The 72,089-nt window shown below is 33.5% G+C and overlaps 3 protein-coding genes and 1 long non-coding RNA gene across 7 annotated transcripts; 1 reads left to right on the top strand and 3 right to left on the bottom strand.

Annotated features, from left to right (window-relative positions):
- Positions 1-15,142: 15,142 nt before the first annotated feature.
- LOC137835000 (ruBisCO large subunit-binding protein subunit beta, chloroplastic) lies at positions 15,143-19,573 on the bottom strand. Its single transcript, XM_068643291.1, has 14 exons — positions 19,062-19,573; positions 18,860-18,985; positions 18,564-18,701; positions 18,363-18,458; positions 17,960-18,202; positions 17,641-17,875; positions 17,359-17,528; positions 16,983-17,060; positions 16,825-16,896; positions 16,642-16,746; positions 16,453-16,545; positions 16,215-16,307; positions 15,519-15,642; positions 15,143-15,359 (listed from the first exon to the last, which is right to left on the bottom strand). The coding sequence occupies exons 1-14, from the start codon at positions 19,254-19,256 to the stop codon at positions 15,346-15,348; spliced, it is 1,782 nt and encodes a 593-aa protein (XP_068499392.1). The 5' UTR covers positions 19,257-19,573; the 3' UTR covers positions 15,143-15,345.
- A 10,706-nt stretch (positions 19,574-30,279) lies between these two features.
- Positions 30,280-35,045, bottom strand: LOC137835001 (glycolate oxidase 1). The gene is made up of 12 exons (XM_068643292.1): positions 34,707-35,045; positions 33,827-34,000; positions 33,578-33,702; positions 32,852-32,898; positions 32,441-32,518; positions 32,238-32,362; positions 32,049-32,115; positions 31,901-31,963; positions 31,360-31,429; positions 31,182-31,282; positions 30,986-31,090; positions 30,280-30,677 (listed from the first exon to the last, which is right to left on the bottom strand). Exons 2-12 carry the CDS (start codon positions 33,961-33,963, stop codon positions 30,480-30,482), a joined length of 1,116 nt encoding a protein of 371 aa, XP_068499393.1. The 5' UTR covers positions 33,964-34,000; positions 34,707-35,045; the 3' UTR covers positions 30,280-30,479.
- A 4,240-nt stretch (positions 35,046-39,285) lies between these two features.
- On the top strand, positions 39,286-42,647 carry LOC137835002 (uncharacterized). 4 transcript variants are annotated; one of them, XM_068643294.1, is made up of 10 exons: positions 39,286-39,384; positions 39,745-40,205; positions 40,363-40,416; positions 41,132-41,215; positions 41,329-41,454; positions 41,592-41,659; positions 41,864-41,933; positions 42,070-42,135; positions 42,205-42,282; positions 42,380-42,647. In XM_068643294.1, exons 2-10 carry the CDS (start codon positions 39,855-39,857, stop codon positions 42,419-42,421), a joined length of 939 nt encoding a protein of 312 aa, XP_068499395.1. In that variant the 5' UTR covers positions 39,286-39,384; positions 39,745-39,854; the 3' UTR covers positions 42,422-42,647. The 4 variants fall into 4 exon arrangements, with proteins under 4 accessions (XP_068499395.1, XP_068499396.1, XP_068499398.1 ...); XM_068643295.1 differs by lacking the exon at positions 39,286-39,384 and adding an exon at positions 39,438-39,635; XM_068643297.1 differs by lacking the exon at positions 39,286-39,384 and having other exon boundaries at positions 39,438-40,205; positions 42,228-42,282.
- Positions 42,648-58,430: 15,783 nt separating this feature from the next.
- Positions 58,431-65,788, bottom strand: LOC137835003 (uncharacterized). The gene is made up of 4 exons (XR_011084993.1): positions 65,540-65,788; positions 65,072-65,170; positions 58,752-58,977; positions 58,431-58,671 (listed from the first exon to the last, which is right to left on the bottom strand). It is a non-coding gene; the product is annotated as an uncharacterized lncRNA (long non-coding RNA).
- Positions 65,789-72,089: the final 6,301 nt, after the last annotated feature.

Genomic DNA, 72,089 nt, shown 5'->3' on the forward strand with positions numbered 1-72,089 from the left:
CTTAAATGTCTTGGTTCTTATCTTGAGTGTGTGAGCATTTCAAGTGGCGTCTCTTCCTTCACTTATCTTGGATTTTCCCACCCTCCAAGTGGCGTGATCATCTGCACCTTTCTTAACCATAAGTTTCCTTCATCTCATCTCTTTTTCCATCCTTCCTTGTGCCATTTATGTTACTTGTTTATGTTTTTGTTTGTGTTATTTTCTTTTGGTTATCTTCATTCATCATTTACTTCAATTTTTCTTAATTTTCGCCCCTTGCATCATAGTCACCTTCTTCTTGTGTTTTTCTCTTTGCCCTTCTGAAGTGAACCTTCACACTTACTTAACCACTTGGTTAAGTTTGTGTCCAGTGAGAATCTTCTTAGGGTTCTCACCTTAAATTGATAATCTCAAAATCATAAACAAGAGCAACCAATTAAAATGTGCAATCCTAAAATCAACTAACATCACTTATCAACAGTCTAGAATTGCATTGAACCCAAGGAGGCCCAATTTTAACCGTAACTAGACTATCTTTTTTTATTTATACCCTACCCTATTAGGCCCAATACATGGCCCATGAAAATTGGCCCAAAATAAAAACCTATACAACTATTTTTCAAGGCTAAGAAGATAAAAAATACTCTTAAAATTGGATGCTCCAATCATAACTCTATCTTCTTCAAACTTCTCAGCCCAAAATTATGGTGGTTTGATGGTCCTCCATTATACCCTCCCTCTTGAGAAGGATCTGCCATCAGATCTGAATGATGCTCAGGGGATGCCACCTTTATTATTGTTTATTTTGATTTTTCCTCTATGATCATGGATCCATATGTAAAACACACCAAACATTATCAAAATGCAAATTTCTAAATAAAATATCAAAAGATGGCCCTTTATTTTTGCAATAATTTTTATGTGAAAATCTTGGGTCTTATTTGAAAATATTTTTGTTCACTTTGTAATGTTCATTGCGTAAAGGCAACTTCTTTACATAGTGTTGATTTTGAAATTTTTATATAGTTAATTTATTACCTTTCTCAAAAGAAGAGTGCAATAGCATGCATATTTTCCTACAAGTTTCAAATCTAGACTCATCTTCTTTATTTCTTTTCTTTTCATTTTTCTCTTTTACTATTTTTAATTTTAATTTTATTTCATCATTTCTCACTTGTTGAGGTGTGAGAGGAAACAAAAATCATTTTGCTTGGTGAGTGAAAGTTATTTTATTGGTGTGACCATCATATTTCCATAGCAATAACATCACATAAAACATTTTCCTCATAACTTCCTATAGAAATGGGTATGCTTATTTGTTCTTTGACTATTATACCACCACCATCATTTATCCATTCAAGTTTATACGTTTCGAATGGGGTTTAGTAGTATAAAGCTAACTTTTCCACCAACCTTGAACTACAACAATTACAACTATAGTTGTTATCCACAATAACATAACAAGTGTTTATAAAAAAATTCCATTGAGTGTGGAAGAGGTTCTCTCATTGTGACTGTAGTAATGCAATGGGTTGGCTTCTAAAAATCCTTTTCGCCAATAATAACTCTCCTTCAAAGGAAGGACTTCTTCTTCCTCTGAGTCTAAAACATCCTCTTCACTAGCTAAAGAATTAGAATTTTGCTTACTTCCAATGTTTTGATCATCTAAAACAATTCTTTGAAGATAACATTTAGAATAATAGTGCCCTTTTCAATACATTTGAAACATTTAAAATCTCATGTTTTATCCTCTTTAGAAGAAAACTCTCTATAATTATATTTTCCTTTTCCTTTTCCTTTTTCCGTCTCCATCTTCCTATTTTCTTCCTGTGGCTCATCACTTTTAAATTTGAAGGAATAACCCTCTCTATTTGGCTCTCTCCTAGAATAGAACGTGTTAGGATAGTATTTCCTAGAGCTAAACCTTCTTTTAATTTTTTGATCTATCCTAACACAGAGTTGAACTAGTTCAGTTAGATCAATAAAAGGCAAAAAATTTATCCTTGATATCAAGGTTTAGGTCACTCTGGAATCGAGCAATGGTAATCCTAGGATCTTCCCTTATTCCTGCCTTCAACATTAGTAACTTCATTTTTTGTTCGTATTCCTCTACATTCATATCCTTTTGTTGGAGTCTTTGGAGTTGACACATCAACTCTCTATCATAATAAGAGTGTTAGAAATGTAGGCCTAAAACAAGAGGGGTGGTGAATTGTTTTTAAACGTTTTTCATAAACTTTGAAGGTATGGAGAAAGCCAATGAAGAATCAAAGTCAAAGGAATGAAAATGCACAAGCCACAAAACTGTTTTAGTTTATTTCCATAAAATCAACCCGTTATTTTAATGATTCAACCGGTTGTTTTTATTAGCAGTTTATAAAAACAACTCAAAACAAATATAATTGAGATTAGGGAAAGAGAGAATCCCACATATAGATTTATGTTGGTTCACTCTTACACCAAGAGCTACATCCAGTCCCCAGAAACCACTGGTATCCCACTATGCAATCAACCACAGGTTACAATCACACACACACCAAAGAAGTAATCTTGAACCCCTAAAGAACACACACTTCCTTTGGCACTACAACACACCACAAATCATAACACCCTCTAACTCTGTAAAACACAATTCTTTACAGAAAAACAGATCAAGAGAGAATAAGGAAAGATCACATCTGATATAGATTGAATCACAAAAGATTATACAGCAGTCATATTCCACTTTAAGCAATTTCAAACCAAGCTTGATGTAAATCTTGGAGAAAAATTGTTTTTAAAATATTAATCTCATATCCTTATAGCCAGGAGCGTTAAACCACTATATTTAAACTCCAAAAGGAAGTTAAAAGCATTTAAGGAAGAAGCCAAAACAGTTTTGAATCAACTAAAACAGATTTACCAAACTTAACAGATTCTATTAAGAGTTTTCAAAAAAACAATCGGTTGAATTGTCGAAACAACTGATTGAATTGGCTTGACAACAAAGTCAACCAATTTGAGATTTGTCAAACCTGTTTCAAAAACACTAAGTGTCAAACGATAAACCAACTGGTTGTTTTTCCACTTCTTTGTAAAATACTCTTTTTCTAAAGCATTTGATTTAAACCAACTTTGAATCCTAACTAAGAGTGGATTTACAATTCAAACTAATCAGAACACACACGCACAAGCTACATCCAGCCTTCAAGAAATCCATAGAGATTTGGAGACATCAAAGCCTTGTTCAAAAAATTCCCCTTATTTGATGAAGACAAATCATTGGTTTACTTGTGTTGTTCTGTTTGAATTTGTTAATACCTACAAAACAGCTAAAAACATGCAGTACCAGAGCAATCATTTACAGATTCCCTTGCACCACTAAACCAATTTTCACTATGTGATTTTCACAAAGAAAATCAACAAAATCAATGTGAAAACCCAGTATAAGTAAGATGCACAATCAGAGTTTCTACAGCAGCTTAAACCAGTAATTAAAATAGTTAAAAACCAACACACAAATAGCATACAAACTAAACCAAACCAGGATAATTCTACTCTTATTTGTCTTCACAAATAGAATAATAGGAGGAAAAAAAAAGCAATATTGTTCAGCAATTTTAACCATAAAATAGTATAGCAAATTGTTCAGCTTAAACATGGAAAATTAAAAGACTTCAACCATTAGAAGACTTCAATCATCCTTGCCATATTGTAGCTCAAAAATCTGATTTGGACAGCTTCAATCTGCTCATCAAGATTCTGAAATCTTGCATCCATAGTGTGGAACCATGTTGCACAGAGCTCATGAAGACTCCTTTGTTCATTAGCAAAGCTATCCATTCTACTCACCATCAACCTTTCAAAAGGTGACATTGATGTGATGCGTTCTCCCATGTTTCTTGCACTTGGTCTAGCATCAAAGGCACCAACAGTTTCATCATCATGAGCATCAACACCAGCATTTTCACCAGCAGCAACAGCTTTCTCTTCATCCTCACTTTCAACTTGAACACCACTTGAGGAGCCAACTTGATATCCATCCTTGCTTACCCATCTTCGACCAATTTTGGTGAAACCCATCTTGCTAAGTGAACCATTGTTCACCTCATGTGATGAATTCACCACTTCGGTTTTCTCTTCATCAAGATCCACTTAAAAATAATATGAAAACTTAGAGATCATAATACCATAGGGATAGTGATAATCACTTAACCTCATGGATTTTTGCATATGCTACTTGATGATGTGACTCCAATTGATTTTGATCATGTTCATGATGCAATAGATGAAGACAATATCCTCTTCGGTCAGAACAGAATGGTTACACCCCCTTAGTGTTAGCATCCAAGTCACTATGAAGGCAATGAGTCTTTCATTCAGCTTCAATCCTCCCATAGAAAAGTTTCTTACTTTTGATTGAGGATTCTTTAGGCAATTCCTATATAACTGAATTTTATTAAACTCTTCCACAACATCAATGTTGCCTTTGTTAATCCTTAACCTGCATACCTCAAGTCAGTAATCGCAGAACAAACCTCATGAGTAATCTCCATATCTACTCCTTTTACGTGTGAGAGAAGGTTGTTACTAACAAATTGGAGTTTGGTGTAGAAAACTCTCACAAGGTCAGGATAGATGTTTCCTGACATCTCCAAGAACCTTTTCGGCAGTTGTTCTTTGAGAAGAAACCTCACTTTAGTAAGCTTTTCTACTTGTCCAATGGAGATACTTCTCAATCTTCTCATCCTCTCCCGAGAACCATCCTTCTAAGCGCCCACCCCTCTTTATTCCATGGGTTTTCATCCTTTTAGAAGAAGGAGGTGTGGAATCCATGGAGGAAGAAAGAGATTTCTGAAACAAGAAGAAGAATGTAGCAGATTTGAGAAGAAACAAGAGATATGGGAAATGGGTTGATTTCGAGAAGAAAAGCAACTGCTTAAAGCATTGTTATATAGGCACCAAAAGCATATTCATATTTTGGCTTTTAGTGGATTCTTTTCCTCAAGAAAGATTCTGTTCAGAGGCACACAGTCCCACGTCAATCAACACCAAAAATCACATGGAAAGCACATGTAGACTTTGACTGGTCATAAAGGCTCCTGATTTTCCAAGAAGATATGGAATATATTCTCATTTATGACCAATGTAACTTCCATTCAAAGTGAAATCAGACCCATGATAAATGTAATTTGACTCGTAACAGCTTGGAGAAAGAATCTGCAACCAGAAGCAATGCATAGAGAAATGAATCTAATTTAATGCAATGTTGTCAAAGGGGAAACAATTGGTTGTTTCGTGAAAACAATCGGTTGTTTTTCTGTGACAACAATTAAGACATTTCACAAACCAAGGATTATTGACAAAGAAAAACCAGAATAGAAATACTTACCAACCCTTGCATAAATGACTGATTTCATATTTAGAGACATCAAATGAGATCATTCATTATTCAAAAAAAAAATAACATTTAACTCAAAGATAAAAGCTTTTATTCTTTAGGCAAAGTTTTACTGTCAAATAGCTATAATACATGATTAAAGAAATTCACTTGACTATCAAGTAGACAAAATACAATTAAGATCTGCAACAAGAAGTCCAGTTCAAATCTTCTCTTTCACACTTGATTCTCTAACTCAAAGATTCTGAATTCTTTAGATAACCTGCAAAAGAATAAGATCATGATACAATCCAAAGCAACCAACAGATGACTAAGGACACATCAAGCACTTCACAAAAAGGTCAGTCATCTCAGTATACAAAGTCGAGCCCACCAAACCTCGAGAAAGCATCAGCGGAAGAAGAAGTTATAAACCAGAATAGCAAAAGTTCTTCCTTCTGGTCTTTTCCACAAGAGAAAAGTTATGTAAATAAATTGGGCTCACTTTAGGGGTCCAAATAGAAAATATAGGCTAGAATAAGGTACCTTTAGCATAATAGGGGGTGTGGGTAGCATTTTAGCTTGTCCCTAGCCCATTTGAAGGCATTTTGACCTAGTTTCCAGAAGGACAAGCCTAATATGCGGGTTTGATTTAGTCAAACCCTAAGGCTGCCCATTTTTCCCTTTTCCCATCCTACCCCTTTAGCTTGTTCTCCAAGGCTCCTTCACCTATAAATAGGAGGCCTACCTAGTGTATTTTACAAGTTGAATGAAATAGAGAAAAGTTACTCTGCACATTTTGTGTGAGATGCTAGTGAGGCTTGTTCCTCTTAGTCATTAGTCTTATCTTGTGAGAATTTGAGAGGTCTCAAGTGGCGGCTTCCAACACTTATCTTGGAGTCATTTCATCATCCAAGTGGTGTGCTCATCATCTCAAACTCCATTTCTCATAAGCTTCCTTTTCCTTCATATTTTCCTTCCATTGTCATTCCATTCAGTTCATAAATATGTTCTTCTTTTGGTTCCCTTTTGTCTATTCGGTTCTTACATTTTGTTCTTGCTTTCCTTGTTAATTTTGCACCTATAATTGTCATTGTCTTCACATTATAATTGTCTTTTTTCCTTTTGCCTTTGTGAAATGAACCTTCACATTTACTTAACCACTTGGTTAAGTTAATGTCCAGTGGGGATTTTCCTAAGGTCTTCACTCTTAAATTCCTAAAATCTCAATCTAAGTAAAGTGTCACACCATAAAATGAACAATCCTAAAATCAACTCACATCAGATCAAGTACCAAGATTAAGTCCCCTTACAAATTTGGGTCCATGAGCATCAATTGGATCCTTTACACCCTTAGGATTCTTGGGAATCCACTTCATAACACCTTTAGGAACAGAAAACTTCCTAATATTATAGAACCTAACAGAATGTCCTTTTTTCATGTAGTAAAAACATGTAAAAACCGGTTGTTTTGATTTTTCAATCGGTTGTTTTTCTGTTACAATGGAGTAAGTCTTTGAAATTCCAATTTTCTTACACTGTGGATAGAAACCCAAACCATATTTTCCAAAAAAAATATTTTGAGATGCTAGAATAGTCTAAAAGTTTGATTTTCCTTTTGAAAGCTTATCCATAGTTTTTACAAGGTACCTTCTTTTCAAGAGATTCACAATTTTCACAAACACTATAGTTACACTGGCAAGAAGATTTTTATCAATCAATTCTAGATTTTCAAAATCATTTTTCGAATTTTCCAAATCTTCTTCCAGTGCTTTAACTCTGTTTTCCAACCAATTATTTAAACCTTTCAATTGGTTGTTCAAGAGAGTCAATCTATAAGCTTCCTCGTGTGTTTCTTTGAAAGCTTCAAGAAGTTGACTGTAATTTTCAATATTAACGAAGGAGCAGGAACTTACATTGCTTGTGTCATTTTCATCCTTGGTCGTTAGATACAAATTTGTTTCTTCTTCTTCACTTGAAGAGCCACATACATCATTGTCATCCCAAACAATGTAGACCTTTTTTGATTTGCCCCTCTTTTCAAACTTCTTGTTGGACTTTTTCTCTTTGCTCTCTTTACTAGGGCATTCAGCTTTTATGTTCCCCTGCTCACCACATCCAAAACATGTATATTTGTTTGTATTGAAAACAGTAGGTTTCTTGCCAACATACCTGACATTGGTGTGATTTTTGTTGTTCTTCTTCTTTAAGAACTTGCTGAATTTCTTTGACAACAAGCTAAGATTCTCTTCTTCACTATCATCACTTGAATGTTGACAGTTTTTGTTTCCAGCAGCCTTCAATGCAATTGTCCTCACATGCTTATCCTCATTCTCTTGAATACTTATCATGTTCATCTTTAACTCGTGCTCTCTCAACTCTCCAAACAATGAGGTAGTGGTCATGGAGGTGAGATCCTTTGATTCAGATATGGCAGTAACCTTGGGATGTTATGATCTATCAAGACCCTTGAGAATTTTGATATTTATCTCCTCTTTATCAAATGTTTTCCCAAGACTCATAAGATGATTTACAATGTGAGAAAACCGTTTTTGCACTTCTACAATTGTTTCTCCCTTCTGCATTCTGAACATCTCATACTCTTGAATGAGAGTGTGCTTCCTTGCTCTTTTCACATCATTGGTGCCTTCATAAGTCACTTCAAGAGTATCCCACATCTCCTTTATTGTTTAACGTTGAGATACCCTGAAGAACTCGTCAGAACTTAGTGCATATGTGATAATGTTCTTAGCAATACAATCATATTGTGCCTTTTTACTTTCTTGCTCAGTCCATTAGGACTAAGGTTTTTCATAAATTTCTCCTTCATTTTCAATCATAGGGATAAAAGGACCATTTTTAATTGCATCCCAAATACCTTTGTTAATTGATCCAACAAAGATTTTCATCCTTACCTTCCAGAATTGGTAATTTACACCACAAAACAGTGGTGATGGTTTATTTATAGAAGCATCTTCCCCAAAAGGTAGTTTATCAGCCATATAAACATATTTTGGATCAAAACTTGAGTAACTTTCAAGAACCTTACTCTTGATGCCAATTGTTAGAATTGTAGGCCAAAAACAGGGGGGGTGAATTGTTTTTAAATGTTTTTTGCAAACTTTGAAGGTATGGAGAAAGCCAATGAAAAATCAAATTCAAAGGAATGAAAATGCTCAAGTTACAAAACTGTTTTAGTTGATTTCTAGAAAATCAACCGGTTGTTTTTGCGATTCAATCAGTTGTTTTTATCAACAGTTTATGAAAACAACTCAAAACATATATAATTGAGATTAGGGAAAGAGAGAATCACACAAACAGATTTATATTGGTTCACTCTTACACCAAGAGCTACATCCAGTCTCCATAAACCATTGGGTATTCCACTATGCAATCAACCACAGATTACAATCACACACACATCAAATAAGTGATCTTGAACCCCTCAAGAACACACTTCCTTTGGCACTACAACACACCACAGATCAGAACACCCTCTGACTCTGTGAAACTCAATTCTTTACAGAAATATAGATCAAGAGAGAATAAGGAAATATTACACCTTATATAGATTGAATCACAAAAGATTACACAGCAGTCTTATTCCACTCTTAGCAAGTTCAAACAAAACTTGATATAAATCTTGGAGAAAACTGTTTTCAAAAGATTAATCTCTGATTCTTTTTTCCATGAGCGTTAAACAAATATATTTAAACTCCAAAAGGCAGTTAAAAGCATTTAATGAATGAGAGCCAAAACAGTTTTGAATCAATTAAAACATATTTACCCAACTTAACAGATTTTGTTAAGAGTTTTCGAAAACAATTGGTTGAAATGTCGAAACAATCGATTAAATTGGCTTGACAGCAAAGTCAACCAATTTAAGCTTTGTCAAACCTGTTTCAAAAACACTAAGTGTCAAACAAACGATTGAAACGATAAAACAACTGGTTGTTTTTCAACTTCTTTGTAAAAAACTCTTTTCCAAAAGGATTTGATTTAAACCAAATTTGAATCCTAACTAAGAATGGATCTACAATTCAAGCTAATCAAAACACACACACAAGCTACATTCAGCCTGAGATTTGGAGACATCAAAGCCTTGTTCAACACTTTCCATCTACAAGGGTATACTTCCCTGCATTCCTCTTAATCGCCTTTGCCTCTGTAGGTTCTGCAGGGAGCAAACCATCAGCTAGGTAGTGTTGGTACGAGTTATCCAGATCTCCACAGCGATGACCTGCAGAACCTTCAAAGACTCATCTTCCACCACATCATAGGTGGTTATCCCGGGCACCTTCATGGTCTCTTGTGTCAACGACCGGTGCCTCCTTTCTTACTCTGAGCTCACCCCTAAGACTTCCACGTGGTTGACCTCTGTTAACCCTTCTATAGTGATCCTAGGTGATTTCAAGGTCTCCTTAATGACTGACCTTTGTTGACCTCCCTTCCCCGAGCTTGCCAACTTGGACAATAAGTCTACTCGAGAGTTTTGTTCTCTTGGGACATACACCAGCTCGAACATGGAGAAAGCTACCTTCAGAAACAAAACATACCTGAGGTATGAGTAGATCCTTAGCCTGGTACTCCCCTGTGACCTGCCTAGTAACCAACAACGAGTCACTCTTTACCAAAAAGCTTCGAGCACCCAACTCCTTCGCCAACAACATCCTAGCTATCAAGGCTTCGTATTCATCTTGGTTGTTGTTGGCTTTGAAGGTGAATCTCAGGGCCTGCACGATTAACAATCCACTCGACCCTTCTAGAATGACCCCAGCATCATTCCCTTGTTGGCTAGAAGATCCGTCCACTGAAAGGACCCACTATAAGTCATTAGGATCAGGCTGGGGACCCTCAGATGACAGTTCTGCCATAAATCGACATACAACTGACTCTTGAAAGGCCCCCAGAGTTCATATTGCTCATGAAACTCGGACAACTCGACTGCTCAGCGAACCATCTGACCTGCTATGTCGAGCTTCTGAAGGACCTTGTGGATGTGTAGATCAATCATCACTATTGCTGTAAAACTCAAGAAGTAGTGGCGGAGCCGGTAAGTTGTGAACACCACTGCCAAAGCAGCCTTTTCAATAGCCTGATATCACGTTTCTGGTCCTTGCAACACCTTGCTCACACGGTGGGCGCCAAATGTTCTCACCGGTTGACTCTGGTGACAAGCTCTAGCTCTGTCTGTCTCCTCTGGAATTTGTTCTATGTCTTGTTTGTTAGAATTAATGGCCTAAACAACAGGGGGTGAATTGTTTGTAAAAAGATTTTTGCAAAGATTGGATAAAAATGAAGTTTTAACAACAATCACAAAAGAAGTAATCAAGGTAGACAATCAAACAAAGTAATTGAAATTGTTTGCAGAAATTCAATCGGTTGAAACTTCGTTTTAACCGGTTGTTTATGGAAGCAACAATAACAAAATTAAATCAAACAGTATATAAGGAGTGAGAGAAAGAGATTACACAGCCAATTTATACTGGTTCACTCAACCCTGAGCTACATTCATTCCCCAGAACAACCACTGGGTTTCCACTAGTAATCAATCATAGCTTACACACACACCAAGCTACAAAGAGGTGATCTTGAAAACCACAAGAGCACTCACCCTCTTTGCCTTCACACTGTTAGAATGTATGGCTTTAAACTAGAGGGGGGCTAAACACAACACTTTTTAGTCTAGAATGAAATTCCTTTGAGAAAACTTGATTCAGAATCCAGTTAGCCAAAAACACAAAGCAATTTAATATAGCACCAGAAAAACAATCGGTTGTTTCGCAGAAACAATCAGTTGTTTCGCACAAACAAACGGTTGTTTCGCACAAACAAACGGTTGTTTCGCACAAACAAACGGTTGTTTCGCACAAACAATCGGTTGTTTCACAAAAACAATCGGTTATTTATACCAGTTAAAAAAAATATACAAACTGAAATTCAAAATTTTAAGGGAGAGAGAGATTGCACACACAGTTTATACTGGTTCACTCTTAAACCAAGAGCTACATCCAGTTTTCTCAGAAACCACTGGGGAATCCACTAAGTAACCAAACCTAGATTACTTACACACACCACCAAAGAAGTGACCTTGATCCCCTCAAGAAACACACTTCCTTTGGCTCAGCACATACACCACCAAGAATGTTGATCTGGACAACCTCAAGAGCACACAACACTTCTTGGCCTACCACACTAGAGTTTACACAAAGTACAGAAGGATTACACTTGTTACATAATGAACTGAAATCAATACAAATGAAATCCTATTCCACTCTCTCTTGATCAAACCAAGCTTCAAAGCAATCTTTAACTCTTGAAAGCAAAATCAGTGAAAAACTCAAATCTGTTTTTCAATGATTAAATCTCAGTTCTTGTTTGTTACAAAAGATGAACAAACTCTTTATAGCTTTCAAAGAATGGGCAAAGCATTTAAAACAGGAGCGCATTCAGTTACAAAATCATTTAAAGCTCAGTCAACACACAAAACAGTTTTCTGTTATGATTTGAAAACAAACAACCAGTTGAATGTGTGAATCAATTGGTTGTTTTGGTTTGACAGCAAGTCAACCACCAAAAACAGTTTTCAACCTTTTTCAAAACACCTAAGAGTAAAACAATTGGTTGTTTCGACAAAACAACAGGTTGTTTTTCACTCAGTTTGAAAAACACTTTCAATTCAAAAGGTTTGAAAATACTTTAGCTTTGGATTCAATCAAGAGTGGATTTACAAATATAATCTACCCCAGATCCTATTCTAAATCACCTCAGCAACAGCAAGCACATCCAGCCTTCCATCAAACTCAAAGGATTTGGATTATTCAAAGCTTGAACACATTTGATTCAACACACACTACCTTAGTCAGAACACTCTCTGACCTTACAAGTTACACACCTTTTACAAGTTTAGAAAAGAACAATTACAAGAATTAGAAAGGAACAAATTACACCTGGTAATTCAGGAATCACAGAGCTCCTAAGATCAGATCTTGAATCAATGCATATCTACTTAGCAATTTTGCAAAACTTTGATTTGAATCTCTTCTCAAAAGCAGTTTCAATCTCACTTTCTTGTGTATACTTGTTGTTTTTTAAATGCAACATGAGCCAAAACAGTTTTAATCCAACTGAAAACTGATTTAACAGATTTTTGAAAGCTGTTATAATGACAATCAACTGGATGAAATGTCATTTTAACCGGTTGAATTGGTTATGTCAGTTAGTCAACCAAGTTAAAAACAGTTTTGAAAACCTTCAATCAAGCTAAGTGTAAAACAATCGATTATATCGTGATTTTAAACAATTGTTTTTCTCTTTGCTTAGAAAAACATTTTTCTCTTTTAACATAGATTGATTTAGCTTTGTGCATAGCACAAGAATGATCTGTACAAGAATTCTAAACACCCTAGAACTAAGCTCTAACCAAAATCAGCAAAGCATCAACCCTTCACTTCAGATTTGGATCATCAAAGCTTTCATGTTCTACATTGTTGCACTGGAACGTGGTTCCATTGAAACAGAGGGAGCCCTAGCTGTTGATCACACTCTGATGATCTAGTCAGTAAGAGCTTACTAAAATTTAAGAAGTATTTAGTTTCAGTCTCAGAAATAGCCTTTACCTGAGGTCTCAAGCCCCTTTTATAGCTTATCTCTTGTAACAGTTTTCTCTCATGAGAATTTAATCTCAACGAAAGCATACGTAACCATTTGGTTTATGGACGCCTTCTCTCGAAGTGCTACATTAGAAAAGAATCTTATCTCTAATGAGGGCATAAATATTAACAGAACAACCACCTACCAACAAGGCACTATCTTAGGCGTCAATAACAGAGAAATATTTTGCTTACGTGCGCACCATCTTAGGCGCCAACAACAGAGAAATATTTTGCTTACGTGGGCACCCTTACCTATGGTGCAACGTTATCTTTTACTATGCATTCCACTTAACCACCGTGTATCCCAACACCCACTTGGGTTAAAAAATATTTACATGATCTAATTACCACATATTCTATATGCACCCATAGGTTCGTAAATACCTTTTACCAACAACCTTACATCAGCATACAAGGAGATTGTTTTAATTACGTTCCAACGAACTTACAAATAACACATGATTTACTTTATAGTCTCAACAGCCGAGTTGGCCTGCCTATGCTATGCACCGAGCTTCGATCACTGAGCACTGAATCCAGAACGCTCTGTCCAGTACAGATATAGAAATAAATTTTCCCTAAAAAAAATCAACTAAAAAATCAACTAAAGATCTTATTGAAAAAAAAATAACAAAAAAGAATAATCTTTTATAATTTTATAACACCCGTACAAGCATAGTTAATAAATAATCTTTAAAGAAAAATGTTAATACTTTGAAATTATCAATTTTCAAATATTAATTCTTCTTCACTAAACATTCCAAAACAACACCTTTTAATATTGTTGCCTAGCTTTATATGAAAAAAGATATTTTTATCCAAAAGTTTTATAATAATAAAAGACTTTTCTTTCTTTTTCTTATTTTAAAAAGAAACTTATTTTATAAAAAAAAAAACTTATTTCATTTTATTATAGATTAACATTTGATTATTTGATTTTGTTTAATGTTTATTGTAGATTAAAATTTGATCTAAGAGAAAAATAATAAATAAGTAAAATTATTGTTATGAAAATTATTATAAAGACACATTTGAGAAGGAATGGAATGATTAAAAAATGATCTAACCTCCAAACTTTCAATTAGAAAGATAGACAAAAATTGAACTTTAGAAATTATAAAATCATTTTCTTCTTATTCTTATAAATTTAATCTTATAAAGATTGTACATAATACTATAGATTTTGTTTTGGACTTGATATATGCTTGTTAGCAATGTGTGCATTCCATTAATTCGTTCGAATTCATGCTAATATTCTCATTATACAACCAGCTTAGTATATATTCAAATCACCATTTGTCGGAGCATGTTTGCAGTAATTTTTTGAAGTATTATGACTATTAGAGATAAATATTACACTTTCTCGACCACATTTACATAATCCAGATAATGACGAGATATAACCTAAATTAAAGAGATATTGTACAAAAGATATTTATTAAATTATTTATTTTAATATATTAAATAATTAATATTATTTCAATAAATATAAAATATATTTAGAAGGATCGCCCTGCACGTGAATAACTTTTAACATACTTTTTAAAATACTACACGGTGACAAAGAATCCAGAGTACATTACAATTAATCTGTAGCATCATAATTTTACCATGTACTTAAATTTTATATTTTTAAGTTTAAAAATATATTGTATATTAATTTTAAATACTGATACTTTATATATTATAATTATTTATGACAACTATATTATGTACTACTCTATAAATTTTATTATTATGAAAAAATAAGTTGTATTCGAAAAGATAAACTTTTAATACATAATTTTAAAAAGATAAAAAAAAGTGTTAAAAATTAATAAATATATATACTAAAATATACAAGTTAAAAATTTAAAATATACAAGTTAAAAATTTAAAATATATAATTCAAAATACATTTTATCTTTATATCCCAGAATATATAATTTTAAAGTAACGGATGCAAATCGCCCAAAAAAATGTTGGCACTTTTGGCATTCTACGGGCTTAGTATATTCCATTTAAAAAGTTTAATATTACTAATAGACAATATTGCAACTGTTCCCTACTAGGCATTTGATTTATAAAAACTATTAACCAGTATATTTATTTCTCTGTCGTCTAGACTGGAGAAAGGGTGAAAAACAATAATAATATATAAAATAAAAACTGGGAAGAAAATAGCAAAAAAATTTATTAATAACTTAAAAAAAATTTGGGATGGGATGGGGGGTGCATCACTATCTGGTTCATCACACTACTACAGGTTTCCATCGTAAATTTGGACCTGTTGCTACATAAAATGCCTTCCAAATTCTGCATTTCTCTGAGAAAACAAAAAATTCTGTTCTCACTCAACTTCTCCGTTGCTCTCTACATACCATATCCTGGACAAAACAAAACCAAGGTCAGATGCCTGAAAACTAGACTCTAGTTACGAAAACACATCGGAATTTCAGATTCATCGTCATAGATAGGAGATACATGCTAGTACAAATGCACCATAGTATACAAAACATAGACATACTCCGTTTGAAACTACATACCTGAAGCGTCCATGGGGTTTCCAGCAGGTACGGCCTCAGGTTCCTTTATCTCAACAACCACGCAATCTGACATTAAGAAGGTCTTGGCAACTGAAGCTGCATGTTCCAAGCAACATCTGACCACCTGTAGAAGAGTAGAAGAATGCTTGAGAATTTAATTTTCAAATCATAAATATCACGACGATTACAGAAACATGTGGCATGGCCTTGTTCAGGTTCAGAAAGGATAGGATGCCCTGACGTAGGTCAATAGATACGAGAAAATATTAACACGTAGAGAGATCCAATTTTTAATTTATGATAAACAAATATAAACTTGACAGATATTTGGAAGTGGCTACGCTTCCTAGCAAAAAGAAGTCTTTCGGTCACTATATAGGAACTACGCAGCCATTTACCCAGACTCTTGAAAAGCGGCTAATGCTCTCCCCAAACCAAAAAAATTCAAACCTCCGGTTTTACTTTAAACTACAACTGGTATTTGGGAGGAGATACATTGGCATTCCAACAAGATAACACATGTATGAAACACTCGCGAACTATTTCAAAAGCTCAGGTTTAGCACGAACAAGAAAAATAGCATAGGTCCTTAAGACGGTTCATGTCAGACATTAGACATGTCAGTAATTTAGACCTGCAACTAATCTGTCACACGGAGGTAAATTTAAAACTAATGATACTCAAACACCAAATCACCTTTGTTGGGTCAATGATCCCGGCAGACATCAAATCTTCATAGTTCCCGGTGGCAGCATTATATCCATATCTTGCATTGTCGCTGGACAATACCTAAACCACAACACAAGTGACATCATTCAGTGAAAGAGAGAGAGAGAAAGAGAAAGAGAAATCATTCAGTGAAAGAGAAAGAGAGAGAGAGAGAGAAAGAGAAAGAGAAAGAAAGAGAAATTGTAAATGGAGCAAATATTAGTACCTTCTCACTGACAACACTACCATTGACACCAGCATTCTTGGCAATTAATTTCAGGGGGTAACTAAGAGCTCTTTTTACAATATCAGCTCCGACCTGCAAAAGTTGAACACAAATTTACAGCCTTATCAAACAAAAATATCACTACATACACGAAGCGAGTATTCTCCCCATATCAAGTAAAGGACTCACTTTTTCTTCATCATTATCAAGACTATCTCTGATGGCATCCACCTTTGATGCAAGTCTCAGCAGAGTGCAGCCACCTCCAACTACAATACCTTCCTCTACAGCTGCCTGAAAGTCAACAAAATATTTAGCTTACAGAAAAGGAATCCAAAAAAGATAGAACTATTTTGGGAAAGAAAAGCACACCTTTGTAGCATTAAGAGCATCTTCAACTCTCAATTTCTTTTCCTTGAGCTCTGTTTCAGTTTGTGCACCAACCTACACATGTACAAAAAATTCCCTAGTGGATATACCTTTCAGAGTACCAAACTAGAAATATCAACACATTTTAGTGAGTCCATTACCTGTATCACGGCCACACCACCAGACAATTTAGCAATTCTCTCATTCAGCTTCTCCCTCTCGTAATCTTGCTCTGCAGCCTGTAATGTAAATTATCGCATTGTTAGAACTTGAAGAATGAAGCTTTTGCATACTATCTCATCTGCGCAAAATTTCACGAGGTGCATGTTCGCATACACAAACGGGTAGACATAAATATAACTAGCTGTGTCTTTATATCAACCATTTTAAACAGTACAAAATATTTCTTTCATTTTAAAATGTATCGTTAGTCTTGTTTTCCGTGAAATATCTTCAGGAGACCCCTCACATGCCACGTTTGCATGTGCTAACATTTTAGTGGAGAGAGGAAGAGAATGAGAGGGAAGAAAGAAAGACCTCAATTTGGATCTTAATTTGTGCAACTCTCTTGTTCACTGCCTCCTGGGTACTTCCATCACCAACAATTGTTGTTGTATCCTTGGTGAGTACCACCTTGGACGCATATCCGAGAACCTCTTTCCCAGCTTTGTCCAAAGTAAGGCCAACCTCTTCTCTGATTACAGTACCTGTAAACCAATTTAGAAAATACACATTATTATCAACATCTGGAAGCAAAAAATGATGGAAAAAAGCAAATATACACTGCCAAAAAGACATGAAAATTCTAAATTTCAAGACCTCCAGTCAAAATTGCAATGTCATCAAGGTACTGGCTCTTGCGTTCACCAAACCCAGGGGCCTTAAGCGCTGCAATCTTCAGTGATCCTCTAAGTCTGTTCACCACAAGAGTTGCTAGAGCTTCCTGTTCAATATCCTCTGCAATAACCAATATAGGATATCCACTTCTAATAGCATCCTCCAGTATGTTGAAAAGATCCCTAGCATTGGTTATCTTTTTGTCAACCAACAGCAACTGCACAACATACATTACAAAATTATAACTAAACAGAATGTCAAAATAAAAATAAATTACAAGGAGCACAGACAAGTGTCACACCTTACAGTTCTCATACTCAACAGCCATTTTCTCACTGTCAGTCACGAAGTATGGAGAAATGTAGCCACGGTCAAACTGCATTCCCTCGACAACATATAAACTGTTGTCGGCACTCTTTCCCTCTTCAAGGGTCACAACACCCTTTCTACCAACTTTACTCAATGCTTCAGCAATCATATTTCCTACTTCATAATTGTTCCCAGCACTAACAGCTGCCACATCTGCCAACTCACTATCTTCAACCTGCAATCCACCCAACCACAACCTTAGATGAGCAAACACTAAATATATTAATAAATGGGAAATTTACACTAATCCAAGTGTCATGATGACAGAAAAACACACAACAATGTTTGGTATTTCAATGTTTGGTATTTCGATAATAAGTAGATAATCGTTTCACCTCTTTTGACATCTTTTTAAGTTCAGACACCAGAGCCTTGGCTGTCTTTTCAATGCCACGAGTGATGAGCACAGGGTTGGCACCGGCAGCAACAACCTGCGAAAATTGATATAAAATTACGCCTATTTACATGGTAACAACCAAAACAAAACCAAAGTAGCTATGACTCTATATTTTCAGTAAAACAACAAACTATCCTACCTTAACACCTTCCGCGATAAGGCCTTGAGCTAGAACAACAGATGTCGTGGTTCCATCACCAGCCAAGTCGTTGGTCTTGGCAGCAGCTTGTCTCACCAACTTAGCACCAATATTCTCAACGGGATCCTCCAACTCAACCTTCCCAAAACCAAATTCAGCAAAACATCAATGGAAACACAAACGACTAGCCACTTAAACACGAAATTCAAATGAAATTATATCCGCCTAAACAAATTAAACCATATTCGAAAAGAGAAATAATCATACATGATAAAAGAAATTCAAAAAAAACCCACCTCTTTGGCGACAGTGACACCGTCGTTAACGATTTTCGGCGAACCATACTTGCTCTCGAGAACAACATTCCTTCCCTTGGGACCAAGCGTGACCCCAACCAGATCCGCGAGCTTGTTAACACCGCTCTGCAAAACAAAACAAAACGTCAGTAACCGCAGAACCTGAAAACGCGAGTTTCAAAGAAGAGTACAGTCCATCCACCTGGAGCTTCTTGATTGCAGTACCGTCCTTGTTGAAGTGCAACTCCTTGGCCATGGCGGAGACCCTGGCGTTGCGGCTTCTTCTGGCGAGAACGACGCCATTGGATTGACGGCGGGAGCCGGAGAAGGGGAAGGAGGAGATGGCGGCGGAGGAGGAGAGCTTGTAGGAGGACATTGCGGAGAAGGTGGAAGCCATGGCTAGGGTTTAAGGAGGGTTTGTTGTGGATAACGTGAACGGCTTTGGAGTGTTGAGGGAATAGAAATGGGTAAGGGATTAGGTTTTTATTATTACAATCCAAGAAGGTGACGAGGGATTTAGTCTTGAAGGTTCTGTTTCATCTGGGCCGTTCGATTCTCAAGGGGACGTTGCTCTTGTCGTTCATTGGAATGCTCTAGAACTTTTTAGTTCTGTTAAGGTTGGGCATTGGTGGTTACAAAGAAAATGAATTGCCAATTGGGTTAGGTGAAGCCCCGAGAAATAGTAAGGTTTGAAATTTTCTTTTTTAAGAATGTAGAAGAAGTATACTCTCTTAACACTTTTTCTAAAAACATTACTTTATTGTTTAGAATTTCTTAAAATTATAAAATTATTACTGTGCCTGCTTTTCACTACATAAGAATAAAAATGTTTATTTAATGTGTTTAAAATGTAAGTTCTATAGAAACTATAGAAATTAACTTAGTTGATTTAAAACGTGAATGTGTCCGCTTATAGTGTTATGGAAGATTTCTGGTTTTCAAAATTTTAAAAAAACACTTATGTAATTGTTACAGCTATACTAGAATTGATTATTTTGTTTAAAAAAATGTTTAATTTTTTTTTAATGTGCCTACTTTATTTTGTACAAGCTAAATTAATTTTAACTTCATGAAATCAATTTTCCTTAAAAGTAAATGGATTTAGTTATTCGTGAAGATTTTGTTTATTTGACAACAAATAATTATGAAAAATAGGTTGGATACATAAGAAAAAGGTATAATTATCTTTTTTTAAAAAATCAATTTAGTCTTAAATTTTTTTAAAATGTATGTAAGTTGGTCTTTTTTGTCAAATTTTCATCAACGGCGTCGCTAAGTGTTAATGATGTGACTTACAAAAGTGCACATGTGGAATGTGAAATGGGATAAACTTATGATGACAAACTTATAATGAGGTTTTCTCACATGGCAATTTGAGGGTTTGAGAGATTGTTGAACATAACGAAATTGGAGAAAAGATATTAGGGTTTGTTTAATTGTAATTAGTGATTTGGGATATGGGCGATTTTGATTCTTGATTGTGGTGTAGTGTTGGCGATTTGGATTCTTAATTTCTAAGTTTAGGTATTCTTCATTTTTGTGATTGTGATACATTGTTGGTTATTCGAATTCTTGAATTCAAAAGGCAACTTGAAGGTCATCTTAGGGTTTATCTTAAATTCAAAAGCCTACTTGAAGGTCCAAAAGACAAAGATCATTATGCAACAAAACCAAAGGCAAAGATTGCAGCAAAATCAAAGACAAAGATTGCAACTTTCTCCCGTTTGGGTCTTTGTTGTTGATCTCACATTCACCGTCGTTCGCATCCAAATCTTCCTCGAAGGTGTCACACTCTTCGCAGATAAGCGCATCGAGGGTCGATGGAGAGTGGTGTTGTGCGTCATCGTCGATAGTAATTTTCATGTTTCCTTTCCCCCTTAATCTCCTTTCCCCAATTTCATTATGCCCAAAAGTTAAAATATAAAAAACAAAAATTGCATATCAAATAATGTCATAATACTAGGTGTTCAAACTGCACAGTCTACATGTGCAAACCAATGTCATTGTGTGCGTCACATCAACAGCACTTAACGTCATTGGTGGAAACTTGACAAAAGGGGACAAATTGAACTTTTTAAAAAATCTTGAGACCAATTTGATTTTTTAAAAACTACTGTAGTAAATTGAATATTGACAAAAAATGTAAGGACCAAAAAGGTAAATAAACCTAAGAAAAATATTGAATTATGTTTTAAAAAAAATTAAAATTTTCACAAAGTTGTGTTGTCAGATGGAGTGATGATAGATGTAAGTTTTTAATATGATAAATGATCCATCAAAAACATTTCTAAAAACTTACGTTGTGTTTGTATCCATATATTTACCGTGCTCGACAATGGAAATGCGGGATCATTTGAGTTTGGTTCCAACAATTTGCGGTGATTTGAAAGAGAGGAAAGGTGTGGATGGTGTGAGATATCTTCCTCATGTTGATGCACAAAAAGTAGAGGAAATACACGTAGGCATGTGTAAGTTTCCATTTTTGCCCTCAAATTCATATGTGCATGGTGGCGTGGTGTCACTGTTGTTGTTCAGAGATTCCATGCACAAAGAAAACCATATTTAGTGTGTTGTCTAGTTCGTTGAGGTAATGTTTAATAATGTTTGGTGCCCTCTGTTGTTGTCCATAATCGATTTTGTTTACCAATACAAAAGCATACCTAATCGATTTTACAATTAAAAGTATAGGATAATCGATTAGATTAACAACATAATCGATTATATGTGGTTTTTTTAGGATAATCAATTATCTCCTTATTATTTCATGTACCTTAATCGATTATGCTTATAAAAATGGTGGATAATCGATCCATTATTGATATAATCAATCATGTGTGTGGTTTGGATTGCTCAATGTTTGTTGTGTACCAGAATTATTTATGAATTTTATTTATTTCGAATTTTTATTCAATATTAAATATTTTAGAATTTGTATTTATTTCGAATTTTAAATATTTTAATAATTTTATATATTTTAGATTTTTATTTAAATAGGTCATTAGATAATTAAGATTTGTATTTATATAAAATTTAGAATATTTTAAGAATTTTATATATTTCATATTTTTATTTAAATAGGACATTAAATATTTAAGATTTGTATTTGTTTATAATTTTAAATATTTTAAGAATTTATATATTTAAATACGACACTAAATATTTAAAATTTAGAATATTTTAAAAATTTTATATATTTCATATTTTTATTTAAATAGGACATTAAATATTTAGTTTTGTATTTATTAGTATTTTGAATATTTTAATAATTTATATTTTTATTTAAATAGGACATTAAATATTTAGATTTGTATTTATTTAGGATTTTGAATATTTTAGAAATTTTATATATTTTAGATTTTAATTTAAATAAGATATTAAATCATTTAGAATGTCTATTTATTTTGAATTTTTGAATATTTTAAAAATTTTATATATTTCAGATTTTTTTTATATAGAAGATTAAATATTTAGGATTTTGAATATTCTAGAAATTTTATATATTACAAATTTTTATTTAGATAAGACTTTAAATAATTTTTACAATCATAAATATGTTTGGATAATTTCACATAATTCCTATTTTTTCTTAAATTAATTCTTACACAGTACCAAAAATAATACTTTAATTAAAAATAATTATAATTCACAAATAAATAAATCAATTTAATTTTTCAACAATTTTTTAAATAGAAGGGTAAATTTGTAATGTTATAAATAACTCCATATTTTTTAAAAATAATTATTCAATGTTACTGAAAATAATTTACAAAATTTTAATTAACTCAAATCTATACAAAAATACCTCTTATTTCATTATTTAAATATCTTTTAAGATAAGGGTAAATTTGTAAACTTATATTTTACAAATTTTAAAAATATTAAAAATTATCTCACATCACATCACTCACAAACTTCAATAAACTCTTCTCTCAAAATATACCTCTATCCAAAAAACTTCATTTTCTTCCTACTTTTCTTTCAAATCTTCATACATTCACTCTCTTAAATCCTCACACATCCTCTCCCCAATCCAAACACAGCCTTAGTGTTTGATAAAACTCTCATTCTTATGTTATAGCAGATTTAATAACATGCAATTCAAATGAGATTAAGGAGAATAAGGATTTTATATTATATATATTTTACATTGGTTCTTCTATAAACACAAACTACATAGAATTCTTGTTCAACTAATCAAATTTTACTAAGTAGACTAATGATATGAAGATAACAGAGAGTATTTGTAGAAAATGGGAAAAACCAATAGAACTTGAATCTTAAAGAAAACAATAATTCATAACTAACAATAACTCAAAAGATATTGCATTGCTTTCCAATCCTAACAAGATATATTTAACATCTCATGGTAAATCTTACAGTAAAGCTCACAAAGGAGTTGCTAAGCACAACAAACATCGATCTCTGTAAGTTATGTGCCAACTTAGGCTTTGGTCTTGTACCTTATTATTTGCCTTCGTTTCAACCTCTTTGTAAAGTACCAGGACCTCTCTATTTATAGAGTTTAGTGAGAAGCTCCATCATATTCAACATTCACTTAGCACAGAGCCAATCCTCTTAGCAGATTGACTTTCCTCATTCTGAAGGAACATTTTTATTTTTCATTGTTATTCGTTGGTGATACAATACTTTTTAGTTAACAAATAATGTGCGAGTGTTTTATTCGTCAAATGATACAACATTATGTTGTCTTTTTCTACATATAATAAAGCACGAATATGCTCAAACACTACACATGTATCTAAGTTAACCTCGTACTACATGAACAATTATATGTTTATTCTATGTTGTAGGGAATGTCAGTTGCTTTCGTTTGCTAAGAAGATTCGTTCAAACACAAGTCACATCACTGATCCCTTGAATGAAGAGGTAAAACTACATTCTTCAACAAATCCTCAATATTAAACATATGTCAACTTTGGTCCAACCATTTTCCTAGTTATGATGTGCATGTTTACCATGTTTTTATGTAAAAAGCTATACAACATGGGGATATAAGTGTTGTTAACTATCAAGGATGTTGTGTGAAGAAAAAAGATCAATTAATGTTGCATGAAGTGCATTTAATGCTATGTTGCATGAAGTGCATTTAATGCATTCTTCACAATTAAGTTCATTAGATACAACAACGACATTCAAGTGAATTGAAGTTACTTAATGACCTGAAACGGACTTGCAACAACTATATTCTTCAGCACTTATTTAAAGTCATTCATCAAGAAGAAGAACATAAAATACCACTTTTCATAGTGTTGAAACTTTGTGCAAATATTTTGTGCCCCAAAAGCTTCATAACAAACATTATTCGTGTTCAATTAGTAAACTATAAGAGAGTGCATAAACCTTGTATACTTTGAAAGACAATATCATTCTCTAGTGAACAACCCGTTGATTTATTGATCAATATTCAAATAAATTATTTATCTTTGTTAGGAGTGATTGTTCGACAAAGAATACTTATTTATTATACAGAAGTGGTTGTTGTCCAAGTAATACTTAGTTTTAGTCAGGAGTGGTTGTGTTCCAAATAACACTCATTTTAATCAAGAGTGGTTGCGTTCTAAAAAAAATACTCATTTTAGCTAGGTCTGGTTGGGTCCAAAGAATACTTGTTTTATCCAATAGTGGTTGCGTTCAAAATAATACTTCAGGGGTTAGTCGGGAGTAGCTACAAGCTTAAACAATACTCAAGCGGTTGAAGGTTCAATTGACTATAGAAAGGGAAGTTGAATGGAACCAAAATTCAATTCGTGGAGTATGACAAATTTAAAATAATGTATATTTAAAGGGTAAACATAAAGAATGAGACAAAGATCTATATTGGTTCACCATACAACAAGGGTTATGTTTAGTTCCCTCAAACAACTCGGTCAATAGCTACTAAGTATTCTCCACCTTTCCAAGTACACCAATACACCTCTTCAGGTCCACAAGAATTCTCAACCTCTTTAGGTTCATCTAATATTATAAACCTCTGCACGCTCTCCCAGTATTCTTACTCCTCTATAGGTTACTAAGTATTCTCTACCTCTTTAGGCAACCGGTCTTAATCTCCCATAAGATTAAGGACCTCTTAATACAATGAGAAAACTCTCATTTAGAGAGAACAATGAAGGCTCACATGGTATACTTCACAACAGTAAAGGATTACAATGGTTACGCTTAAAACCCAAATTCTCACAAGTTGCTTTCTTTTAGCAAATATGAAATTCTATGCTCAAATATAGACACAAATGAAAAATACTTTTTTGTACAAATGAATATTTTGTATATCGCTCATATGTATTTTGTTGTTGTGTTCTTTACCCTTGAGGTCTTTATATAGACTTCTGAAATGTGAACGTTGTAGCTTTAGGGTTTCTTCATTCTTCATGTAGTCGTTAGACGTTTGATATAGAAACTATTGCTCTAATTGATCTTCGCATGTAAGACTTTTCAAAAACTTTCTTTATCTTCCTCAATTATGAATGTTGGCACTTTAATCTTCATTACTTTGAGTATCAGCTCAATCTGCCACATTGTTTTTCTTCTTTAATGCGCTAGATGCTAGATATGAAAATTTTTATTCTTATGAAATATTTCAAAATGTTTTTTTAACAGTATTTGATGTGAACGTTGAGGCTTGAATCACTTATGCCCTTGGATATTCTCTTTCCAGTTTTGTTCATCATCTTTTATGTGCTAGACGCTCATTATGGAAATGTTAGCTTTGATGAGATCTTTACGTATTTGACATGCATTTGATTTTCAAATAGTTTCTCCATATATATGAACTTTGATCATCTCTATACTTGGATATTTCCATTTTGCACGATTCATATTCTCTTTCATATTAGACGTTGAAATAAGAAAGTTTATATGCATCTTTAATGTGATTTCTTCTCTTGGAGGATCTTTAGAGTATTTCGCTTGTTGAATTTGTTTGTTTGAATTATCATTATTTTTCTTGACTCTCGATTGGTGCAAATCTCGCTTTTCAGCTTCATCATTTTTCTATCAAACGCTGAGAATGGAAACTTGTCTTTAAGTCCCTTTGATAATTTATGGTTACAAAATAAATATCATTGAACATTATAATTTACAATTTAATTCATGGGTATCACTGAAACAATATCTTAGAATATCTTCAACTAATTAAGACTAATATTCTCAAATATTTCATATTTAAATGATTTTAAAAAGCTTTCAAAGTTAATATTGATTCATAATGTTGAAGAATAATTACTCTTAACTTGGATATTATTCTACTTAATCATATTTCGAAACACTCTTTGACATAGAAAATATTCATACTAAGCTTTTACAATGAAATACTATTTAGTCAAATTCTTTCCAAAATCATTTAATTCCAATAATCTTATTTGTAAAATATAATTTAGGTATAATTACCTTATTCGTCCCTATTTTCTGGGGAATAGTCAATTTAGTATAGTGGTTTTAAAAAAAATCAATTTCGTCCTTATGTTTGTTTAAATGTATGAAAAATGGTCTTTTCTGTTAAGTTGCACCAAACGACGTTAATGGGTGCTTATGTGACAGAGAGAATTGTGATTGAGTTTAGTGTGAGGTGTCAAGTGACGTGGATGGTTAGATTAGTTTAGTGAAAAATGAATTGGGGATTAGGGTTTTTGAAATTTGAATTGGGAGTTATGAATTTTTAATTGTAAATTATAAGCACGGTTGAGAGATTAAGGAAAAATCAATTGGAGATTTTGGGTTTTTTGACTTGCAATTGGGGGGGGGGGGGTGGCAGCAAGAAGACTCCTGGGTGTTCTTTAGGCCATCTAACCCTCGCCTAACGCCACAAAGTCTCATCTCACACCTTCAATTAATGAGATTCATTCACAAAACACAGATTCATTCACACTTCACCCTTGTAGGCAGTCAATTTCTTTTTCCCAGGCCTTAGGTCCATACCAGATCTAAGAACTTTCAAGATGTGAATCTGTGTGAGCGACACACGTGTGTCCGTGCGTGCAATGTACGTGAGTCTCGGTTGGAATCAAACGCGGAGTTAGTGCGTAGAAGGGGTTCGCACGTGTGTGGGCACCCGAGGGTGGTGGATAGTGTCTCGTGCCGAAGATGGTGCTAGAGAAGACCCAAAAATGTTTTGGAAAAATTATGGAGAGAGTGAAGGGTAATGGGTTTGTAAGGAGAAGGAAGTGTTTGGTTTGGAGAAAAAATTAGAGAAATCTCATCTGCAGTGGCAGTAAGGTGATATGGGGAAGATGATGACAAACAACGGCCTCTGCTCTCTTTTACACTTAAAAAACTATTATTACTCCTAAAATCACATAGCCCACCATCCAAAATCACAAGAAGAAACCCTAACCCAATTTCATGCCACCTCACACAAACCCAATCTGATGTGTCGTATGATCTGTGCAATCTCCAATGTGCATATATTGCTTGTAAGCATGTGCTTCTGCCTTGTGTTACCCAAGGGTTTGTCTAATATGATCTTCTAATGAGTTCATCAACACTTGGATCATCTGGTGTGATCCTTTACAAGCTTCGTTTGATACATCCTTTGTTTAACCAAAGTTTCGTCTGATACATTTTTTGTTTCGCTAAAGCTTCGTTTGATGTGTGTTTTTTCATATGATATTCTTATATGCCCAATTTTCTTTATTTTCAAATGAAGATAAGACAAATTTATGTCTAATAAATGACATATACGAAAAGGTAAATTATAAGTCTTTCTCTTATTTTATTCCAGCCTCTGATTTTTCATGCTCATTGTGTGATTATGAAAATGACGATGATCTCTCCTATGAGGATCTTTTTAAAAACTACAATTCTACATCTTACTAGTATTTAAAATCAAAGAAAAATTTAAAACCTTGCTTATTGAAAAATAAAGAACTTAAAGAGAGATAAAATTGTAGTTAACGGGAAAGTATTAGTCTTGGAGCATACTATAACACAAACATAGAGGAAATGAAAATATTTGAATAAAAAATTACATGTTATAAGCATGATTTTGAGAAGTTTTGACAGAGTTATAAAGCTCTAATCTTTTATTTTCAATTTTCACACATGAGTTAGGTAAGTTTGGTTTAGATTATGATATCCAAAATAGAAAAGGTCATTCATAATGTTTTTGAAAATATTAAGGAGCTCATTTTTCTCATTGTAGTAAACATAGACACTTTAGTTTCAAGTGTAGACACAAGGGAAAGTTTGCAAATGCTATAAGAAAGGACTCGGGAAAATCTAAGTACCAAAGAATTCATTATTTCTATTGCAGAAATGATGCACAAAAGGTGGCCACAAACAAATATTGACGATCATCGTTGGATGATAGGAATACACAAATGACACAAAGTGTATGTCCCCATATGTAATCAAATGCCCTTAGATGAAATCATAATCGCTTGAACTATTAGATCCTTTGTTTGTATTGATAATGCAAAAACTTATTTAAATGAGTTTGACCAGAAAATGAAATCATTTGTGTAGTACTAATGTGTTTGTTGAAGTTTGTCCAGAGAAATAATTCAATGAAGTAATCATTAGGAAATATCATATGCATTAAAGGGCATTTATGGTGAAATGACAAAACATTAATAAACAATAATGAAAACATATCAACACAGAAAAACGGTCAATTGCAATTAAGGATGCACAATCCCATGTTTACGTCCAATTCGATTTGCTAAAGGAAACATAATCGTTGTCTTAATTTCTAATTTTATCTTTCAAAGAAAAACCATCTCATATCATATAAGCATTCCTTAGTGGTTCAAAATTCTAGAGCGTGTTGGGTACATTTTGGGCAAAGTGTTTGGTTTAGTGGGATAGGTAAAGTTTCTTGCCCTAAGTAACTTCTAGAACCATGAAGCTTGCAACTAATTTTACCCTAAAGTCTGAGTGTTTTACCAAAATTAAGAACTTAAGGAAGACCAACATGAACTTCACCCTTTCTAGTTTTGTTTGATAAATCTAATCCTTAATTCTTAAAGTTGAACCTCATCATAACCCAAGGTTTGGACATCTTACAAAGAAGCATAAAATGAATCAACATGAAATAACAAGAGTATGAAGTGTTAAATGATCAAGATCTCAACAAATGACTTATTATTTTGGATGCACAGGAAAATTGTCTACAAGTTTGAAAGAGCAATCTCATAAACTTCAAAGATTTTGAAACACGCACAACCTACTCTTTAAGAGTATATATGGTCATCATAGTTGAACAAATTAACCATGCCCCTTTACTCAACGAAAGGAGTATAACAATGCCATCGTAAATTAAAAAATATATGTTGAAAAACTCTACACCAAGGACAATGCACAAACACTAGGTCATAACAAATCTCTTTGTGATGCATACTAATAGAAGCTTATCATACACATAAATACGTGCAAAAGCTCTTATTGTTTTTTCTTCGCTTCTTGTGTTTGAGAAGCTTCATGCACTAGATGACTTGTAAAAGAGTTTGCTTAACTTGTATAATCTTTCACATTTGTGTGAAGCTAGAATCTTGACAAGGAGTGATTGTATTTCATATCCACTCGGTTAAGCGTAAAACTGGTAAAAACAACTTTATTATTGTATATTCTAGAGGAGTTTAATGTACTTAGCTTGAAGATACATTGTGTACTTATTACTAAACTCAAGAGATGAATGTCTCTCTTTATCACTTCAAATTCCATCTTATAAAATTAACCTTATCTTTGAATTGGTATGAGATATTACCTCATAGGATAAATTCTTTACAAGACCAGAGACAATGATTCAAGCTACAATGAAAAATGCAGGACAAACATTCCTTATTCAAATACTAAAAAATTCAATTACTAGACAACACACTATTACGTTCATCAAATCATATTATATTTGATATAATGGATGTTATAAAAAATGGAAACTAAATTCTCATAAAAAAAAAATAATGATGTTGTCTCAAAAGTGTTGTGAATCGATAATCATAATTAAAAATACTTCCTAAACTCTCCAACAAGAAATTCTCAGTGCACTGTCAGAGAAAGAAACTCTCAAATATATAATTATAAATTTATGTAACCAAAAATGATGAGTTTTGTATAAGATTTAAAATAAAGAAATCTCATATAATAAGTCAAAGTTTATAACAATTTAGGAAATTTTATTTATTTTAGAAAAAAATAATGATTAACTTAGTAGTCATGTCACTAAGTGTATAGAAGAAAATAGAAGATATTTTCCATAGATTGAAAATAATCTCTTGAAAGAATTATTAGTAAAAAAGTTTTATAAATGAACTTATATATAAGTTAATTTTAAACAAAAAAAAATCTTCTAAAGATGTTTATGGAGATCCAAACTCTTTTATAAGATATGGAGAGAAAGTTGGTAAATTTTTACTTGATAAATTATTCAAAAATGAAGAATATACAATGAGTGAATGCAGCAGCAGTAGCCACAAAGTATCATGATGATATATATAATGCTTACAAAGAGAGCATAGAGTTTTCCAAACAGAAACCTTAAATGAGTTCTCCAAAAAGGAAAAGGAAAAGAAAGGATGAGAACAGTTTCATGAAACATATATAGAAGTGTTTCCCCATTGTTCTGCACCGCATTATGCAAACTTGGCTCAAATGAGGAGCAAGCTTTTCACAATAACGCACGGGTGCGAGGGTGAGTGCGAGGTTGGTCCCAATCAGTCACAATGTGATCACGAGTGATCTCCTTTAGGGAACGACAACCACTCAAGGCCATGGTTAGCTCAAACTCTTCACGTAGCATCTGCAACACTTTTCTTACACCAGCCTCTCCTTCAGCAGCCAAGGAGAACACCACAGGGCGTCCAATCTGATATAAAACAAAGCTTGTTAGTTGTTGCCACAGTTCTTGATATGTTATAAATTTGATATACACACACTATAGATAAGGTAATGATAAAAGATAGTATTAGATATGATCCAAAATATTCTTATAGACGGACACAAATGGAATGAAATATATGATGGTATTACTTTCTACGGTTTGGATTGATAAAAGAATAAGGATGAAAAATATAATGGAGATTGGAGAAATTTATGATTCCCTCCTAAATTTGAGAGAAATGAAATGGACTGAGAATTTTGTTTCATTCCAAAATGGAGAAATGAACTACTCACAAATATGCCAGAGGCACCTAGTGCCAATGCCTTGAAGACATCAGTTCCACGGCGAACTCCACCATCCAGAAATACAGGAAGACGACCTTCAGCAGCTTTGACAACCTAAGTTTCCACAAAAGAAATGCATATAACAGTTTAAAATGAGTGTGTTGAAGTTTCATGGTGACTAAGATGGTTACTTAAGTTGATGTACCTCTTCTAATGCTGATATGGTGGCTGGAACATAGTCAAGTTGTCTAGCTCCATGGTTGGACACTATAATTCCAGCTGCACCACTTTGTATAGCTATCCTTGCTGCCATGTTCAAGAGAAGGTATTAGTAAAATATTGAAAGAGGATGAACACATGAATACAGCTTTGGTTATCCTTACTGTCCTCAGCAGTCAGCACACCCTTCACCAGAATTGGGAGAGAGGTGATTGTTTGGAGCCACTTCACATCCTACAGCGTTCAGAATGATTATTTGGATGGACTCTATTCAGTTGAGCCTTCTATGCTCCAAAGTATACACAAAAAGTTATGAAAACAAATGTAAACTATGGGAAAGTTGAACTCATTACTCTCCTCTGAAGGATTCCAGAATGCACTTGTAGTTTTTTTCTGAGTTCAGATTGCAAGTAACTTATGAATCAAATCAATGAAGTGGGCAATGTGCCACTTGAGTTTTATGCAATGCAGTATTAACAAATTTTACTCTGTCAACCAGTTAGAAATCATTATGAGTACGACTTATAAAATAACTGTAGTAGAAGTGATCAACAATTTATGATTAGCTAACAATATATTATTTTTTATACTATCTGTATTTTGTATATTAAATTCATTTTACTTTAATAAATTCTTCTCTACTATAGGAATAGGATAATAATTACCAAGAAGAAAACAAAATGCCCTTTTGATTATGTAACATACCTTCCAACTTAGAGTGCGATCAATTTGACCAGAAACATATGAAGCAAGTCCAGAGTCATTTGCCTGAAAGGATCAAGACAAAAATTCAATTAGTGATAAAGGCAAGGAAATTAGCCAGCAGAAATAATTCTGTGATAACTAATCTTACTTTGTCCATCTTTCCAAGGTCCAATCCTTCAAAGTTCTTCAATGTCAAAAATGGTGGCAGTGTGAATCTGTGAGATACGTTTTAGGACTAATTTTAGTTCCAACGATTAAAGTTGAAACTCAAAGAAAAGCTACTCATATCCATTGAGAAATTTATATACATAACAAGGTTGAAGTGGAAGAGTTGTACCTGTTCTTGATATCAGCTTCTCTGCGTCCTAGTATTGGAGTATCAACTGTAAGGGCAATGGCTTTGAATCCAGCCCTTTCAGCTCTTCTCACAAGCTGAGCAACCACATTCCTGTCCTTGTACACCTAAAGAAAAGGAACAAATCATGAATGAAAATTCAAATAAACAGTGAAATGGAACTGAGTGAAAATTTTGAAGCTTACATATAGCTGGAAAAAGCGAATGCCAGGTCCTGTTGAAGCCACCTCTTCAACACTTGAAGTGGCCCACGAGGACAAAGTCTGAAAGAACCAAAATGTTACTCATCAATAAAGAACACAGAGCTCAATGGACATGCATTGGTAAACAACAAATTTGCAAGCATACAATCTTTTGAAGTTAATTGGAGTGTCTATGAGTGAAATATTGTGTGAAGCAACAAACAAATTTACCATGTACAACGAAAATATAACAGATTCTCAGCAATTCCACCAATTGAATTGAATCATTCATAAAGAAGGGATTTTTGTCACTAGTGATTGTAAATTTCTTTTTGCAAAGCAATTTGTCCGGAATAGATGGTGATCAATCAAGTGAAGAACTACTATATGAATATAAACATAAAAGAAAAGTACCATGATTGTTCCAGCTGCAGAGGCAGCTCTTGCTGTGGCATATTCTCCTGCATAAGAAAAAAATATGTCATCCAACATAAATCCAGCTCTAGGTAATTGTTTTAGTGGTGCTTGCAAAGGGTGTTAGAATTAAACTATTCATATAAAAAAAATGTCAACACATTTAAATTTCTTGCTACAACCCTATTATTTTAGTATTCCCAATAAAAAATGTCACAGATTTTGTTATCCATTTATCAGAACTACATGATAAGAATTTTCGCAGAATTACTGATGACAATCAAATTTGACTAACAAATAGAGTCACATATCAGAACTATGAAACATGTGATGGTTATGCAAGACATTAATTGGGGGGCACTACATGTCTGATGTGTCATTGACCTATATATCTGACGAAACAATGAAGGCTTAAGAAAATGTAAAAATTGTTTCTTAGATAAAACTTCTGAAGTAGTAAAAATGACAGAAGTCTTTTGTTTAGTCAATCAGATTCTCACTTTCTCTGGCATGAGTTATATTTAGTGAGTGAGTGTGAATGAAAGTTGTTTAGTTCAAGTTCAAGGATTTTATCTTGCTGAAATTGATTAGGAAAAGATGTGTCCTTAAAGCAAAAAAAAGTAATTAGAAAGTATGGCATGATCTTAGTCTTTCCTTTTGGCACAATACACACTAACCACAACTGAAAATTTACTTCAAGAAAATGTAAAGGAAAAACAATTATACCCTCGGGATGAGCCATTTTCTGAAAGGCTGTTGGGGCAATCATGATTGGCATGGATATTTTGAAGCCCAAGACAGTAGTTGTGATGTCTATCTTGCTCACATCGATAAGAATACGAGGCCGAAACCTGTATGTATATTTTTCATTCATATTTTCACCATGTCAATATTGCTTGTATTATGAAATGTCAAAGGAACAAAATTAATCATTATAGTTTCGAAATTAACTACTGTAAAAAATATAAATCTTACAAAATTCTGGAAAAGGCATTTCTGTTCTCTTGCAGAGTCCACTGATCCTCTGCACCAGATGCGTAGTAGTCAAACGCCATCTTTGGTAATTTCTGCTTTGCAATAGCCTCATACTCACTGACATTGGTGACCTCCATTTTCAGCACTGCTTGTTGATGTTACCCTTCAGGAATTCTAATATACATGTATATATATTCAGCTATTAGTTTTTTCATCACAATATATGGCTATAAACGTTTGAGGTATCCCAATGAACTATGGGTTGGTATAGGAAGACAACTACTATGCCAACCCAAAACTTTGGAATAATATTAATAGTTAATTTTGAGGCAAATTTCAGCTGAGAAAATTTTCAAATAAACAAATAACTGGATGCTGGAAAATATTTCCTAGATTTTGGATTAGGAGAAAAATAAACATTTTGGATGCACAATATGGGAAAAAGTTACATAATGAAAAACTCTTTCCCAAGAAAATCAAAGCTACATGCTACGATTTTGAACTAAGAATGCTCCCCATCACTTACATGGCTGAAGCCTTCTAAAAACTCTACAAAAGCATGGTACTATTTAAAAGGGAAGAACAACATGTCTATGTAAAAAGGAGTAACAACAAAAAACAGATGGAAAAAGATTGATGCTATGAGCTATCCCATCACAAAACTTGGTTCAGCAAGTGCGCCTTAACTCATGCATAAAATCAGTTTGGCAAACACAACCAGAATTGAAATGATAGCATAGACATAACACAAACACTACTATTCAATCTTCATTTCTGCTAGAGTCTGTCTAAGAAAGAAGCATGGTTATAAAGGCCACATGAAGTGATGACATGTTGAGCATGGAAACAACTACGTAACTGATGAGAAACAAGAGCAGACCTATGTGTGCATGCAGAGGAAGCAATGGAGAGAAACTCCTAGTGAGGAATAGAAACAGAAGGAAGTGAAAAATAGGAAGGGTTCATAAGTACATGGTGGAATAGAGACAAAGTTAGATGGCCCTCATATTTGTTGTAACGTGTATAGTTTCAAACGAAGGAGAATTGGAATTTTCAAGTGGATGAGCTTTTGGAGGTGAGTATTATTTTGAGCCAAATCTCATCAACAAAGTGAGGTGGTTCTCAGCCACAAACGCCTTGTGTGTTTCACAGCACTCTTTCTTTCTCCATTATCATTTCCATCTCTAAATTCGAAAAAGATAAATAACCCAAAAATAGTGAGAAACTGTTTATTTGATCCTATCTCATATACGTTTGAAGTCATTGAAACAGAAGAATAATACTCTTCATGAGTGGTACAAGTGGGTTGGGGCATTGCCTAGAGATAATCTAAAATATGCAGTCTTGTGTATAATCTCACTAAGAAAATGTGTGACATCACTTATCCGTTTTATTTATCTTTTTTGAAAAATGATACTTTCTGAACTACATATTAAAAAAAAAACATTTTACAACTTTTCAAAAAATTTTCATCTTCCATGTGTTTACATTTCCGTAAAAAATTATTTCTCCTTCTAGTTTTAATAATTATAATATGCAGCAATTACTTGGGTTGTCAAACATGTCACTATTCAGAAAAATTACATAGATATTTTAGTAGGAGAAAAATATTATTTTTACAACTTCATAGTAAAATTATTCGAAAAATATTATTTTGACAACTTAGTAAAACTACCCGTTTATAATCTTTCAAAATTTCTCAATCTCCTTAGATGGACCACATTTCACTAAAAATTTATATTTCCCACATATACACTTATATGAAACAACTTACTATTGGGTTCTCAATTTATCAAAACTCTATCCTCCACCTTTTAAAGGTTTTAGTGGCTTGTTATTATAATAAGTGATTTAAAAATAAGACTGGTATGAATTAGGTTTAATTCACTTTACAAAATATTGAAAATTACTTTCTTACAAAATATTGAAAATTACTTTCTTACTTATATGTTATTTGAGTTATATTACTATTTGTTGTTGCGAAATTTCCTACACACTTTTCAGACTTACATGTAAATTTTGTAAGAGAAAATATTTGGATATGAATGAATAATAGTCTAATATCAAATGATCTAATAGTATATTATTAATGCCTTCTTTAGCTGTTAAGATAATGTTTTGATATATAAATACGTGATGACCAAATTTTACTTACAACAATTCAGCCACATATTTCAATTACATCCAATTTTTTTGGTTAAATTGTATCACTTTCTTTTTCGGAATTGGTTCATCAGCAAGTTACGGCTTGGAGTGTGTTGGAAGATAAGTTAGTCACTAAGGCTAATTTTGAAAAGCGAGGGATCACAGTAATAAGTTTTATGTGTAGTCTTTGTGGGGTTGAGGAGGAGACTAGTACCCATTTGTTTTTTGAGTGTAGATTTGCATGGTTGTTGTGGAACCATTGTTACGTATGGTTGGGGGTGCAGAGTACATTTCACAACGTTCCACTGCTAAACTTCTCTCAGTTTAGGTTGTGTAACGTGTCTGCTTCGGTAAATGAGGTTTGGGGAGTGATTTGGATCGCACTAGTCAACGAGGTTTGGAAGCATAGAAACAGGGTAATATTTAAAGGGGGTGTAGTGGATGCTATGAAGCCCAGACACGGATACGGGTACGGATACGACACAGACATGAAAATACGGCTAAATTGAAAATTATAGGACACGGGACACGGCTATGTATAAATTAAAATGTAGTAATATATTTTGTTATATGAAAAAAATCAAGAAAAATATTTATAAGAATGGTATAAAAAAAGATGTATTTGTAAACCATAATGTTTAACTTATACATTTATTCATTTTCATTAAAAAATACAATTTCTAATTCTGGTTCATCAAGATAAGCTAACAATATCGAGAAATCCAGTCATCTCCTGTAATATCCCATAATTTAGTCACCACTTTACGCCTTCTACTTGAGTTCACCAATGCTCTGTTACTGGTTCTAACTCATATTTATAGAATTTATTTTTCAAATTATAAATTTTTTTAAGGAAAAAATATATTATTTATTCTTAATTTCCTTTTTTATTTCTGGATTTTCTTAAGATTTTTATATATATTTTTATTTAAATGATTTGTTTAAGATTTTATGATTTTATTTGAGATTTTAGTTAAGATTTTCTGTGAAATAAAAGTTTTATTTGAGATTTTAGTTAAGATTTTCTGAAATAAGAGTTTTATTAGAGATTTTAGTTAAGATTTACTCTGAAATAAGAGTTTTATTTGAGATTTTAGTTAAGATTTTCTGTGAAATAAGGGTTTACAGAGTGAACCGCGTCCCTCCGTGTCCAAGGAGTGGACCGTGTCTCCTCCGACGTGTCCAGGAAGAAGGCCGTATCTGGCCCATACAGCTGCGTTCGACACCGTGTCATGCACGCACCCGCCGCGTATCCGCGTCGCCGGCATGTCGGAAGTGCAAACAACTCGATTTTGGCCGTATCCGAGCTTCACAAAGTGGATGTAGTGGAAGTTTTTGCTTTGGTACAATTAAAGGCTTGGACATGAGTCACATCTAAGTCACATTCTGCGTTTTTTTTTTCTTTTTTGATTGGTGTCTTGACCCTTTGGTTTGTATGGAGATGGTCTCATGATGTACTCTTTTTAGTTGTAGGCTTGAGTACCTTAGTGATTCTCTCTGGGGTCAGCTAGGTGTATTATGTTAGGCATTTTTGGGAGTTTGCCTAACAAGAAAGGTTAAAGATTGTGTTTATGTATAAAAGTTGGATCACTCCTCAAGTGATTCATATTTATTCATTGTTTATTGTCAATAAAAAAAAAATCTGCAGTTGCAATTTGAACCCGTGAAATTTTTATTTAACACATTTACCCCTAATATATTAACATAAAACAAAAAAAAAAATTAAAGGTGAAAGATCTCGTGTAGTTATTTTCAAACCACGGAGTCCTGAATCCCTTTTTTGTCTTATGTGTTTGTCTCTTTTACTTTTCCATTTACTTTTAAAAAGTTTAACATAAAAATCTCGTATTTTTTTTAAATAGTTGTATTCATTTAAAAAAATTAATGTAGTCAAATGGACTTACATATAAATTTAATCAATCAACATTTTGTTAATCCCAATAAAACTAGATTCAGATTATTTAAATAAAGTATCACTTGTTATACATAAAAACGTTGTCCGATAAAATTAAAGAACTGTTCATTTAACCGAAATAAATATTTTTTTTTATGTTTGTTTTAATTTAATAAAAATAATAATATAAAAATAGGGTTATAAAACCAATATCAAGATATGGAAAGCTGTTAAAAAATGATCATGCTTATACCTTATATGATTGTATTTTCCAACCCTTGATATATTTAGAATACACTTAGATCAATAGAGTGTAATTAAATAAAATGACACCAACTTTTATTATTTAAATTGTTTAAAATAAGATCAAATAAGATAGATTTTATTTTATTTCATTCAATTTACTTTTGAATGGAAAGTATCTGATCATAAATATTCCCAACATAAAATAATAATAATTTAATTACATTTAGAAAAAATTCCGCTTATCTTTCCCAATGTTATGCTAAATGATGTTCACCCCCTCTAATTTTAAAATAGTCTCTATCTCTCATATTTTTTTATTTATTTAATAACATTAATTTTTTATATTTTTAATAAAGTGACAGTCATCTTTTTTTATTTTAATAAAAGAGTACTACATTAAGTAAAGTTTAATAAATAATTATAAAAGTAAAAAGTATAACAAAAATGAATATTTATTTTACAATTAGATAAAATGTGAGTGCTATTTAATAAAACCTTAGAGAAATTTAAGTCCAATTTCCCATATACTTTTATTGCATTGCAATGACTTTAGATTTTGAAACATGGCAAGGATTACAAGAACCTACCTTAAGCCTCTATTTGGATGGATCGAAAGACTTTGCAAGAGGATTGAAGTGATTTGTGCATTTTGTGTGTGTTTCCTTGGTGTATGTGAAGAATGTGTTTTTGCAAATTAAAAACAGCTTCACTATAGTAACTCATAATGAATTTTAATAAATCAAAATAATAATATTAATAACAATGAAAAATAATATTAACAATAATAAATAAAATAGCTTTTTCTTCATTTATTTTTTTAACTAGATAATTTTTTTCACACTCAATTCTTACTCAATTCTTACATGTATTTTTCCTTTCTTTTCACTTATATGAGAGTAAGAAGATGTTTTTTATGATTAATTAAAAAAATTTATTTTTTATTTTTATAATCATAATAAAAATTTATATAATAAATTTAAGATTTTAAAAAATTACTTTTTAAAATTATGTTAGAACCGAATTAAAATTTTCAAAAATTTAACAAATATTTTTTAAATTAATCATTTAGTGTCTTACAAATTTCATCATTTATCATTGTTGGACACTTATATTATACTATACACTCTTTTCCTATCTGTAGCACATAAAATCGCAATAAATTGATAAAAGCTCTTTTGGGATAGACAAGTGAACTATGCATGCAGGCATCACGAAAAGTACCACAAAATCAGGCTGAGCCCACTCCAAAATTCGATGAATAATAATGAGTGAGGTGACCCACTAACACCCTCTATAAGTTTCAATTCAGGGGCAGCTTTCTTTTTCAGTGCATATAATATTAATGTACTTTAAAATTTTTAAAACAATAATTTAGGTCTTCCTCTCCTATCGTATTTGAGTTGGATGATGATTGGTATTTAACTTTTTTTTTCATATTTTTAAGATATTAGATAAATTTTCCTTTTTCTTGAATATTTACTTTATAAATTATTAGAAAGACTTGTACAAGGATATATCATTAAGGTAAAAGTAATTTTGCCTAAAATTTTAAATTCTCCTGTCATTCCTTTGAAATTTTGAATGCTGATACATACTGGGTTTGTCCTGAAATTTTGCCTTCTATTGGTCTAAGTCTCCTGCCAACCATGTGTTTGTAAAATTGCCTCTGAGGGAAAAAAAAGGCAAAAGGGTACTTGAAAGTGGGGGTTACGAGGAGGATAGGTTGTTGTCGTACAAGGTTGTATGCTCATGGCAAATAGTAGCATAAACTTGGTGCTTCATCAGGGGTCAATGTTGCCCCCTGAGCTTCCTGTAGCTGCTCTACTGGGACCTTCATGCTTTCATTCGCTTTCTTCAACTTGGGCTATTTCCAATGGAGCCATTAATGTCTCACCTCAAAGGTTGAACTGCAGTGCAACTTGGTGTTATTGCTTCAGTTTCAGGAAATGTAGACGCAAATGGAAACTGCTTGAAAGAAGTTGCTCCACCAGTGAGTTTGTTGTTGCCAGTGATAAAAACTATGGCAATAAGCAGGTTGTTAATCTCACTCCCCGCCTCTACGACTATGTCCTAAAAAATGTTCGAGAGCCAGAGGTGAGGACTAAGGAACATACTGTTTTGCTTCATGCGTTGTTTTAATAAGAAAAAAAATTTGGGGGAGGGGGAGGGTATCTGAATTCTGCTGTCAACTGTGAAAAACTGTGTGTATTAAATTGCCCTTCGTGCTTATTGTAAAGTGACTGCACTTCAGATTCTAAGGCAATTGCGGCAGGAGACGGCCTCTATGCGTGGAAGTCAAATGCAGGTGTCTCCAATTATTTCATTCTTATGCAATTTTGCTTGCACTGTTTAGTAATAGAATTGTTAATATTGACTTTATGCTTGTGTATTTTATCTTCACTATCAAGCAGGGGTTTCTACTGCACATTTGGTTTTATGAAAGTGAGTAGCATTATTGTACCATTTATTCATTATGTGTTTCTATTGATGCTGTAGACAATTAATCATTTCTGTTGACCATATTGCTCTGCGCATCCTTGAATAAGAACACATAATGAATAATAGGTAGAATCATTTTGAATCCTTGATCCCAAACATACTGGTATGTTTGTAATTATGAATATTCAAATTATGTTCCTTTAAAGCTTATAGCTCGGCAATCTAATAAACAAGATTTGGTTATTTCAACACTTCTAGAGTTAGTTTATGTTATGAAATGAACATGATTGACCTACGTCTCGTAACTGGGAAATAAATCCAATTTAACAATTTTTGTTGAAGACTGAGTGGCTTCTTATTTAGGGACACATAATGGTCTTTGAATGTTAGCTTTGTGCTACTAGTGTTTTTGTATCCTGTCTGGTATCAAGTTTAAATTTGCGAAATTTGATGGGGCAAGTAAAGAATTGTGCTGGAAAGAATGTACAGTAGTCTCACTTGTCTTCTCTATCTTGTCTGTCATGTTTCACATTGTAATTTCACTTGATTAGCAAGAAGTAAAATGTTGACAATGCTTTTAGGTCTCCCCTGATCAGGCACAGCTGCTTGCAATGCTTGTGCAGATTCTTGGAGCAGAACGGTGTATTGAAGTTGGTGTTTATACTGTATGTACTTCATTCTTTACACACCATGCACTAGTTTTCTTCATGTTACATAGTAGAGGATGCCACTTCACTTCCATTATGTAATAAGTTATTATATTATTAATTTGATCCAGGGATACTCTTCACTAGCCATAGCATTAGTTCTGCCAGAATCAGGTCATTTAGTTGCCTGTGAAAGAGATGCCAAATCTCTTGATGTTGCCAAGAAGTATTATCAGCTAGCTGGTGTTTCACATAAGGTATATATGCTACACATTTGCTTTTGATTTGAAAAGGGTTCAAAATTTTTGTTTATCTCTTTTGAATTATGGGCACTTTTTATATTATATTTATGTACTGCCTGCATTTCCTGATGGCTTTACATAACTGGTTCTAGGTGGATGTAAAACTTGGACTTGCAATGGATTCCCTAGAATCTTTAATTCTGAATGGTGAAGCAGGAAGGTATGTGGATTTTTCATTTTCAACATCACTATGATATATGATTTGAAATTTCACATTCTGTTGCTGTGGGTAGGAGCTCTTCCACATTTGCTATTTTCTCTTTAAATAGTTATTGTTAATCAAGGATCCTGAGTATATGATATGAACATTGTCAAAGGAAAAGCAAGTAAAATAGAATTTAAGCGATATTACCTTTTCATGCAGCTATGATTTTGCATTTATTGATGCCGAGAAAAGAATGAACGAGAAATATTTTGAACTGCTACTACAGCTGGTAAGAACATAATAAAAACCGGTCAAAGGCATTCAGATATTCTTATGCTTCTTAATCACAAGATCTTTCATAATCTTTCTTATTGGGTTCCTATGAACTGTGTTATACTGATGCACTGAATAATTTATTGTTGCAGGTGAGGGTTGGAGGTCTTATTGTAATTGATAATGTCCTTTGGCATGGAAAAGTTGCTGACCCACTGGTGAATAAATTCTTCTGTGATCTCCTTTTTTTCCAGTTAAGTGAACCTGATTTATTGTACTATTTGCAGGTACATGACCCTAAAACTATCAGCATTAGAAATTTTAACCAAAAGTTAATGGAAGATGAGCGTGTAAACATCAGTATGGTAGGTTTATACCATATTTTTTTAAATATTAATACACTTGCAGAGAAAATCTGCAAGTTAATTTATAATTGGTTAACTTTTTTTTGGAGAATCTCAGGTACCAATCGGAGACGGGATGACGATCTGCCGAAAAGGCTGACCCATTTTTTAGTAATTTTTAAGTTCTATGCAATTGAACTTACACCCCTTAGGGGTAGTTCTTCTGTGAGATCTGAGGAAAGACAATTGTATAATAAGCACAAAATTGATTTGACGTTCTTAAAACTTTTGGAGTTGCAATGCCCATTCTCTTGGCAAGGATCTGAAAGAATACTGATGAATATCATTTTGATTCCAAAGTGAATATGCTAAACTAGATTATATGATCTTCTCTACCACAATTTTTGTACGCACCTAAGGTAGCAGCACCACCACATTAGCATGTACTTTAGTTACCTATTACTAGCACATTAATTAACTCATTCTTTCAAAAACAATTTACTCAATTGATTTTTTTAAATTATAAAGTCAAGAGAGTAGCACTCCATTTCACTTATGATTTCATTATTTCAATAAATTTTTTGACAAGTTATTTCAATAAATTTTAAATAATAATGACCATGTTAAAAAATGTTACTTATTTCATTGTATAAGTGAATATATTTGAGAATAAATGCTTTCATGTTGTACTAGACCAGAGCGGTCAGGACTCAGTGCTCAGTGGTCGGATCTCGGTGCATGGCACAGGTAGGTCAGCTCGGCTGTTAGGCCAGTATAATGGGTCATGTGATTGGACCCTGGTTGGACAAGTAAACCCGTTTTGCTATAATTAAGGTAACCTTTTGTACGTAAAGGCAAGGTGCTTAACAAAGGATATTTGTGGACCTAAGGGTGCACTTAGTACGTATGGGGTCTAGGTGAAGTAAATGTTTTCTTTTAAACCTAAGCCCATGTGTTTTAGGGCACGTAGTGGTTAGGTTGCATGTATAATGAAAGATAACGTAGCACCATGAGTAGGGTGCCCACGTAAGCAAAATGGATCCCTGATATCGGCACATGAGTTGGTGTCCTAGTGGTTATTCTGTTATTATTTTATGCACTCCTTGGAGACAAAATTCTCTTATGTTGTAGCACCTTGAGAGAAGGTGCCCTTGAACAGAATGTGTTTCTCTTGTTGAGTATGGTTTCAGTTGAGATTAGATTCTCATGATGGAAAGTTGTTACAAAAGGTAAGCTATAAAAGGAGTTTGAGATCCCAAGTAAAGGTACGTTGTTTCTAAGACTTAAACTGAATACTTCTTAAATTATAGTAAGCCCTTTACTGACTTGATCATCGGAGTGCAATCAACAGGTAGGGTCCCCTCTGTCTCAATGGAGCTATGTTCCAGAGCAGCAAGAGATATGACGAATTCGTGAAGAGACAGACGGAGTTAGAACTTGTCATCAGAGTCAACAGGCAAGAACACATGTATATAAGAAATAATCTTCACAATACTTCTACTTTATAGTTGTCAATTGTAGTTTTCAATAGTTCATCATTCAAGTGTCATGACATGTAGCGAGTTCCCACTATAGATATGTAAAGATAAGGGCATCCATATAGTTTAACTAAAAAAAACTACCTTTTCCACGCATTTGGTTAGATTTTGAGAGATTAGAAATATAGAAAAATCAACATTTTTTCTTTAATAGAATAAAATAACTATATAATATCGTACTATAATTAATTGATTGATGGTATATTGATAGGATATGTTTTTCTTATCTTTTGTTTATTATGATTTTTTTTTACTTTCACATTATTTCTCATATATGATAATTGTTATTATTATCATTATCATTGATGTCATTATTGATATACTATTGTTATTATTGTTATCACTTTTACTATTGCTTTTTAAGTCACCACCACTCTCATATTCATCATCTTCAATATTATCATTATTCCTAATATCAAACTTCTACTCTTAGTCCAAAAGTTATAACTAATAGTCATAATACAAATTTTTCCACTTAATAATATAACAACTTAAACACTATTAATGTTATTACCATTATGGTCATCGATATTATCATTGTTATTATCATCTTATTATTGTTGTTGTCATCACTATTGTTATAATTATATAAGTAAGGAGCTCTTCATACTATTATTCTTATTACCATTATTGACATCAATATTATCATTGTTATTATCATCTTGCTATTGTTGTTTTCATCACTATTGTTATAATTATAGAAATAAGGAATTGATAAAATATAATCAAGAATATCAAAGTTATATATGTATTATTAGAAACATTTTTATTTATTCCTATGTCACATTTTTATTATTAAAGGATATCAAGTCTTCTCTATTTATTGTGTTATTATTTTTCTCAATATAAATAGGGCACATATGATGTCTTAAAAACACACATTTTCATCTTAATGTTGCTCTTATTTCCTTGAGTTTAACAAGGTATCTATAGCCTTTTTCAAAATTGCGTTGTCTAGGTCCACTTTTACTATTATGACGCCCTCTCCTAAAGTTTTTTCACACTAGATTTTTAGGAAAAAGTATCTTTCAAGACTAACCTCTATAATAAATTCTCCCATCTTTTCTTATCATATTATTAGTATTGAGAAGATGGATGAGGCTAACTATTCCACTGTAGAGTCATTTATTGCTCTTATATTCTTGATTGATCCATCTCTAAAACCATTTAAAGACTTTATCAAAGGGTGTGTGACACACCAATCAACTAATAACATTGCTTCAATGACCCTTATATGGTAAGCAACTTGTCTCAATCAACTTTTCTTGATCCCAAGTTATTGATTTTGGTGCAACTGATCACATATCTAGTAATCGTTTTCTTTTCTCTCCTTTTACTAAAGATGCCCATTTGTTTTTTTTTTATAACTGTTGTCAATGGTTAACGAACACAAGCTTATGACATTGGTACTACCCAACCCCTCTCATCCCTTATTGTTGACTTGTTCTTTATGTCCTTAATTACCCTTTTAATTTATTGTCTCTTGTCTGATTGACCTAATCCCATGATATTATCCTCACCTTCACTAGAAATAATGTTACTTTTGGGATTAGATATTTGGGTCAGATGATTGGCATCGAATGTGAGTCATATGTCATTTTCTATCTCTATTCATTACTATTAATATGTGCATGAACAATCTCTCCATTGAGAATCCATTCTCAACTAGGAAATATAGGGTTAACAAAATTGCAGAAGATGAAGTCAAGTTTAAAACATTTTTCTACTTTGGATATGAGTCATGTCAATTAGGAAAACATGTTTCTCACTTTTTTCCTGATAATCTTAATAAACAAGCATTGTCTCATTTTCCTTTAGTTCACTTTGATATTTAGGGTCCTTCCTATATTGTTACTTCTTTTGGTTTGAAATATTTCGTTAGCTTTATTGATGATTATTTGATATGTACTTCAATTTGGTTAATAAAAAGTCGATTAAAAGTGTTTTCTATATGATTAAAAGTTTTTAATGAAATTTAAACACAATATGGTATATACATAGAAGTTTTTTTGTAGTGACAACGTCCATGAATATTCGTCTAACCCATTTTAGCAATTCATAAAATCTAATGACATCCTTCATCAAACTTAATATCCACATACTTCTCAACAAAATGGAATGGTTGAACATAAAAATGTGCATCTTATTGAAACTACTTGGAACTTCTTCTTTATAGTCATTTTTCTCACCATTTTTGGGGGATGCTTTCCTTACAACATGTTATCTCATTAACCAAATGTTGTTGTTTGTCTTTAATGATTGTGTGCCTCACTCCATCCTTTTTTCTCATTCCATTCTATACATTCTTGCCCTAATCATTCAAATGTGTCTTTGTGTGATGGAAGAGCTCAAAGCAGAGAAGATTTCATTGCTAATAAATGGAGGTAATGGCGGTGGACTAAGGTTTCCTAAGAGAGAGGTTTGACAAACACTCAAGGAAGAGGTTAGGAGAGTTGAATTTAGGAGACTATAATTTTGAGTCGCAATTTTCACATCAGTTCAATACTCATTCCAAGTTAAATTTACAAAGAGGGCCCCTCCTATTTACAAGAGTGTGGTTTGAGTGTGGGAGAGGAAAAAGGAGGGAGAACTCAAATTTGAATTACCACATGTGCTCCTAAAAAGGTGGCACAAAGAGTGTATCAAGTGACACTTGTCCACTCATGCTTTCCACACGTGCATTCATGTGCAAAGTTGATGTGAGTTGATTTTAGGACTGTTCATTTTATGGTGTGACACTTTACTTAGATTGAAATTTAAGAAATTTAAGAGTGAAGACCTTAGGAAAATCCTCACTGGACATTAACTTAACCAAGTGATTAAGTAGATGTGAAGGTTCATTTCACAGAGGCAAAAGGAAAAGACAATTATAAGGCGAAAATGATGCTAGAAGGTGCGAAATTAAAGAACAAGGAAAATAAACCAAAATAGAATTGCCGAATGGAAATAAGGAAAACCAAAACAAGAACATGATACAAATAGTAAAAATGGAATAACAATGGAAGAATAGATGAAGGAATGAGAAAGCTTATGTGATGAATTTGAGAATTGGAACACGCCACTTGGAGTGTGATTGGCCTCCAAGATAAGTGATGATAGTCGCCACTTGAGAGCTCTCAATACTCACAAGATAAAACCTAAATGCTAAGAGGAATTCAAACCTCACTAATACCTCACACAATTCGTGCAGAGTAACTCTTCTTCTATTAATTTCAACTTGTCAAATACACTAGGTAGGCCTACTATTTATAGATGAAGGAGCCTTGGAGAACAATCTAAAGGGATAGGATGGAAAAAGGGAAAAAATGGGCAACTTTAGGGTTTGACTAAGTCAAACCCGCATCCTAGGCTTGTCCTTCTAGAAACTAGGTCAAAATGCCTTCCAAAAGAGCTAGGAACAAGCTAAAATGCTACCCACACCCCATATTATGCTAAAGGTACCTTATTCTAGCCTATATTTGTTATTTGGACCCCTAAAGTGAGCCCAAAATTATTTACAACATTTTCTAATCATTAAGAAGACAAGCAGGAAGAACTTTAGATGCTCTGGTCTTTGTCCAATTCTCCCTTTGGTGAGGTCTCCACTTGTATGTTGAGATGACTTCTCATAGTTTAAAGCATCCTTGGTTATCTCCTAGTGGGCTTTCCACACATGCATTCATGTGCAAAGTGTAAACATATGTGCCTTTCTCCCTATCTTAGACGTCCTAGGGTTTCTCTTTAGCTTAAGTGGACCCAATAGAAACCCTAACTAGACTAATCTAACCCTAATCTACATAAGGCCCAAATACAAGGTCAAACATCTACTCTACTTGACCCAAATACAAGCTCAAATGTCTTATACTACTTGGCCCAAATACAAGCTCAAATGTTCTGTACTACTTGGCCTAAATGTAAGACCCAAAATGTCATATACTACTTTGTACAATTTATTACACAATATAGTTGACTTCTTCAAAGATGATCTTAGGTTCAATAAGAGTTTTTGGAGGTCCAATCTTCATGCAAGCTCTTAGTTAGGGCTCTAGGTCTTCTGTCTCTTTATTCTATGAATGTGGTGGTTGGATAATTTGTCATTATTGTGGGATATCATCGCTCTCAAAACAATATTGATGTTTCCCTTCTAATCTTCATTAGTATTTTATGTATAATGATGTCTCTTTCTTTGATTTTGTGTCATATTATACAATTTTTCATTTGAATGACGACAAATGTAGTCACCTTCCCACCATCATCAATCTTCCTTCATCAACACCCGATGACTCTACTATAACCCATGTTGTTTCTCTTGCACCCCTTTAGGTAATTCAACATGTTCATGACCTATTGATATTCTAATATAAGATCCATCTTTGACAAATAATGATAAGGAGAGACCATGCTTGATCTTTCTCCGAAACTATCTCTTGTACTAGATCTCGTCTCATCCAAAAAAATGATTTGAATATTGTTATTAAAAAAGAAACATGTTCTATCTGTAATCCTTCTCCCAATTATAGAAATCTTAGTTATCATAGGCTCCCCCATACAAGATATTTGTTATTCCTCATTATCTTTTATTCATGTTAAGTCTCTAGGTGAAGATTTATCTCACATAGAATCGTGACAAACAATGATTAATAAGATATTTGTCATTTAAAGTACTAGTACTTGATAATTGGTTCCTCTTCTAGCTTACAAATTGTCGCAACCAAGGTTACGTGGGATGACGAAACAAAAATTGGTTTTCGAAGGAAATAAAGATGGAGTCGCCACCATAGTTTATTATGAAAAACTACGGAAAAACCAGAAATGATAGTTTACGAAACCAGATTAGGGTTCAAGAGTCGGTTACGTGTATGGAAGGTATTAACACCCTACAACACCCATTTGAAGACGATACCTTTAATTAAGTACAAGAAATGAGTATGGTTTTTTTAAAAATGTTTATTTTTCCAAAAAAAACAAAGAAACACAATGCAAACATAAAAAAATATTTTGAAATTATTTTATTTAGGTCCGACAAGGATTAACCTTTGTTCTACGCATTTCCATTCACAATGAAAAATTAGGGTCTATGTAGCTCTAAAAGGTTAAATTATTTTGAAAATGTTTGTGTCAGTGAGAGCTGGGCTTTTGAAAAAAAAACGAAATGAAAGCGAAATTTTGAAAAAGTGAAGCCGACAAGGATTAACCTTGCTCCTACGTATTTTTTTCATAATAGAAAATGAGGGATTGCGTAGTTCTACGCATTAAAAGATTATTTTTATTCATTTTATTTTTTAAATTTATATTTCATATATATTTTTAAAAATTTTAGAAAATAAGAGTTGGTGGGTGTATAAATAAAAAGGAGGGTGTGATGAATAGCGAAAGTGTTGGGCCAGCTGAATGGGTCAAAGCTTATTTGGTAAGGGAGGTGAGGATCTTAAAACATGGTAGAAACAGTGAAATTGCTAGGCCAGCGAAATGGGCCTAGGCTTGTTTTGTATAAGCGATGCAGGTATTAAAAGTGCGGTGTAAATAGTAGAAAGTGCTGGGAAGTTTGAAAAGTACTTTGAAAAACAAGATGGCCCATCTTCATGAATAAATTCCTCACACCAAAAGTGTGGGGACCCACTTCTTTTTCTCTCTCAATTTGCTACGTTAATTCTCCCTATGCCGTTCAATGCATGCAAATTATTAAGGCTTCTTCTTCCTGCACCCCTACGTTTTTCTTCCTGCACCGTCATAATTTTCTAAATCCCGAAATTGCCCTTGACCTTATTTGAAAAAGGGCACCGTGATTACCGGAAATTGGGATCTGGGAGTGTGCTACGAATTCATCAATCCGGAACTAAATAAATTTTTTTTCCGGATGAGGGGGTGTTTTAGAAGCAAATTTTGCATAAGTTATTGATTTCCGGATTGCTGAATCCAGAAACCTAATTCTGTTACGAATTGGTGGATCTGAAATGTTTTTTTTTTTTAATTATGAATTTCTGAATCCAGAATGCATATTTCTGTTACGATTGGTGGATTCAAAATGATTTTTTTTAATGATGATTTTTTGAACGTGAAATGCATATTTTGATTTACGGATTGGTGGATCCGAAATTTTACCGGATTCCATGATTCAGAATTTAAAAAATAAATAAATACAGTTCAAGTGTATTTTAGGGTTTTTAAAAAATAAGAGGAATAATTTGGTCTTTGCATAACATTATGTGGTGCAGGAAGAAAAATGTAAGGGTGCAGAAAGAAACTACCAATTATTAACTCGCGGGCCCACGTGCTTGTAAACTCCCAACTTACCAATAAAATGAAACCGTGAGCCCCCATCTTTTATCATTCACACCAAATGATAAGTGCACCACAGTGGCGTAAGCTGCACAGGGCACAAAGATAGAATAGAATAGAACCATAATAAAGGCAATCCACTTTGTTTTTTTACACCACACTACAATTTTTTGATATTATTATTTTAATATTTTTACATTATTTAATTATAAATTTACTCTTTATTATATATTTTTTAAAACTGTTCCATCAAAATATGAAACTGAGAACACCTCTTGGTGAAGCAGCGTTTCATGCACCCGTAGTCTCGTTCCTCTTGTTTCTTTTGTCTTCTTGGTATTTTCCAGCTTTGGTTAGTCTCTTCACTTTGAGTTAGACGTAGGTCTCTGTCAGTGTAATGGATTCAGTTTCCCGCAGCTGGTGGTGGGTGAAGATGCTGGGAGCATTGAGTGTTGCAGCAGAAGGACGGAGCCAAGCACAAATGGAAAAATGATGGCCAAGGTTCACGACTGGGGAGGAGATTTGTGAGGATATGCGATGAAAATCATTCGACTTCGAAACTTTCGGTTAAAAAGATAGACGAATATCGAGACCCTTACTAAAGATATTGTAAATTTTTTTTCTTCTTCTTAGCCTTGTAAAAACTATATAGAGTAGTTAGGAAGTTTTGAGTCTTGTATTTTGTGACAAAGTAGAGAAAGATGTAAATAGAAAAAAAAGTAAAATGTAAAATAGTGAAAGAGAGGTACAAATAAAAATGTAGGCAATAAATGCATGAGGTAGATAAGAAAGGCATGATGCTCCACATGTCTTCTCCTCAATAGAGAGGATTTGCATCAATATGGTGGTGACACTTGTCACTCTCATTTGAGAGGTTTTGAGAGACTTTCTTCTATAAATAAGAGTCTCTTGTACATGATTTTTAACTTTGATTTGAGTAATGAAATGTTGTCCAATTGAGACACTTTTACTTATTCACAGTTCTATCTTAAGTTGTCTTCTTGCTAGATAAGTTTATAGATTACTTTTAGTAGCCTAACCTCACTTTAGAAACTAAGTGTTGGCCTAACCTCACTTAAATCCATAGTAATTTTTTTTTTCAGCAAAGATTTAATTAAATTAAATTGGGGACACTTCAGGGGTGTCCCAACCCTTATACAAAAACTAAAAAATTGTACAGCTATTTTAACTCCCAGACTTAACAATACAAGCCTAGGCTTCCAAAAGAGAACAAACTCTTCAAGAATCAATGCTAACTCCCCTCAAACATATGCCCTCAAATCTCCCTTCAAGATGAATACAGTTGCCCAACATTTGCTTAAAATGCACTCCTTCTTCCTATGCCATCCAACTTTAAATTCTCGTGAAAAAGGGATATTTTATACCCCAACTATGAAGCTTTTCTACGGATTTCAAGGCTCACTACTCAAAGCCAAAAAGCTACTTAAGAAGTTTGTCCCTGAGCTACATCACCAAACTCAAAACTGCACACCAAAAAATCAGCATCCTATTATAAGCATCTTAAATTGGCTGCTACAATGCACACAGAAAGTCTAACGCTTCTAGTAGTCCAAACCCTCCTAAAGAATCAACATTTTGCCAGTACTGAAATGCCACAAAACCTTCAAAGCTTGCATATACGAATAACCTTTGTGATTCTACATCAGTAACAAAATTATTATTCTTTGAACTTCTACTTAAATCTGCATCCAGTTTTATCTGCATAAACAATTCCACAAACATCCCACTAATTGAAGGCACTCTTTTACGCTGGATGCATAAAATCTTCCAACCTCCTTCCACGATCTTTGTTCACTTCGTGCTTCTTTTACAGGATAGATTCCCTGCTCCCCACCATCTTAACCTGCACTAAGAAAACAACCTTCCCCACCAATCAAACTAATTCAAAGAGACAAAACAACCTATACCCTTGACCTTGAGTAATTGATGCCAATTTATTGTAACATCCAACCTTACTTACAATATGTATAGAAGATTGTAATGACTCTTTTAAATTACTTTCATTAGATTATGAAAAAAAACTTACAAACTTATGCACTTACCTTGTTACCATACTAACACAAGTTATAGGTGACAAAATCCAATCAGAAAAGGAGAATATAATTTTCTTCTCTTTATGTTTCATCCATACCCATGATTGTACTTGTGCCATAGTAAAGATTTCCTCTGCATCTACCTTTGCTTGGTTAAAGATGACCCTATTTCTATGCTTCCATATACTCCATACTACTGAGACCCAAAGGCTTTTCCATAACCTATTACCTTCCTGATTAAAGCAGATGCAAGAAAATTGTTCGAAATGATAATTCAACTCATTATGGTTCACCGAACTAATTCCCATCCAGCTAAAACACATATTCCACAATTTACTTGATTCCCTACATGAGAGGAGGATATGTGTCGTTGTCTCCTCTTCCCTTCCGCATAAAACACATAAAGTATCCCCTAATGTCACTCCCCTTTTATGCAGGTTCTGTTTTGTCGCTATCCTATTCGAGAGAGCCCTCCACACGTAAAATAGGGATGAGGGCATAACCTTCAGATTCCAAAGAGACCCGAACACTAATACCCCCCCGACCTGTGATTTACTAACTTATTATAAGCAGATTTTACCGAGAAAATGTATGATGGAGGGTCGTTCCATATCCTTGAATCCTCTTTACCTGGTTGTAATGTCACCTGTGATATTATAGACAAGAAATCCTCTACCATAGTCTTTTCTCATTCGAACCATTCTCTTCTCCAACTTAATTTCCACTCCCACCCATCTGCATTCCAACTTCCACAACTTCCAATAAGCTTGTCTTTCAACTCAGAGTTATTGTACAATCTCTTGTATCTTCCTTTGAGTTGACCATTAGCTAACCATTCGTCTTCCCAAAATTTGATCTTCTCCCTTGATCCTACTTCCCAAGTCATATTTTGATTGAACCAATTGTCACCTTGGTCAGAGAGACTTACTTTGACTAAATCATTCCACCATCTAGATGTATACCTATTTTTTTTCGGTACAGTTGAATTCAACAGCCCCCTCGCTCCATACTTTGATTCTAAGACCTCCTTCCAAAGTCCACTCTCTGTAGAACACCTTCTCCATAACCATTTTGCCAAGAGTGCCTTATTAAAAAAATCAATACGCTTGATACCTAGACCTCTTTCCTCTTTCGCTTTACAGATGTTCTCCCAACTAGTCCAAGCAATTTTCTTCCCATCCGTTCCCCACCCCCACAAGAACTTTTTCTGTAGTTTCGTTATCTCCTTGCACACTCTGATTGGTGCTTTAAAAAAGGATAGAAAAAATAGTGGTACGGCGTTGATAACAAATTTTATAAGGCAGACTCTTCCTGCAAATGACAAATTTTTTCCCTTCCATACAGAAAGTTTCTTTCTTATCTTTGATAATACAGGCTCCCAGAAGGAACACCTGGATGGGTTGCCACCTATAGGTAAGCCTAAGTATGTGAAGGGAATATCCATTAGACTGCAGTGAAATATTGCCGAATACATTTTCACCTCATACCTATCTACTCCAATTGCGCCAATCTTGCTCTTGTAAAAGTTTACTTTTAGGCCCGAGCTTAATTCAAAACATCTTAAAATAGCCTTAATGCACTTGATGTTCTGCACATTAGGTTCACATACAAAAAGGGTATCATCCGCAAATTGTAGTAAATTCACCTCCACCTTCTTATCCCCTACTTTAATACCCGAGAGCAGGTTTTTTCTTGTCGCTTGATTTACTAACCCAGCTAAACCTTGTGCGACAATCAGAAACAAAAACGGTGTCATCGGATCCCCCTGCCTAAGGCCTCTAGTAATGATTTTCATCTCTTCCAAATTTCTACAATTCTTCATGCTACCATAGTAGTCCTCATCATCCATAAAAGATATTTAAATCAAAAATAATGAAAAAGTCTACAAATAAAGATAAAAGCTAGGGTTACATCAATATGTGATGTTGTTTAGGTTCAGGAATGTCAAAGTGGACTTGTGAGGATGTTTAATTAAAATTTAAAAATGATATTATAGTTGAGAGAAAATTTAAAAATTATTTTAAAGATATAAAATGTAAATTTATAAATTTATTCTTTTATTGAAAAATATTTAAGTAATGAATTATGATTTTTTTATGTGTAGATTTAAGTTAATTAATTTTTTGTAATATTATTCATAATTGTCAGTATTTCTTAATAATATTTTTTAATTATAATATAAAATAATTTTGTATTAAATTAAAATAATATTTATTATTATATACATTTGTTATTTTATATAATTATATATATATATATATATCTTGTTGATATTATAATTTTATTTTATTATTTTTATTATTTATAATTATATGTTGTTATTAATAGTATAATTAAATATTTTTAAAATTGTTAAATAAATTTGTGTAATATTTAATCTATTAATTTTGTATATTGTATATATATAATTATATTAATAATTATAATAGTAATAAAAATAATTAATATTATTAATTGTACCGGTTGGCACCGGACGACCGAAAGGTTTGCGTCAAATAACTTAGCTGGATAAAGGAAGTGATTACATGTGGAACGAGCAGTTATAGTTTCCGCTGAATAAGTCAAACACGCTCTCTGGGACACTCTCTAGATTTCAGGAGACCATCAAGCACACGCTCTCTGGAACACACCCTGGATTTTAGGAGGCCATCAAGCACGACCCAGAGACCACTAAGCATACCGCTAACCATTAGTTACTTGGCCCAGAAGACCAAGGCCCAAGTCAACCTACTAAAGGGACTTGAGAAAGGGGGAAAAGGTACGTTTTTCATAATATCAGAGAATTCTCACTTGAGCACCATCGTTGACTTGAGCGTCGGAGTGCAATCGCAGGTACCCCCGCCGGCCGACCGAGGCACGAGAAGAGGAAAGGATACGTGAAGAATAAGACAACCAAGAGTGAAGTAGACAGTGTATCGACGTGGATTAAGATTACTTGGCCTCCAATATCCATACATGTACATTAATAGTTTGAATAATTAATATATTTTAAAAATAATGTACAATTTAAACATAGTGATATAATAAAATTTGTATATTTTCATAAAAATTATGAAATATGAACTAACAAGATTAAAAAGATTGTATTTTATTTTTTATGTATAATTTTTTATTTCAATTTGTATTAAATGAAACAGAGAAAATAAAATAACAACCTTTGCTTATTACTAATAAATACTGGATGAAATGAAATAGTCGGCGACTACAAAACATAACAGAAGAAGTCATTAAATTAGAATCCCAAATGGAGAGAGTGGTAATGTCATGAGAATTTTTAAAAAAATCACAAACATAATAATGTCTAATTCAATTTAACTAACAATCAAAACAAGTCCAACATAAATAATAATAATAATAACGCAATAAAAATACAATCAATATTCATCATTGCCTTCAAGCTGATGAAGTATATATTCGATTCGGCTCGAACGTGTGTTGATATCCAACTTCATGCAATATATTTTAAATTCCCCCCTAATTTGTGTTAACATCACTGAATCATGGGGATTTCGAGGTGAGGATGACCGTCTGCAACATGTTCTTGTGGCAATGGAGTGTCTTAGTTTTCTTGTTCATGTTCATCGTCAGGCCTTCCAAGTTGCCACACACCATTGACCTAAAAAATATTCATTTTCTTCATGGTTTTTTCCCCCAAGTTATTCCACCTTCATGTGATTGATGACTCTCCCATAAAGTTCATGCCATACAACAACATGAGGTGTGTTATTAAATAACTATACGGAAAAGGCATATCATCACATTTTATAATGTGTTGCATGATATAATGAGGCCAATTAATCATTACATTACTTTTCTTCGTGAACCAGCTACGAGAAGTTGCTTCCCCGATGACACAACATGTGCACCCATGTGTAATGAAGTAGTGTGTCATTCATAGGAGAAACGCTATGGATTTTGTTTTCTTGTTGTCCATGCTTGTAATGACCAATATGTGTGGCTAATTCTTCTCTTTGGGATTGAGAGTAATATGTTCAAACTCTTATATATTGAGGTGATATTTATCTATAATATTTTGTTCTTAATTGATGATTGATATTATCATTTTACTCTTAAATTTTGAATCATTATTCATCATTTTCATCCTTAAATTTGATTGGAAAGTACTTCTAAGCATCTGGCTTAAATGATAATGCTTAATATATTTGAATGCTAGGAATAAATTTTAAATGTTAATTGTTTTATAACATCTATTCGTAATGATAAGAAGTTTTTATAAATATGCAAGGAATCAATATTTATGAGACTTTATTAATAATGTTGTATGCAATGAATCGATATGAATGATTTTTATATGTGCACCAATGTCAATCAAGATGGAATGTTATATGTTTTTATTCATTGAAAATACAAATGAGTGAGAAGGATTAACCCCAATCCCAATTTTCCCAATTGACTAATCCAAATAATTTATTTTTCTTTTATTTAATTTCTTACAAATACATGATACAAACAACCTTTGAAACATACGTTTACACATTTTCTTATATTTAGTGAATGTTATACTTGAGATTTTAGAACGGTTTCTTATGGGTTCGATATCCGTCCTCAAAGACTTCTGACTTGGTACACTTGTCGTAAAATAGTCATCGGCACCCTCCCTCCTTTGTTGTGGGATCATAGGAACTTCATCATCATTTGGTCCAATTTTTCCTTTACCCTCAGGATTTTTTTGCCTCTTCGTGAATGAAGATGTCATGGATAGGGAAGTTAAAATCTATGATGAAAATGTTATGAAACAATGACAAAATAATAATATATTAAAAAATAACCTCACACAAAAATTTGAAATGAATGGTAGTTGAGCAATAATAATATACACAAAAGGTTGAAGTAGCCAATAATAATATTAGAGATCAAATGAAAAGTACAATGTTTGTATTCAATTGAAAGTCGGTGTAATTAAATTACAACTCTTACAACATAAAAAATAAAAATACAATTAAACAAAATTTATTGACTTCAAGTCATTATGTTAAACAATTTTGTCATCCTTCACTCTTTCAGCATACCCAATACTCGTATCGTTTTAGCTAGATTTTCACAGAGGAGGTTGTAGCATTGGTCCATTATTGCTTCATCTTGAATATTTATATCAAGTAGAATGGATCAAATATTTGACGATGAGTATTGATACGAAGTTTTGTCGTCTAATTTTCGCAACGATTTCTTATGATGTTGTGGCTTGAATCAGCGACATCGTTACCACAGTTGATGGAGGCAACCCAATTTTGCAAGTCCATATTCAACATCGTGAATTGATTCTCAATTATATCCACCATGGGGCATTTTCTCTTTGACCTCCTAGAAGACGATGTCCCACCGGATGGCTGAGAAGGCTCAAATGGAGTATTACCTGACTGTCAATTGATTCAACATGCGTTATAGGTGAGAATGGAAGTTCGTGGTCAGCAACATGGAACTCTGAGGGCTCAGGTATGTAGTCCATGTTATTATCCTTTAGGTACACACTTAAATGTTCTGTGTGCACCTATTTAGATGCTAGCCAAGTTGTTCTTTGACCACTTCCGGTAGCCTTTTCGTTTGACCACAATTTCTCCATAAGATTGTAGTTCCGAATGACATTTGCACGCCATTTAGCGACAAATGATTTCACCTACAAAGAATGAGGTGTTATTATAATAAAAATTTATGTCATATTTCCATCTTTAATTACTTTACCTGAATGAAGTTTTCCCAGAGTTCATCCTCAACCTCGAAACGTTTTGTGGCTTGGTTCCAACCAAAATCACTAAGACCACTAAATAGGTTGTGAACCTCCCTCCACATGTCCTTTGAACATTTTTGTCGGTTCTTCACATTTTTTTTGTAATGGTAGGGAGTCTGACGTCGTGTAATGCAAGTACAATGTTGTTATGTCCTTGAGTTTTCTAGTTGCTAACGATTCTAGACCCTCGTTGTGCCTCGTCCATCATGGCTCTAAGCATTATAAAATCCATATTCGCGGTCCACTTTGTCGTCTGTGTGAACCCAATGAATGAACCTAGTTGAACACTTTTACTATGATCGATCTAAACAAGCATTATGAATGTTAGGACCAAATAGAGTAAGCACAATAGAAAACAACATTGACTACAATATCAATTGTTTACATAATCTTGCCACATTTTGTTCGTTATAGTGTCCCTAATGTGTGAACCTAGTCTATGATCATCGTCACGAGCTTGAGAAGTAGAAACTTGTATATATTGTTGCAACAATTCACGATCCACTTCTTCTATCAAAGACTCATCCCTGTCTGCGAAGAAAGTTATGCAAAATGCAACAAGCTAAAACAATATTTGTCATAGTATACAAATCGTAATGTGGCTAAGTGCCACTAGCTGTAATTCATAAACGTTTCATGACAGCAAATGTCCTTTCAATTACATTTCTAAGCAACAAATGTCGATGATTAAACAACTCTCTCGCATTCTTTGGTCCTCTTCTAGAGTACTCTTTCAAGTTGAATCTAACCCTATGATAAGGTGTTGATATTTGTCGTTTTACATAAAACTTGCATTGCTAAAATAGTATTTTTCCTACAAAGATTCCAAGCAAACATGAATTAGTAGTCTATAGTATGACCAAATTATTGTACGCTCAAACACCTTAAACTTACCTTCTGGAATAACCAAAGGATCCTCTCCTATGAATGTCTCCTTCAATATCCTCGAATCTGAGGTTGTTCCTTCCCATCTGGTTAGAACATATGTGAATTTCATGTCCAAATTACAAGTTGTGAATACGTTTTGAGTTGACTATTCTTTTCTTCCTCGTAAACGAGATGCATTAGCACGTGAGAACTTCACATGTACATGAGCACCATCTATGACCCCTAAGCAATCCTAATGGTAACCAAAATTCCATGTGTAAAGAAATACAAATACAAAGGACATTATGAGAATCACAAAGGAAATTTGTAATAAATGAACCTTAAAGTAAGGAAAAAACCAATTGTTGTGTAAGATTTGGGCTTGGACACAAGTACCATTTGGTTGGTTTATGAATTGTCCCTCCAACATCAAAATTGTATTTAATATATTGTGAAAGTGATGAGAAATTGTTTCTCAAGACCAGTGGAAAAAAAATGAAACACTTTAATTCTTGAAGTTATGTTCAATAATATGAAGAAATTTAGCAACTTGTTCTTCAACTATTGAATGATATGCATCCTTGACAACTTCGATTTTCCTAATTCGTTCACATAATTTAATGAATGCTTCTGATCACATGCGAATAATATCCCGAGAACGTTTGGTGTGCACCAAATACTCCATTAATTCTTGTTTGTGACACTCTTATTGTGGTTCGAACTTAGTAATAAAATTTGTTGTATCACTTAATATACACAACAAATTCAAACCAAAAGAAATGATGCAAAGGATCATCATTGATGCAAGTTCAATACTTCTTTTTAATTGTTCTTATATTTTTAAAATTAGATTCATGTTTGCATGAGCAACATCATTATAAATTGCAATTGTCTCCTAAAATTCTTCAATGTCGGAGTCGTCAAAAAGTGGTGGAGAATTCCTCTCGTTATCAGTGTAATATTTACCTTTTCATTAACAACCATTAAATAATTTATGTATACGCTTCAAATAGTTTATGCTACGAATAACTAACCACTTTGATTGGAGTTATTGCCATAACATTGAGGCTAGGGTAAGGCTAAAGGCTATGGTTAAGGTAAAAGTTAGGGTTAGGATAATGGTTAAGGTAAGAGTTAGGGTTATAATAAAGGTCAGGGATATGATCAAGGTAAGGGTAAGAGATATGAGTTAGGGTTATGGTTAGAGGATACAAGTTAGGATTAATGTTATGGTTTAGGATTAGGGTTAAGATAAGGTAAATGTTAGGGTTAATGTTAAGGTTATGGGATATGAGTTAAGGTAAGGAAAACGGTAAGGGTTAGGATTAGGGTAACAATAATGGTTAGTGATATGGTTAGGGTAAGGGTAAGAGATATGTGCTAAGGTTAGGTTAGGGTGAGGGTAAGAGACATAAGTCAGGGTTAGGGTGATGGTTAGATTACAATAAAGGTTAAAGTTAGGGTAAAAGTTAGGTTATGGTCATGTGTAAGATTAAGATTAGGTTAATGCTAGGATTATGATGAAGGTTAGGGTAAGGTTAAGAGATATGTATTATGATTAAGGTAAGGGTAATGGTTAGGGTTAAGGTAAGAGTTATGATTAGGTTAATATTTATGATTAGGTTTAAAGTTATGGTAAAGGTAAAAGATATGGGTTAAAGTTAAGGTTAAAGTTAGGTTTATGGTTATGGATAGTGTAGGTGTTAGGGTTATGGAAAATGTTTAGGATTTAAGTTTAGGTATATAATTTTGAGTTATGGATTGTTGGTTATTAATTCAGATTTTATTAGCCTTAAATGTTGGTTCTTAATTTTGATTTTATTACCCTTAAATTATTTTACTGTTATTATTGCATTAATGGTCAATTTACAGAGCTGTTAGTATTCCTATTTTATAGCTTCCAATAATTGTAATTTTATTATATATATATATATATATTATTGAAGTAAATCAAAATGAATGAATCAGTTCAGCAATTTTGCAATCTTGTGCAATTACGTTCAATCAGTTTCTACAACCTTTTGCCTTCTGTTATTTCCTTTAATTAGTTCCTACAACTGGTATCAAAGCTAGTCTGTTATCATGAACTCTACCCAATTATCAGTCCCTATCCTTGATGGAAAAAACTACAATCGGTGGTGTGTGCAGATGAGAGTTTTGTTTGATTATCATGAGTTATGGGATGTCGTTGAGAGTGGAATGTCTCCATTAGCTAATAATGCAACTGAGGCGCACCGAGTAGCGCATCATGACCAGAAGAAGAAGGACAAGAAGGTTTTGTATCTAATCCATCAAGGGATGAATGACGAGACGTTTGAGCAGATAGAAGGAGCAACAACTGCAAGTGAGGCATGTATAATAAATCAAATGTGGAGTGTTATAACATCCATAAACACACCATTATGCAAATGAGTGCAGATCAAAAGGTGATAATCATGTTGCCAATTGTGCTCAAGAAGATAGTAATCACAAACAAGATGAAGAGGATCATTCAGTACTAATGACAACCACATCAAATGAAACTACAAATAATCAGACTTAGTATTTGGATACAGGTTGCACAAATCATATATGTGGTCAGAAGGAGTTGTTTGCAGATTTGGATGACTCATTTCGCACAAAAGTGAAATTCGGTGATAGCAGGTTCGTTCCGGTGACTAGAAAAGGGCGAATTCTTATCACATTGAAGAATGGTGATCACAGGTACATCTATGATGTTTTCTATGTACCTGATATGAAAAGTAATCTGTTGAGTATGAGACAACTGGCCAAAAAGGGTTACGTGATGCACATAGTTGAAAATAAATTCTCAATTTTTGCTAAAAAAGGTAATTTGATTCTTAAAACCTTTTTATCAAAAAACTGCATGTTTCCAATAGATTTTCATATGGGTGATTTCAAGTGTTTGAATGCAATAGTGAATAATGAATCGTGATTGTGACATTTACGCTTTGGGCACTTAAATTTTCAGAGTTTGGAAAATCTCTCCAAACGAAATTTAGTGAATGGTTTACCCCATATTCATCACCCTGATCAATTGTGTGAGACTTACATTTTTGGAAAGAATCACAGGATAACATTTGTTAAGGAGCCTTGGTGTGCAAAATTTCCTTTGAAGCTTATTCATACAAATGTTTGTGGCCCGATGAACATATATCATGGAAGTAATAAGTATTTGTTTAACCTTTATTGATGATTTCTCAAGGAAAACCTGGATTTATCTATTGAAAAGCAAGGATGAGGTATTCCACTGCTTTAAAATATTTAAAGCATTTGTTGAAAGACAGAGTGACAGACTAATTAAGATGGTGCGTAGTGATGGAGGAGGTGTGTACAAGTCTAATGAGTTCAAGAGGCACTGTGAAGAACTTGGGTTGCAACATAACATAACTTGTCCCTACACACCTTAACATAATGAAGTTGCCAAGAGAAAGAATAGAACAATCATGGACATGGCGAGGAGCATGCTTAAAGCGAAAGGTATGCCAAATTATTTTTGGGCTGAGACCGTAACATGTGCGGTATATTTGATAAACAGATCACCCACTCAGAGTGTTCCTAACACAACTCCGATTGAGGCATGGAACGGATTCAAACCCAATGTGCAACACTTGTAGGTATTTGTGTCAATTACTTATGCTCATGTCCCCAAGACAACAAGATCGAAGTTGGATGATTTGGCAGTGAAGACCATTTTCATTGGATATAAGTGTGGAGGATACAAACTGTACAATCCAATGACAAAGAAGGTGATTGTTAGTCGTGATGTTACATTTTCCGAAAATGAGGAATGGCAATGGAATGCAGCAGCTGAAATGGATTCGAAAAAACGATATATTTACGTTTTGAACGATGATGTGGAAGATGGAATCACTCTTGACGCACCTGCAGTTCAACCTGAAGCTGTAATTCAACCTGAAGTTGCAGCTCCAATTGCAACTATGATGGAGCGACCAAGAAGGAAACAACGACAACCTGTACACCTTCAAGATTGTGAAGTAGATCTTGATGATGAAGTTGATGACAATGGAGATTTGGTTCACTCTGCTTTTCTTGCAGATTCAGAACCCGTGAGACTTGTAGATGCCATTCAACACCCCCAAATGGCAAGAAGCTATGAATGAAGAATTGATGGCAATTGAGAAAAATAATACATGGCAGTCCACTGATCTTCCAAAAGGACACAAAACAATTGATGTGAAGTGGGTGTACAAGATTAAAGTGAAAGCAAATGGTGAGATTGATAGATATGAGGCAAGGTTGGTGGCAAAGGGATTCGAGCAAAGAGAAGACTTTGATTACGAAGAAATATTTTCTCCTGTAGCTCGAATGAAAACAGTGAGATTAATCATTGCTTTAGTTGCACAAAGGCAATGGAAAATTTACCAAATGGACATCAAGTCTGCATTTCTAAACGACCCACTTGATGAAGAGGTTTATATAAAGCAGCCGTCGGGTTTCATACAATCTGGAAAATAGGAGAAGGTTTACAAACTAACTAAGGCTTTATATAGTCTTTAACAGGCACCAAGAGCTTGGAACAAAAGGATTGATTCATTTCTTCGTGCCACTAGATTCAAAAAATGTGCATCAGATCATGGTCTTTATGTAAAGACTAATGACTATGGAGATTTTCTAATTTTATGCCTATATGTCGATGATGTGATTTTTACAAGAAGTAATCTCAAAATGATTGGTGACTTCAAGCATATCATGATGAAGGAATTTGAGATGACTGATCTCGGTCTTATGTCCTACTTTTTGGGCATTGAAGTCATCCAAGGAGATGATGAAATCTTCATTCATTAGAGGAAATTTGCTACTGAGTTTTTAAAGAAGTTTAAGATGGAGGATTCAAACCCAGTTAAGATTCTAATTGAAACTGGAATTAAACTCACGAAGGAAGGTGATGGGCGAACTGTAGATGCAACATACTTTAAGCAAATTGTTGGGATCCTAAGATATCTCACGTGTACTAGACCCGACATATGTTATGCTGTGAGATTGGTTAGTCGATACATGGAGTCACCTCGACAAGTTCATTTACAAGTTGTAAAGAGAATTATGCGCTACATCAAAGGTTACTACAACTTTTGGTCTATTTTACTCTTCATCTAAGAAGATTGAGATCGTCGGATACTCAGACAATGATTGGGATGGAGATCCAGACGAGAGGAAGAACACTAGTGGTAATTGTTTTATGGTTGGAAAGACTGTTTGCTTGTGGTCATCAAAGAAACAGTCAATTGTTGCATTATCTACTTGTGAAGCTGAGTATGCAGCAGCAACAAATGCTTGTCAATTAGTTTGGCTCAACAATATCATGACTCAAATTGGTTTTAATCTAAATGTTCCAATTAAGATTTATGTTTACAATGTCTGTGCAATTAATCTTGCAAAGAATCCAGTTTTTCATCAAAGAAGTAAACACATTGATATTCGATAACACTTCCTGCGAGACCAAGTTGGGAAGAACATGATCAAATTGGAATATTGCAGATCAGAAGATCAGATTGCAGATATTCTCACTAAGCGATTGAAGATCGATGCTTTCATCAAGTTAAGAGATATGTTGGGCATGAAAGTTGTTACAAATCAGAATTAAGGGAGGATGTTGGTTATTAATTCAGATTTTGTTAGCCTTAAATGTTGGTTATTAATTTTGATTTTATTACGCTTAAACTATTTTACCGTTATTATTGCATTAACGGTCAATTTACAGGGCTGTTAGTATTCCTATTTTATAGTTTTCAGTAATTGTAATTTTATTATATATATTATTGAAGTAAATCAAAATGAATGAATCAGTTCAACAATTTTGCAATCTTATACAATTACGTTCAATTAGTTTATACAACCTTTTGCCTTATGTTATTTCCTTCAATTAGTTCCTACAATTATTTCCTTCAATTTAAGTTTAGGTATATAATTTTGGGTTAGGGATAAGGTTTAGGGTTAGTGTGAGGGTCATGATTTAGTTTAAGCCTTACAATTAGGACTACAACTACTAATAAACAAAAATAAATTTATAACTAATTCTAAATTTATTTCGAATCATAGTGATGTTAACTTAATTACAATACACAATAACCAATAATTAATATTAAATACAACCATAATATCAATAATTTTTTCAATATTAAACATATGGTAATAAATTATAATTGTCATTAGTTATGTCTTATATAAATTGTACTGGATAGAAAATTAAAAAATAAATATCAAAACAGTGCATATTTAACAAAATTAAAAATTTGGTGACATTTACAAACATAAAAAAGCAGGAAACATGAAGAAAAAAAAACTATAAACACATTTATAAAAATAAAAAACAATGATTAACTTACCAATGAAGAGTAGTAAAGAAGAAGACCACCATAGTGTGATGAACACGACCCAACGACTCATTAACGGCACAAAGAATCCAACCACAACGAAGATCCAACCTGAAACACAAAAAAAACAACACAAAATTAAAAGGTTTTCAAACTTCATAAAAAAACAAAACACAAAAATCGATTCTCGTTGTAGTTAAAGCAAAGGAAAAATTGATTCTAACACCCCAACCCCACACCGAGAATCAATTCTCATTCTAGGTCAATAAAGGCAAAATCGATTCTAGCATTCTAGCACACTAGAAAATCGATTATCGGTTCTATGGCACCAACAAATGAAAATTGGTTATGCTTGTTTAAAACAACCATTAGAATCAATTTACATAACCTAGAAATTACCAAAATTGATTCTCTTAAAAAAATAACTAACACAATCAAGATTTTCATGCTCTAAACATTGCATGCTAAAAGGAATTTTACCTTTGTGTTACCTTTGTATCTCTTCCTTGCTCTTCCTCAACCACACAGAAAAAAACTGCTCAAGAACATAAAAAATTCTTCAATCTATCTGGAACAACGAAACCTCAGGCACACCTCTCACAAACACCTCAATATATATACAATAACTCAATGAAGAATTAAGTTCACATGCCTGCAAGCCTTTACATAAGGGCGTGATGGTGAAGAGAGAAAGGGAGGTTGGATAGAGTGTATAGGGGGTCCAACATGGAAAAATTGACTAATATGGTGCAATTTGATAACCCATGAAGTCGCCCATGAGATGTTTGAAATTAATTAAACCCATTAATCTCTCACTTAATTTTTTTAATGAATGTCGCCAACTAGGTTGTCAACTTCACTTCAAATAAAATGTAAAATTTTTTATATTAGATTGACAACTTAAGTGCAGTTGATTTTTTTTCTTTAAAAAATGATAATTTATATTTTAAAATAAAAATATGTATAAAACAATAATTTAGAAATTGTTTAAAATTACATGAAATGAATAAAAATGTTGTGAAATTTTTTATTTTATAAATAATATCAAAAATTTAATTTTGTTTGATTTAAGAAAATCATATTTAAAGTTGAGGAATTAAAACAAAATTTTGTTCACAAAAAATAAACTTACCTTAAATCAATATATTAAAAATGTATATGAAATATTTTAAATAAATTAGGTTAAAAGTAAGTTGTGTGATAAATTAAAAAAAATTGACTATTAATGTTAAAGTTAAAAATATTTATAAAATAAATAAATTTAAATCATGTTTGTGACTTATATTTTAGGGTTGATACAATTATAAATAAAATGGGTATGGTTTATGTATAAATTTTTAGATTATATAATATGAATGTTAATGAAAGTATAGATAATATAGATTATATAATATATAAAAAGTAATAGTATACATATATTTATGCTAAAATAAATGTATTAAAAAATAAATTAAATTATTGAATATAAGTCACTAAAAGAAGATGATATTAAAATATTTGATGAAAACAACATTATAAATGATATCAAAACTTGATTTAGTGTTTCTATTCATGACCTCTCAAAGAGGATTGAAGAGGGGGTGCTAAGATTATTTGGATTCTTGGAGGTGCTTACGCGAATGGGGAGCGAGTGACCCTCATTTTTCATTGAAGATGTTGTCCATGTAAGATCTAAGCAATTTACTACCAAACCCTTACACATGCTACCTCAGAGACGAATTATAAAATAAATAAATCATATTTTTTATTAAATATAATTGTTTTATGCTTTGAGAATATTATTTTTATCACAACATTCAATCTTTCAATGTTTAGTAACTCATTTTTTTATGAAAATATTGAAAATAATTTGCAAAAATTTAGTAAACTCAAATTTACACAAAAATATATCATAATTTATTATTAAAATATTTTTTAAAATAAGGGTAAATTTTTAAACTTACATTTTACACTTTTAAAAAAATTCTAAATTCCATCATAACAACAAGTAGATCACTCACAAACTTCAATAAACCATCATTACAAATCCACTCTAACATCTCTCAATCCAACCAACCTTGCACATCTACTCTCTCAAATTCCCACAAATCCCTAATCCAAACACGTTTAAGTTAATTAACTTACCCAATCCTGATCCGACTCCCGACCCATACCCCAGACAAAATGAAAGATTAATGAGTTTAATTAATTTGGTACATTGCATTAGGGACTTGATGTAGCAAAATGCCTATTTTTTTATTTTTTTTCTGCTTTTACCTATTTTTGTAATTGGGTTATCAAATTGCACCATTTTTGTCAATTTGCCTCCAACGTCAGAGGTGAGTGTGAGGGTGTGAAGAAAAGAGAAAAAAAGAAACCGTGTGAGAGAGTGAGGTTGGAAGCTGATGCCTCTGTCTTGGTTGCTTGAGCGGTGGTAGAGGACATGACGGAGCTGCTATAATTAGGTGGCGGCATTGAGTAATAGAAGAGGCCATAGAGAGTGGTGTTTCCTATAGTGGTGATGCGGCGGTGCGGTTTTGCTAGGATTCTCTCTGCAACACAAGAAATCAACCAAAAACAGAAGGCAAAAAACAAAGAACAGAGGTAGAGTGATAGGGAAAGGAACCCTAGAAGATGAGAAGGGATTAGAGAAACAGAGGCAGAGAATAAGCGAGAGAAAGATAAAAAGAATCTTTTATTATTTTGTCAAAATCCCAATTACAGATTCTCTGGCAGTGTTGATATAAAACACTCGAAAAAAACAAAAGGAAACAGAAATGGGCCTAAAGCTGATGAGCGGCCCAATACACATATATGCAGCCCAAATAAAAGAAACACATCATTTCATCAGCCCCCCTCAAGCTGGGAATAGATGTTCTTCATTCCCAGCTTGGTATGTAATAAGGTAAAGATGTTGTGGGGAAGCGGTTTGGTTAGGATGTCCGCAACCTGCATGGAGGAGGAAACGGGAAGAAGTTTGAGAAGACCAGCTGCAACCTTTTCATGAACAATATGGCAGTCAATCTCTATATGTTTGGTACGCTCATGGATGACTGGATTGTTGGCTATTTGGATTGTAGATTGGTTGTCACAATAGAGAACTGCAGGTTGAGCACTGGTAATCCGAAAATCTTGTAGAAGGTACATTAACCACTGGATTTCACATGTTGTAGCTGCCATGGCCCTGTACTCTGCTTCTGAGGAACTTCTGGAGATAGTTTGCTGCTTCTTGGATTTCCATGCAATGAGAGAGTTGCCTAAAAATATTGAAAATCCAGTAATGGATTTTCTTGTAGTAGGACATGTTGCCCAGTCAGAATCACTAAAACACTTTAATTTAATGAAATTAGAAGAGAGGAAGAATATACCCGATCCTGGTGCAGATTTTAGATACCGCAGAACCCGAAAAACAGCTTGTTGATGGTCTTTAGTTGGTGCAGTTACAAATTGACTAAGGTTGTTCACACTAAAGGTAATATCAGGTCTTGTGTTTGTGAGATAGAGAAGACGACCAATGAGGCGACGGTAGGCAAATGCGTCTGTATCAGACAAGGGAGCACCTTGGGTTGGAGAGAGCCGAGAAGAGTGGAGCATAGGAGTAGGCATGGGTGCACAGTCCAACATACCAGCATCATTCAACAGATCCAGAGTATATTTTCTCTGACAGAGATGAATACCTGTTGAGTTGCGTGCCACCTCAAGGCCCAAGAAGTAGGTGAGGTCTCCAAGATTTTTTACTTTGAACTGTTGGTCCAGCAGATTTGTAATGCGGGCAATTTCCTCAGTATCATTTCCAGTGAGTACAATATCATCCACATACACAAGAAGAGCAGTGATGTTAGTGCCTTTATGTTTTAAGAACAGAGAGTTATCAGCAGTGGACAAGATATAATTATGAGACAACAAAAAATTAGATAGTTTTGCATACCATTGCCTTCCCGCTTGTCGAAGCCCATACAAAGAACGTTGTAATTTGCAAACATGAGTGTTGTTAGGAAGAAGAAGACCTGGTGGAGGTTTCATGTAGACAGTCTCAACAAGGTCTCCATGTAGGAAAGCATTGTTGACGTCTAGTTGCTTCAATACCCAATTTTGTGCCGCAGCAAGAGCAAGTAACAGGCGAAGTGTAGTGAGCTTGGCAACGGGTGCAAAGGTTTCCAGGAAATCAAGTCCTTCTAACTGCGTGTAGACCTTGGCAAAAAGACGGGCTTTGTACCTCTCTATGGTACCATCAAATTTCCTTTTTATTTTATATATCCATCTGCAGCCAATGGCAGTCTGACCTGGAGGGAGAGAAGTAATGACCCATGTGTGATTGGTTTCAAGCGCTTCTAGCTCCTCTTTCATGGCTTGCTGCCAGCATGGGTGCTTTGATGCTTCCACATAGGATTGCGGCTCCATATGTGATGAGACAGAAAAAACAAATTTTTTAAAAGTTGTAGACAAAGATTTATAAGAGACAAAGTTAGAGATAGGGTATTTTGTACTTACATTATTTGTATGTGTGGATGAGGTATGAAAATCATGTAGGTACATTGGCATTTTCCTCTGACGGGTTGACCTTCTTAGAGTGGTATCAGGTTATTCTTCAGTGGGAGTGAATTGTGCCTCATTAGCAAGGTCATCAGGTTCAAAGGAATCACCAGATTGATCATAAATGTCATTATTTCCAATAAATTCAGTATTACCAGTCACCAGACTTTCCTTAGTGTTATCAAGAGAATCATCATGAATAAAATCATCAGTAAAAACATAATTATGGGGAATTGGAAGGGATAAGTTGTTGGGTCTTTCATTATTATCAACATTCAATTTATAGGAAATTTGATGTTCATGAAATATTACATGTCTTGAGACCTCAATTTTGTGATTTTTAAGATTTAAAAAAACATAGCCTTTGGTATGAGGCCAGAAACCCAAGAACACTCCAGAAACAGCACGTGCATCAAAGCTTCTTCTGTTAGAAGTGATAGTACTAGAATAACAAAGGCATCCAAACACGCGAAGAGCAGTTAGATCATATGATTTAGCATGCAGTTTCTCATAAGGAGATTTATTCTCTAATAAAGGAGTCAGAGTGCAGTTTATAAAAAAAACATGTAAAGTAGCAAAATTCCAAAATATAGGAGGCAAGTTTGCTTGAAAAATAAGAGCACGAGTTACATTTAGTATATGCTGATGTTTCCTCTTAGCCACACCGTTTTGTTCGGGTGTCTCAACACAAGTAGTTTGGTGAATAATACCTTTAGAGGAGAAAAAAGATTTCATGGCAAATTCTTGTCCATTATCAGTACGAATTATTTTGACATTGTTTTCAAACTGATTTTTAACATATGCAATGAAATTTTCAATGTGAGTTCTAGTTTCAGATTTAGTGACCATGGGAATAAGCCAAGTAAAACGTGAAAAATCATCAACAATAGTTAAAAAATATTCATGACCATACATAGAAGAAATAGAACATGGACCCCAAATATCCATATGAAGTAATTCAAAACAGCAATTAGTACGAGAACTACTCAAAGGAAAGCACAATCTCTTTTGTTTTGCTCTATGGCAAGTATCACATACATGGGTTTTGTCAGCAGTAATAAACGGAAATTGAGTTCTCAAAACAAGTAATCTTTCATCAGAAATATGACCCATTCTATTGTGCCACAGATTATGGTCTTTATCAGTGGTACTGTAAGAAGAGGCAACAATTTTGAGCCTAGAATTACAAACAACAGCAGAATCAAGAATATACAGGTCATCTGTGGTCTTAACTGTACCAATCCTCTCGTTGGTAACATTGTCCTGTATTTCACATTTATTTGAAGAGAAAATTAATCTGTAATCCAAGTCAGAAGTAATTTTTGAGACAGATATCAAATTAAAAGCAAAGTGAGGTACATACAAGACATTTCTTAAGTAAAACCTTTTACTAAAGACAACAGTGACAGAGTATTTAGCCAAAACATGATGGCCATTTGGCAGATTTATAGGGACAGGTTTAATAGATTTATATGAGGCAAAATTAGATAAAGAAACACATACATGATCAGTAGCTCCTGAGTCTAAGACCCAGTAAGAATTAATTTTGAGAGGGAGATTACCTGTTGAAGAATTAGATTGATCCGTCACTTGGTGAGCTGAATGGGTGGAGAGAGATCCCACTTGATTCACTTGTGCCGGATTGATCTTGCTTTTGTTATCAACAACACTCTTATTTTGCTTGAATATGTCGGAAAGGATCTGGTACTGCAAGGGAGTGAGGGTAATGTTGCCCTCTTCCTGTCCTTTTAGACAATTTTCAGAAGAAACATCATCAGTAGACACAATACTATTAATTTGACTGGGTTTTCCACCATTGGAAAATTTATATCCAGGAGGATAACCATGTTTCTTGTAGCAACTCTCAACAGTATGACCACTTATGCCACAATGAGTGCAGATTTTCTTATTACTGTTATTTTTGTATATTCTACTGTCTTTATTTGGAAATCCATTCTTTCGAAAACAAACTTTTTCAGTGTGCCCTATCTTACCACAAAAGTTACAGATAACAGAGGCAGAACTAGCAGAACCAGGGTTGCGGTTGATACTAATATTGCTAACAACATTGTTGATACTAGTGACCAAAGTATTACTAACCAAATGATGTTCTTGTTGTACCACCAGAGAAAAAATCTTTGATATGGGAGGGATAGGTTCCATCAATAGAACGTGAGACTTGATATTGTGATACTGCTCATTTAACCCTCTGAGAAACTGCGTTGCCTGATCTTCAAGCTTCCTCTGATTCAGAAGAGTCATAACAACACAATAACAAGAACAATTTGTCTTACAAGCACATATCGGGTTAGGTCTAAAATTCTCAATTTCATCCCAAATAATGCGAAGTTTAGTAAAGTAATCAGTGATAGATTGGTCTCCCTGACAAAGGGTAGCAGCTTCCATTTGCAGATTAGAAATTCTAGAAAGACTACCTTGGGAATACCTAGTTTTGAGATTGTTCCACACATCAACAGTTGAATCCATCCAAATAATGCTCTTCCTTATCGGGACTGAG

Source organism: Phaseolus vulgaris, chromosome 5 (assembly GCF_000499845.2).
Source record: "Phaseolus vulgaris cultivar G19833 chromosome 5, P. vulgaris v2.0, whole genome shotgun sequence".
Classification (NCBI taxonomy): Eukaryota; Viridiplantae; Streptophyta; class Magnoliopsida; order Fabales; family Fabaceae; genus Phaseolus; species Phaseolus vulgaris.

Coding starts and splice junctions, on each gene's coding strand:
- LOC137835001 (XM_068643292.1), bottom strand. CDS start 33,963: ATGGAGGTCACCAATGTCAGTGAGTATGAGGCTATTGCAAAGCAGAAA. Junction 32,363..32,440: donor TTCGCTTTTTCCAGCTATAT/GTAAGCTTCAAA, acceptor CCTTTTCTTTAG/GTGTACAAGGACAGGAATGT. Junction 30,678..30,985: donor TAGGTGCCTCTGGCATATTT/GTGAGTAGTTCA, acceptor GTTTTATATCAG/ATTGGACGCCCTGTGGTGTT.
- LOC137835000 (XM_068643291.1), bottom strand. CDS start 19,256: ATGGCTTCCACCTTCTCCGCAATGTCCTCCTACAAGCTCTCCTCCTCC. Junction 18,459..18,563: donor TTATCGCGGAAGGTGTTAAG/GTAGGATAGTTT, acceptor CAATTTTCGCAG/GTTGTTGCTGCCGGTGCCAA. Junction 17,061..17,358: donor AAATTAAGATCCAAATTGAG/GTCTTTCTTTCT, acceptor TTTACATTACAG/GCTGCAGAGCAAGATTACGA.
- LOC137835002 (XM_068643294.1), top strand. CDS start 39,855: ATGCTCATGGCAAATAGTAGCATAAACTTGGTGCTTCATCAGGGGTCA. Junction 40,417..41,131: donor TGCGTGGAAGTCAAATGCAG/GTGTCTCCAATT, acceptor CAATGCTTTTAG/GTCTCCCCTGATCAGGCACA. Junction 41,455..41,591: donor TAGCTGGTGTTTCACATAAG/GTATATATGCTA, acceptor AACTGGTTCTAG/GTGGATGTAAAACTTGGACT.